Below are 72,089 nucleotides of genomic sequence, written 5' to 3' on the forward strand. Positions count from 1 at the left end.
GAATTCAGCTCGTAGTAGTTGTAGGACAGAAACCCCTACTTCTCTGTTCACTGTTGGTAGGAGGTGAGGGTCAATTTCTTTTCTTTTCTCTCTTTCTTTTTTCTTTTCTTTCTTTTTTTTTTTTGGGTTCCGTTTCTAGAATTTGCCCACTTTCCTTGACTCCTTAGCTCATGCGCTTTCTATCTTCTAAGCCAGAAATGGCACATCAAATATTTCTTTTTCTTCCAAAGTCTCTGAATTTCTTTTCTTCTGCTTCTCTCTTTGGCTGTTGAATCTTTTTAGCCCTCCTTTTTCCCTCCCTTCAAAAGTGATGAGATTATATTGAACTCAACTGAATAATCTAAGATACATTTTATTTTAGTGTCAGCCAATTATATTTATAGAGTTCCTTCAGGTAATTTTGATGATGAGCCAAGTCTGGGAACCAACTCACCACACAGTTGGTAAAAGCAGTAGTTAATAAGGAATGTATAGAAATAGTGAAAAGCTGTAGTCATAGATAATGGCCATACACAGTTAAATTGATTTCACCAAGTAAGTTTAAATTGACAATAAATACATTTACATCCCTCTTCACATACTAAACATAAAATAAAGGAAAAATTAAACCTGAGAGAATTAAAGAAATATGACTTTCTTGTCTTTCTTTTCTTTTCATTGTGACTTTCCTGAGGTTTCAGTCAGCTGGATGTGAGTTTCTATATATCTGACCCCTAACTTCACACAAATAACCTTAACTATAATTCTAGTCATTAGATTTGCTGAAAAATCACTGCACACAATCTTTATCCTGAAGCCTTCTCAGTGGCTTCTTTGATGTGCTTGATTGGAGTTTGTATTTTAGCTGTTGATTTATACTTCCTTACACCCTTGTTCTGTTTGTTTTTATATTTCTACAATATTCTCAATTTCTATCCTTCCTTCTTTTAGATCTTTAAACCAGCTCTACACTAACCAAAAGATGAGGAGAATTTAGATAGCAGATTAAAAGGCCACCTGAATATATTAGTGAGGATTCCCCAATAGAGTATAGATATAGAAAAGACTTCCTAAAGGGAATAAGGCTATGATTATAAGGCTGTATGATTATTATTGAGACTGACAAGTCCCAAGATCTACAGTTGGAAAACTGGGTAGAACCAATGGTGTAACTTCTTATTTAAGTCTATAGGTCTGAGACCCAAGGGAGCTAATAGTATAGTTCCAGTCCAAATGCTGGTATACTGGAGACCAGGGAATAGTTTGAGTTTGAAAGTGGGAAAAAATTGAAGTCCCCACTCAAAGTGGTCAGATAGAAGAAAATTACCCCTTACTTATAGAAGAGTCAGACATTTTGTTTTATTCAGGCCTTCAACTGATTGGATGGGGCCCACCTGCATTAGGGAGAGCAATCTGCTTTACCCTGTCTACCCATTCAAATGTTGGTGCTCACAGACACATTCAAAATACTGTTTGACCAATGTTTGGGCAGTCTGTGGCCCAGTCCAGTTGACACATAAAATTAACCATCACACTGTGGTAGACTGAATAGAAGTCTCTAAAGATACTTACAAACTAATCTTTGGTGCTTGTGAATATTACCTTATACAGCAAAGTTTTTTTTTTCCCAAAGATTTTATTTATTTATTTGACAGACAGAGATCACAAGCAGGCAGAGGGGCAGGCAGAGATAGAGGAGGAAGCCGGCTCCCCACTGGGCAGAGAGCCCAATGAGGGGCTTGATCCCAGGACCCTGGGATCATGACCTGGGCCAAAGGCAGAGGCTTTAACACACTGAGCCACCCAGGTGCCCCTAAGCAAAGGAAATCTTGAAGATAAGATTAATTTAAGGATCTGAGGATGAACAGATTTTCCTGGATTATCTGGATGGGCCCTAATGTAATCACTAATGTTCTTATTAGAAGGAGACAAAGTAAATTTTACTAGAGAAGAAGGTAATATAACAACTGAAGCAAGATACTGAGTTGCTAATTTTCAAAATAGTGGAAGGGGCTATGAGCCAAGAAATACAATGATGGAGCTCTAGAAGCTGGAAAACAAAGGGAAATGGGATTCTCCCCTCAGAATCAATGGAAGGAGTGTAGTCCTGCCAAAACCTTGATTTCACCCCAATGAAACTGATTTTGGACTTCTGTCTTCCAGAACTATAAGAGAATAATTGTATGTTTTTTAAACTGTCAAATTTGTAGTAATTTATTATAGCAGGGTTGGGAAACTACTATACTATCTTATAGAGAAGCATCAGAATATCATATCATAAATGTTCTTTATTTTATGGAAATATCTTGTTTCATAGTCACTGCTCCACCCTCATCTCCTGCCAAACAATTCTTTTCTATCACAGGTCCATCTGGGTACTAGAGAAAGAAAGGGAAGGGGCTCTTTCTCCTGATGCTTGCATAGTTCAGTGATGCAGTCTTTATTAGGGAAATAACATGTAACTTTATCTTATCTATCCCACTTAAATAATTTATGTCATAATATTTTCATTGTTTTTGTTTTTCCCTTAAATGTATGCTAAATAAAAAAGTATACCAAATATTTTATATATATATATGTATATATATAAAATCAGTTGAGGTCACAACAGGAAATAATTCCAGATGGTCCATGTGACTATACCAAGAGAAGTACTTACAGAAATGTGAGTAGGGTTAAGGGAATTTACAAGGAATATCTTGGCATCCAGAGATTAGCAAAAAGTGGGTAGTTAGTGTCAAGCTTGTGGAAGAAGGGAAGCTACTGATACCATCACCCTGTGAGAGGTAGAGATGAGGAAGTCTGCTGCTTGACAGGAGTTGTATATTGTGGAGAGACTTGGCTGCTACCAGAAAACATGGTCTAGGAAAGGCAGAGAGAAGAGAAGACAGGTTGCAATATGTCTATTATTACAACGTATCTCTTTTCCTCCCTCTGAGATCCTGCTGAGGACTTCCATTGGCCGGACCCAGCCAAAATCTAAAGGGCAAATTAGCCAAGGTGCTGGGGTCACTAACCTTCTGTCTCTTGGATCTCAGAAAGCAAAGAAGGATTTAAATATGTGTCCGGTACAGTGAATGGAAGAGGACAAAATAACCATCAAACCATAGAAATACAGAATGGTAGAAATAAAAGAGCAAGTAAAATTGGGCCCAGTTCCTTTTTCTTATGGGTGCAGACCCAGATGGTCAGTGAGGTCTTGCCTAAGGCCCTAGTTGGAATTTATGCTGCACGGATGCAATGCAATTCTATTCCTAATGCACACAACATGCAGACATACATCTATACATGGAGTTGTCTTAGCATCAACCTGATTTCTTACCACAAGTAGTTAAAAACCTACCTTCATTTTTCTCTTGGTCAATTATTCTTCGGAGACTACCAGGGACTTTGAGGTTTCTGAGGTATTTGGAATCAATGGGATGGTATTTTATTGAATTATGCTACAGTCTCTCAAGCTGGAATCTAAATTCTTCTCTAAGACTGAAGAGAGAAGTGCAGTCAGGCAGAGTTTTGTAGACATGTTCATTAGAGACCAAAACACTCCGCTCACTAAGTATTATACCAAGACACAGAGATATAAGGTATGGTGTTCTAGAAACTCAGATTAACCTAACCCTCAATAATTTGGGATGATTCTTAAAGCTTTGCTTTATACTGATGCCCAAAGCATTAAGGTTTCTGAAAGTTTAGAAAACCATAGGCTTCATTTATCTGGAAGATATTCAGATGTCCTGGCAGAAAAAAAAAATAGAAAGATGGATCCAGTGGATGTGAGGATTCTAGCTAACTGATCCCTTCTCATCAAATGCAGATGCTTTTTGATCCACATCAGATTTCAGGTCTAATCACCTTAACAGCTCATTGCCTTGCCCTTCTTGAAATGAGGGAAAGTAGGTATTTCACAAGATACTAAGAAGACTTCTGCTGTCTGTTCATTGCTGTTATGGTCTGAAGAATATGCAGACATAATCATACTCTTCATACTCAGACATACATACATAAATCGGGGCCACCCCTTGGGGCAGTCTTCAGCTCAACGTGGCATAATGACATTATGATACCAGTGCTTTAGAATCTGTGCTCGTAAGGATAGTCTCAAGAATGGAAGGCTGTAAATTTATCAGCAGCTTCAAAATAGAGTAAATTTTTTTTAAAGATTTTATTTATTTGACAGAGAGAGATCACAAGTGGGCAGAGAGGCAAGCAGAGAGAGAGAGAGAGAGAGAGAGAGAGGAGGAAGCAGGCTCCCTGCAGAGAAGAGAGCCCGATGCGGGACTCGATCCCAGGACCCTGAGATCATGACCTGAGCTGAAGGCAGAGGCTTAACCACTGAGCCACCCAGGCGCCCCAAGAGTAAATTTTTGCATTGTTTTAGAAGCTACAGATAGCTTGAGAAGCCAGAGTGGAAGAGAGGGCATTAGGAGGGGGAGGGAAGATGTAGGACTGAGAAAGAACAGGCAGATCTGTGACTTCAAAGGTGAGAATCAATGGATAGATGACCAGGAGGGAAAGACCCAATAAGCCTAGTAGAGTTTTTAGAAGTAAAATGGCAGGAAATAAGGCCAAATGAAAATTTATGATTTTTGGCAGTGACATGACAAAAGCCCTGTTAATGGATATTAGTCTGCCAACTTTTTGCTGAAATGACTCTAGAAGAGAGCACCAGAAGGTAAGGAGACAGCTGAGAACGTGTTACAGTAAACCATCCCTCCAGGTTTATATACGCACAAAAAGGAACCATTAACATTTAATGTTTCTATGTATGTTTCTACCATCCATTTTACATCATACATAAACTCATTTTGTTTAAAAGGCTGCAGAAGGCTCCATGAGTGGTAAGCTCCCCATATTAAACATACCGACTCTTCTCCAATGCTTGGTCAAAGGCAGTCTAGGTAAACAGGAGGGTCTTCATAAATAACCTTCAGCCTCCTCATCTCGTTCCCTCTTCTCTTTCAGGTTCCCTCACTATGATTTCTACTGTTACCTACTAGAACACTCTTCAGGAAGACATTGCTCCTTTTCCACCTTTAAAACTCTAGTTTGAGGGGCACCTGAGTGGCTCAGTCAGCTGGATACTGACCCTTGATTTCAGCTCAGGTCATGATCTCAGGGTTCTGGGATCAAGCCCTGTGTCAGGCTCCATGCTCAGCATGGAGTCTGCTTGAAAATCTCTCTCTCTCTCCCCCTGCTCAAGCTCTCACACTCTCTCTGAAATAAATAAATAAATCTTTAAAAAAAATAACATCTAGATTGAGAAAGAACATGCACCTTTTGCTATGTTTCTATGATTACAATTAAAATGAGCTCCAGTAGAAAGTAGAAAGGTGGGGAAAAACATGAATATAAACTTGACTCAATACCAAAGAATAATAGAAAGAAGACAATTACCACAGGCAGCAGGCTTGTAAAACGCAGGTTTCTAATACTAAGGTAACTGATATCTTGGCTCAGGGGTTCATATAATGTCTTGGCATCTCTAGTTTCTTGCTTGTCAGCTTTTCTCTGACCATCTTTCTTCATATTGTGAGTACTACCTTACATTTCTCTAACAAATCAAAGGACCTCTCTGGGTTCAAAACTTATAGGTCACTGACACACTTCACTTTTTGTCTCTTGTTTTGGTCTCTTACTTGAAGGTCAGTGTTAGACTTTTTCATTTATCTGATCTGCGTTAATTGGTGCAAGAAATTCTCCGCCTATTTTTTAGCTCCAATAATTCATGGGAATCTCCTCTCATCACATACAAGAAAGAAACCATGATCCTGAAAGACCTAACAAATCTATACTTTCAGAAACTTAACAACATAACATACATGGACATAAAATGAATATTTAGAGAGTAACTCAAAGGTTTTATAACACTGACTCTAGTTATTATATTAAGAAATCCAGAATTTGACAGAATTGATGGAACCACTGATCAACTGGACCTGTCTGCACAACATTGTAAATTTCTTAATGTGGTTGTCAGTATGGGAAGTTTAAAGCAAAAAAGTGTTAATGTAAGCTTTGAGTTTGCTATCTAGAGAGGACAATAAAATAAATATTCCTGGAATAATGAAAACAAATCAGAACTGAATATGGCTCAGTGGATGACATGGTAGAAGTTTGAAGAAAGAGTAATTATCAGAAAGAGAGAGAATATTAAATGTTTTTGAAAGATAATTTTAAAGAAACATACCTATACCTATATAACATATAGGTATGTAATATATAGGTATTTTAAGAAATATACCTATACACATATATATACACATATATGTGTGTGTGTGTGTGTGTGTGTGTGTGTGTGTGTATGCCTATAATCCCTATACTTCATTTATCTCTGGATATTATATCATATCAACTTAAGAGACCTCAGATTTTGCACAGGATTGAAACATTTAGAACAGTGCTTTGAAATGAATTGGAAAGATCCATTCTTCCAGACTAACCCACTCAGCTGGTAGTGGGTACAGATAGTAAATCTATATTGAGCATCTTTTAGATACTGTACATACTCAAGTGTAAAGAAAATGAAGGGCCATAGCTTCTATTTTTAGTGTCGAACTAAGGGATGTATTCACAAGGTAAACTTAGAAAAACACACAGGTTAGTTAATGGCTAAATAAGACATTGGATATGAATGCACTTTATAAATGTAAAATACACAAATGTTAGAGTTATAAATCTTAAATGGGGTTCTGGAGACTATAAGTACCATGGCAGGTCTGGAAACAAAACAAAACAAAACAAAACAAAACAAAACAAAACCTCTTTCTTTGTAGGTCAATGTGTGAGAGAATTCCCTAGATCTTACCATTTCATTACCTGGGTAAAAGGAATAGTTTTATTTTCATTTGCTCGGCATATACCAGGAGCTCAATACACGTTTGATAATATTCTTTGCATTGAAGTTCACTGATAGTGGTGAGAAAGGTTTCTTGAAAGTTACTTTTAACACTTGATTTTAGCAGGCCTTTGGAGAGGAGTAGCATTGAGATATGTGGGAGTTGGGGGTTGGACACCATGGAAGAGAACACAGCATGGAGTGTGAATTGCATGGAATAGTTAGATGGGGAAGACAATTTGTCCCAGGAAGTAACAAAGACACTCACTAAACATTTATAGAAATATTTATTATATGAAATTGGGATGGGTATAGAGAAGTATAATATAAAATGTATAATATAAATATAATGTATAATATAAAAGAAGTATAATATAAAATGGCAAAGAGACTAAGACAGTCATCTACTGTCCCTGACCCAATTTGTTCAATGTTTGGTTTTCTGATGCTCCACACTCTCTCCTGTCTCCATTTTATTTTTGGCAAGCCACTATGGGGAAGGGTCACCACTGCCAGTGGGTTGGTACCAAGCTGAGATTCCTTCAGTCTTATTTCCAATGACTCTGTCATTCCCTTCAGCCAATTTTCCTTTTGATTTTAAAGTCACTGGTTTCCTTTCCCAGGACTTCCCACATCTTAGCTGAAGGGCTCTGGCAACTTGATTTGGATTCAGCCTTGAATTCCTCCCCTCTTTTCTCACTCTGAGTTTACTGCCAGAGATGTGCTGGGAGTGAGCCAAATCCTCTTGGGCTGGAGCACTGCCCTGCTGCCAAAGAAACCTGCTCAAAGTCATCTTCTCCTGCAGGCAACTGGCCCTCCCCTGGAAGGGTGTTATGTTCCATTCATGCTTCCTGTTTTATCCAGCTGTCACACATCCAGACACTTCCATTCAGACAGGTACATTTTTCGAAGGGAGTCTTGAGTGGAGAACAGAGAGCCTAGTAAGTGAGTCATTTGTTCTATGAGTCTCTCCCAGGCACATAGGTGTCTACTTTGCATAGCTTAGACCAAAGAACATATTCTTTTGAGGTAAGTAGGCAGGATTTTTTACCTATAAATATGAACCACTTCTCTTCCTAAATTGGGGCCCTCAAAAGTTACCCTAGGTCTGGATTTTTCTGTTATTATGACCTCGTTTTGCCCAAACCCTACCATTTTCTAGATGTCCAAAATTGAATAAACCATTTCACCTTAATATGATAATTTCTCAGTGCAGATAAAATTTGCACCCTCTCACTCACAGAGTTATTAGGAGTATGAAATGTGTTACCGGGCTAAATTTCTCTGCAAACTATGAAAAGCTGTATGTTGATTGCTTTTTTAACATAAATGCTATAGAGTTAGTAATATAATACACACATTGCATCACTTATTTGACATTAAAAACTTCAACTGCAGAATAATGTTAGTTTACAATCCCTGTTTATCCCTGTTTTCTTTTCCTCTAGCGCTAATATTTGATAATTGTATCAGTGGTTTTTTTTTCCTTCCATAGAGAGAGAGGGCATGTTCATAATTAATTGTGTGATTCAGAATTTGCCTTGATTATCCTCATTTCTCTACCTCAACACTAACTTTACTGACAACCCCAGAAAAGAATCACAAATTCTTGAATACCTACCCTGTGAAGCATTATGTTCATGCTATGAGCATCATAGTGAACAAGGAACATCTAGCCCCTTCCTTCAAACATCAGTGTGCTTGATTCTGGGAAATCCTGTTGTAATCTTCTAAATGTACTCTTTTACCTGGATTACCTCCAACATCTAACGAAGTTCTATATGCAACACAGATATAATTGAGCAATGAATCATTCGACTGATCTGACATCTTTGCAAGCATCAGACTCTCTATAGTAGGCCAGGCTTCTCAGACATATGAACCTGAGGAGAAAATGGGTAGAGGTGAGTACAGATTGTATGTAGATTGAGTAGTGGTTTAATTGTGTTATGGTAGGTTGGAATGTGGAGCTAATTAGTTTGTATGACAGTAGTATATAGAAACTATATTACAACTTCACATTTATTTTTATGAAATCAGTTAGCAGCCAAGGAAGCCCATTGAAATGAATAGAAACTAATTGAAAGTAATAGGGAATTACCTGAACATATATTGCCAGTAAATTAAATTAATTGAAGGTAATTGATAGTGACTGAAATTAATAAAAGTAATGGAAACAAATTATACTTAATTGAAATTTATTGAAATTGAATTAAACTCAATAACTCAAAGTCTATTAAATTTAATAGATTCTAATTGATATTAATTATAGACAATGCTTAATAATAACAGACCATTCTTAAAGGCTTCCAACTACCTTTGCACCATACTATTGTCTTCAACATGTAAAAATAAATTCTAAGGAGAAAAAAAAGCATTCACAGGAAAAAATACTGCTTTAGAATTTTAGATTTCTCTGTGGAGTAGCTGAATTAGAATGTTGATGCTGATAACAGACTCTTCCCTGAAGACTTGGGCAGATAAAAATGGTTTTACTTCTTTCAGGGAGGAGACTTTTATTAGAGTTTAATGAGAACATTTTACCTGTTAAAATATTAGCATTGATTTGATGAATACTTGTGCAGTGGTTGTTGTATTGAACATCTGCCATCTTTAAAACCTGTGTTGTCAGATTCATTTATGTTTTTCTTTTTCTTTTTTCTCTTTCTTGTCCTTTGTTACAAAGGATTCAAAACCCCTAGGGTTTTGTTATAGGTGTGTGTTGGGGGATCCAAGGACTTGTGTTTTTCAGCTACTTCTTGAGCTTTGGGCGTCTGGGGAAAAAGAGCCCATGCTGGAGTTCCTGTTGTGGAATTGTGTCAGTTGGTTCCTTCCACTTCAGTGATGGGGACAGTACTGCAAGCCTTTGGTGATGTTCCCATGCTTCACACTTTTACCAACCTTGCTGCTTCCTGAGTAGCATTGTTTGGGGGAAAAAGTAATTTTCTCTCAGATGAAATGCATCAAATTTATTTTGTTTGAAATATTTATTAAAGTGGTTAGAGGACTCTAGATAAAGCTCACAGTGTGGAGTGGAAATAAATGCCAAGTCATTTGGCTTACATCAGGAGAAACCCAGGATTCAGTATGTGAATCGACTATTCTCCTTCCAGCTATGTATCAGAAACATCTGTGTGACATATTGAAAATACTCCCAATAAATAATTAAGAAAAAAATTAAAAATGAAAAAAAAAAAAAGAAAAATGAAAATGCTCCTTCAGGGAAAAGGTCCTGGGGAATCAGTATTTTTTTTTTTTTTTTCAAATCCCCAGGTGTTTACAAGGCAGAGTCAGGGAGAACCACTAGGCTAAATGTGGAAGGTTTGCCTTAGGTTTCTGCCTTTTATTCCTCTTGCCCACATTTGCTTCTCCTCAACTCTGGGCCCTCTGGCCAATTCTTATTTGTTTTAAACAAATTCTTATTTGTTTTAACATTGCTTGTAGACACTTGATTCATTGTTTTGTTTGTTGCAAATTTTTTATTTAAATTCTAGTTTAGTTGACATATAATGTAATCTTGGTTTCAGGAGTAGTATTTAGTGATCCATCAATTACATATAACACTCAGTTCTCATCACAAGTGTCCTCCTTAATACACATCACCCATTTAGCCCATCCCCCACCGATATCCCTCCATCAACCCTGTTTGTTCTCTATAGTTAAGTCTCTTATGGTTTGCCTCCCTCTCTCTTTTATTTCCTTTCCTTATGTTCATTTGTTTTGTGTCTTAAATTCTAAATATGAGTGAAATTATATGGTATTTGTCTTTCACTTAGTATAACACTCTATAGTTCCATCCATATAATTGCAAATGGCAAAATTTCATTCTTTTTGATAGCTGAGTAATATCGCATCATATATACACCATATCTTCTTTATCCATCATCAGTCGAAGGGCATTTGGGCTCTTTCCACAGTTTGGTTATTTTTGATAATGCTGCTATAAACATGGGGGTACATGCACCCCTTCAAATCTGTATTTTTGTATCCTTTGGGTAAATACCTAGTAGTACAATTGCTGGGTCATAGGGTAGCTCTATTTTTAACTTTTTGAGGAATCTCCAAACTGTTCTCCAGAGTGGCTGCACCAGTTTGCATTCCCACCAACAGTGCAAGAAGGGTCCCCTATCTGCTGCGTCCTCACTACCATCTGTTGTTTCCCGTGTTGTTAATTTTAGCTATCTGACAGGTGTGAGGTGGTATCTCATTGTGGTTTTGATTTGTATTTTCCTGAGGATGAGTGATGTAGAGCATCTTTTCATGTATCTATTAGCCATCTGGATGTCTTCTTTGTAAAAATGTCTATTGTCTTCTTAACTAGATCATTTGGTTTTTTTGGGTGTTGAGTTTTATAAATTCTTTCTATATTTTGGATACTAACCCCTTATCAGATATGTCACTTGCAAATATCTTCTTCCTTCTGTAGGTTGTGTTTTAGTTTTGTTGATTGTTTCCTTACTGTGCAGAAGCTTTTAACCTTGATGAAGTCCCAATGGTTCATTTTTGCTTTTGTTTCCCTTGCCTCTGGAGACATGTCTACTAAGAAGTTGCTTGAAGAAGGTCAAAGAGGTTGTTGCCTATGTTCTCCTCTAGGATTTTGGTGGTTTCCTCTCTCACATTTAGGTCTTTCAACAATTTTAAATTTATTTTTGTGTATTGTGTAAGAGAGTGGTCTAGTTTCATTCTTTTTCACAATGCTGTCCAGTTTTCCCAACACCATTTGTGGAAGAGACTATTCTTTTTCCTATTGTGCCAATTAGTTGACCATATAGTTGTGGGTCTGACACTTGATTCATTTTAAAAGAAAAGAGGCTCATAAAAATCTAGAATAAAATTACTCAAAGGAAATTGAACACAGATCCAATTTTCATGAGAATTTTAATCATGGGTGAGTGAGATGGGATAAAAGCTTTAAGACCCTGGAAATCTTTGACAGATTCCTGGTCAGATACACAGTGACTTAACTGGCTGTAGGATTCCTTCTCATCCACACTTCATTGCAAACCATTCTATAGGGAAGAAATCCATGCATACAGGAAGTCACACTGGTTCCTCCATAAGGCATTTGTAATTCCATAAGGCTTTTTCTTCTGGTATGAAAATGTCAGCATATATGTCAGCATATATTTTAATAATATACATATATGTAATATATATATGATTTAACCAGTATCTCTGGGTTTTCTAAGAATCATAAATGTTCAAGATCTCTAACTCTTCAGTACCAATGTATACATCTTAAATAAAGAATTCATTAAGACATTGGGTACAAAGTAATAATGGGAATTGTGTCTGGGTGTCTCTTTATCTAGCCTTAGAGATGTTGTCTAATCTTTAGTTAGTACAATTACAATGAAAACTTTACACTCCATTGCCAGTATCTAATTTTCTGTATATACTTAGCAAAGAACAAACCCCCAAAAGAACAAACCAAAAAAACCCAAAAGAAACAAACCCCCAAATTAAAAGTAATTTAATCAATAAACTAAGTGAAATGCTAATAAATGTAATAAAAATATTCAAATATTTAAAAATCACACAAATGGACACCAAAAATCTTCCTTGAGATTTCTGTACTTTTTCCTCTCTCCTATCATCTCTCAGTGGGGTAAAGAAGAAGGATGATTGGATGTATTTCCTATCTGCTTAACAGAAATTCAGAAAATTCTTTTCTGGTTCTTGAGTCTTAAGGAGTATTATCCTGAAGGGGACTAGATTTTGGATTGTACTTTCAGAGCGCTCTAGCTTCTGGAAGTGTGGAATTGCTTAACTTCTAGTGCTCTTCCTTGTGGGAAAAAGACTGAGTTGCTAGAGGTTGCAGAGAAAAAAAAAATAAAGCCTGATATAGACATTGATATTTGGTTTACTGCTGCATTTAACTGTCACTGTTTATTAGGCTATTATTTACGAAGAAGGAACATTTCAGCTTATTCTAACAGATATTATGTTTTTAGCCATTTTTTAATCAAGCAATTTGTGTGATATTTGTGTTCCTTGATTATTGTCTTATTATTTGTGTACTTGTAACCTTAATTATAGTAAGTCTTTAGAGACTTTATTGTATTCCAAAATATTGCATGTTATCTCACTTAATTCCATTTACATAAGGAATATTTGTTCAAAAATTTAGTCTTGTTTTGGCCTTAATTTGAGGTGATCTAAGACTATCTTCTGCCCTTCTTTCCCATTATCCTGGCTAACAAAGAGCTGGAATGCTGGTTAAGTAGACAGATAGATGGGATGGATAGATAACCACATTTTCAAATAAATAAAGATATGCATTAATCCCTGAGAACTCCAAATAACAAACATTTCAATTAAATTTAAGAATGTTAGTATGGTTTTCTGTTTAACATAGCATGGGTAACTAGTTAACTGGATCATCTTCACTCTCACGACCATTAAAATTTTTAAATAAACTGCTTATCCATGAACTGGCTATAAAGCAATAAAATTTTAGGAACCCACAAAGAAATAAGTATTGCAAATGTGAAATAGTGAGGCACTTGCTTAACATGAATGCTGGTGCAAGTGAGCTTTGGTCTTTGCTCCGTGGAGCACTGCAGACAAAGGCTAAGCCCAGTGGGTAGGGACATAATAGAAAATCCCTGTATTAAGCCAAGACGACCAGTGGCCATACCCTTATTGTAACGGTGGACAGGAAAAAATCACAGAAGTAAGTAAGCATCTTCATATTTCTTATAAAACTTAGCAGTTTGCCTTACATATTATGAATACTTAATATATTTTTGGAATCATCAATTCTCTTATTCAGCCTTCAGAAGGTAGTTTTATTTCCCCCCTCTAAATACAGCCTGTTAAGTATCCTAATGTACCCGGAAATGTGTATATTCATGTAATCATGACAAAAGATCTCTTACTGGAATTTGAAGGGAAGAAAAGAATTTATCCTTCAGAATTCTCCTTTTAAAAATTAAGCTCGGGGGCACCTGGGTGGCTCAGTGGGTTAAGCCTCTGCCTTCGGCTTGGATCATGATCCCATGTCCTGGGATCAAGCCCTGCATCAGACTGCTCAGCAGGGAGCCTGCTTCCCCCTCTCTCTCTGCCTGCCTCTCTGCCTACTTATAATCACTCCGTGTCAAATAAATAAATAAAATCTTTAAAAAAAAATTAAGCTTGTTGGGATGCCCTGGTGTCAGCCAGTTAGGCTTCTGCCTTCAGTTCTGGTTATGATCCCAGAGTTCTGGGATCGAATACCGCATTGGGCTCTTTGCTCAGCAGGAAACCTGCTTCTCCCTCTGCCTGATGCTCCCCCTGCTTGTGTGCTTGTTCTCTCTCTCTCTCTGATAAATAAATAAATAAATAAAATCTTAAAAAAAAAAAGAAATTAAGCTTGCAACAAAAACGCCATGATATAGATTTAAGTTACCCATTTACTTATTTATTTATTCAGTAATCTAAGGAAGTCATATCTAGCTGGATTTATTTGTTCAACATTTTTCACAAAACCATTGCCCTGGGATACCCATCCTTCCCTGAGAGTCAGCCCTATTGCATCAATTAAGTATAATGATCTTGATTCTGTACCAGAGATATCCTGAAAGTTTTTGTCTAGATTGTCAGTCACCACTCAATCACCACAGCATATTTTGGACTCGTTTACCTTTCTTCAGCAAGTGACAATGTTGATACTCCACCTCCTTCTTAAGCCCTCTTCTCATTGAAGCAGGGCAATCCTGGTTCTAATTACCCCTTTCAAAATATCCTCCATCCCAGCCCTATCCTCATTTCTTCTTTGGCCTCTAAAATGGGGAATTCATAATTTTAAGGCCTTGATGGACCTTTATTCCAGTTTCATTTATGGTATTTAGCATGATATACATAGCAGTACATAGTCTTCATTCAATGCACAAATGAAAAAGTACCTTTTCTTGCCCCTAATATGAGGGTCCACAGTTAATTTTACACCACTTATTGACCTTTGCATCTGACTCTATTGTGCAAAAATCCATCATTAAAAAGTATTGTGCTAGTAATGCAACCTATGGCACATTCCTGAATTGTCTTGGTTGTAAAGTCTCAGAATTTGTAGCTGGTTTGTGATTCCCTTTATATAATAATCCTTAATGGAAAGGATTCTGGTAGTGCACAGTAAACTTTCAGTTTTTATATCATCCACTCATCAGAAAGTGAAGGCTTAGGACCATGACACAAACTATATTTACTTGTGTGATGATACTATTAACCTGTTTTAAATGAAATGTCATAGTGAAGCCAAAACTATATATTTTCCTATCCTCTATCTACCAATTTGTAAATTGTGATTCAGGAAATATGGTTATCTCCTTTATAAAGTCTGGTTCTCCATTCCCTCACTATAAAATTGAGTGTAGTGTGTTTTTTATATATGTTTATCATACACCTGAAACAATTTAGTTCCCATCTTAATTTAAACATCTGTTCTTTAACTTGAAGCATATAGGTTATATGTGGTTAAAATATGAGTTCCAGATCTACATGGGTCAGTTCAATGTCCCATCCTTGACTTCTGGGTTGTGTGACCTTGAACACGTTACTTTAACTCTCTCCACCTCAATTTCTTCACCTTTGAAATAAAGATAATAATAACTATGGCATAGACTTGTTGTGCAAATTAGATTAATTTATTCATGTAAAGAATTTGACATGCAGTGAGAACTAAGAATAAAAGAGAAATAAATAGGATGTTGATCTTCTTGAGGGCAAGGGCAATGTCTAATTTCCTACTGTGTTCTGAGCACCAAGTTCAAGACCCAAATACACCAGAAATGAGATCTCATCACAGCTGAAACTCTTCAATCACAGAGATTTAATGAGTCTCCCTTGTTCATGATTCCCTGTGCTCCAATTTCTTTCTTTTTTCACTGCTCAATGAACCCATGCTTTATACATAATAGATAAGTATGATTCTGAGTGATATTGCATGATGCCAAATCCACATGATATCTGAATCTAGATGACACTTAAATAAGTCAACTCAATAAAGCTACTGAATTTTTATGTGATTTTTAGACATTGAAATTTTACAAGTATTCCAAACAAAAATAGTGCACTAAAACATTTACCTTCTTGTTAGGTGTGTTGGTGTCACAGAACATGTCTCCAGAATGAAGTAATCAGTCAACAGCTAGACATTTCTGTCTAGCCAGATGTTTCAAATTATTTGATCAAAAGCCCATGTTTAACAGAATTTCCATTTTTTACCTGAATATTTTTTGTTACAGAAGGTTCTAGCTTTTGCTGATTAAAATACTTTTGTGATAAGGTTTAAAAGTTAATTCTAGCAATTTATCTTGGGTTTCTATCTTAAGTCTCTGAAGAATACTCTTCAGAAAATAACCTTAATGCAAATTTTTGGAAATATTTATTTTTAATTCTTGTGGATCAGAAAATTCTTAAATTGGTTTAGTTATTGAGAGTTCTCGCAGAGCATTCAGGATGTAGATGTGACCCCAGGCTGGTTGACATTTGCTTTACTCATTCTTTACTCTTCTTTCAGCCTGGAAATTCAATTTAACCACAACTGAAACATGGTTTCCTCAGATTTGGTGGGATAATTTGAAAACACCTCTTTGTTTTCCATTTTGGTGCCACCAAGCAAGAAATGTCAATAGCAGCCTGAACGATGAGTCCACACCTTACCAGCTAGCAAGAGAATAGAAAGCTTGATGCCCTGAGCCAGCTAGAAATTAGTAGCCCCGTCAAACCACTTTCCTAACGTTTAAAGCAAGCTAAAATTCTAATGCATTTCTGAGCTCAATCTGGCTTTACAAAATGACTTAGAGTGGCCTACTTGATTCCCGAAAAGACAGGTTAACTTCTACAAATAGTTCAGCTCATTTGAAACTGCTGTTGAAATATTCTAAACAGCCACATAACATACTCATATGAAATACACTTTTGCCCTTTCCTATAAATTTTGTAGAGCAGAATACAACATTATTCTCTGGGTTTCTCTCTTTCTCTCTCTCTCTTCTTGAGATAATCACATCCTTAGGGCATTATAAGGGAAGACATGTATCCAAGCTCCTATAATCCCCAGGAGTGTGATTGCCTTGTGGTAATTATATCCTCCTTCCAAGATGTCTTATACTATTATTATGGTGCCTTATTGCTCAAATACGACAGAGATATCTGATAATGTAATTACTTTACCTTATCATGCTTTAATAAATAATGTAGGAAAGATGGCTTCTGCAGTGAGCCTGTCTAGAGGCTAAGCATCCAAAGGGAAAGGATCTGCGATACAGCTAATATTAATTTGAAGGGCTGAAGGTAAGCAACAGAAACATTAGCATCAGATATTTTGCCATGAATGATTAAACAAAACACGTAAGGCAGGGTGTATCAAAGCAAAGCCCCCCCCTCCAGCCAGTTGGAGAACAGATTGCCCCTCCAAGTGTGAACATTTGACACTTATGTGTCTTTTGAGGCATGAAGACATGCCTGAGATTTGTTGTTTCTCTATTCCAGGACTTGCCCCTGCCCCTGCATCCAACATAATTGTTACAAAGGTGAATCAATATGTGTTTGAAACATCAGCTATTATACAAAGAATGAGCTTCCCTTGCTCATTGATCTAATAACATTTAATGATTATTTCTTTCGCTCTCTTGAAGATTCTCTGCCTTTCCCTCTTGCTTTTTATATCCAAGGACTGTATTGATTAATGCCTGGCAGACAATTCTGATTATAATTAAAAACCATCATTACATACATGCAGAGCTCTTTGTTTTAACAATAAAGTAACATGCTTATTACCTAATTAAGGAATATTCTTCAGAATGTAGCCACAGTGAAGACTTCTATTAAGTAAAGAATAATCTAAGCAGCCTTGAATTCTGTCTACACAGACAGAGAGAGAGAGAGAGAGAGAGAAATAGTACCTAGATCAGAGGCTTCATGGGGCACAGTATAAGAAATGAATATGGCAATGTGAAATGGGACAGGGACCTTGCACTGAACACTGTGTTAGGTGCTGTGCTCTCTGAATTGAGGACAGCATCTGCCACAAAGTCAGTATTCAAAGGCTGTGGAATAAATGGACTTATTAATGAGGGCAGCCAAGTCAGCTAGAAAACTTTGAGGAAACTAAACACTAAGTCATTTGGAAAAAGATTAAATGAATTCACACACACACAAAAACCCAGATATAGTAAATATCCAAAAATGTTAAATGGCATTATTAGATTCTTTCTTTCTTTTCTTTTTAGATTTTATTTATTTATTTATTTATTTGAAAGAGACAGAGACAGACAGACAGGGAGAGAGAGAAAAAGAGACTGAGTGGGGGGAGGGGTAGAGGGAGAGGCAGAGAATCACAAGCAGAGCTTCTGCTGAGTGCAAAGCCCAACTTGGGGCTCCATCTCACAACTCTGAGATCATGACCTGAGCCAAAACCAAGAGCTGGATGCCTAACTTACAGAGCCACCCATGTTCCCCTAGATTATTTCATTGCTCAGTCTGATATATTGCGATTGATTAAGCATTTTCCCAATTAAAAATATAGAAGAAATCCAAATCTATTGCAAAATGGAGTTGCAAGGGGGTGAGAAAAGAAGGGGAAAAAAGTAAGATGGAAGCAACTCCTGTATAATAAATAATATTTATAATCAGCTTTGACAGCCTATATCTTAAAGATGAAAGTATTGAGCTCTCCATTCTCTTATGCAGCCGAAGGCAGAATACAGTACTTGATTGCCTACTATGGAACAGGCATTGTGCTAGACCTTGATTTATACAAAAAAGAACATGACACAGTGCCCATTTTCAAAGGATGGATGGATGGATAGATAGATAAGATACATAAATATAAATATAGATGTTTATGTATGTAAAACTATATATATATATACACACATATATACATATATATAGTTGGTAATAACTTCTAAGTGAACAATGCATTAGTTTTCTATTTTTGCTTTTTTGCTTTAACAAATTAGCACAACTACTGTGGCTTTAAACAACATACTTATTTAGAACTTACAGTTCCAGCAGTCAGAAGTATAACACAGATCTCATTGGGTTCAAACTAAGGTGTAAGCAGGGCTGCATTCCTTTTTTGGAGGCTCTGAAGATTATCTATTGCTCTGCCTTTTTCAGCTTCTAGAAGCCCCTACATTCCTTGGCTCATTGCCTCTTTTCTCCATGTTCAAAAGAAGCAATTATAGGATATTCCTACATGGTATTACCCTGGCCTTTTCATCTCCTTTCTTTTTCCACTTTTAAGGGTTTTGTGATGGTATATGGGTATTTGGAAATCAAATCTATATCCAAAGTCAGTGTCTATTCCATTAAGAGAAAAGCACTGGGTCTCCATGATAGAAGCATTGTAATGTAACCAATCTGCCACCAGGTAAGTGGCAGATCACCCTAGGAATAGTGCGATATCAGGGACTAAGTATTGGTTTCTGTTGTTGTCGATTTGAATACTCAGCAATGTCTGAGTAGCAATGACTGTAAGTCAGGTCAGCCCTGGTGGGTGGAAGTAAATGCACTGAGACCATGCATAGCCTCCATCCCGACCACCACAGTCATTTTGTTCGTGAGTCAATTAGACAATGATACAAGTAGCTGGGGAAAGAAACTGAAGGGGATCACGGAATAGGTTATTCTATTCACTTCGTTATTAAAACCATCCCCTGCTGGGGCTACCCTTTCATGAGCATTCACATGGGACAGAAATTTCATCATATTATTTCCTATTCAAAGAGATGTATTCATACAACTTTTCCCAAGACTTCCTTGTCAATAATTTGTATATTATTTATATTTATATATTCCCATTCAGCCATATCATTGGCCACAGCATATATGTTGATATAGAATCATACATGTGGCCTTTTCTTCTTCCAGGAAAAATAAACCTCAGGTGCATTGTTGAAAGATCTGTCAACTGGGAGGATTTTCCTTCACCAGTTTCCTTTAGGGATGTCCAGAAAGTGGCTACAGTGGTGTAGCTGTCCATTTTTAGATAGTGTCTGAATAGTGTGCAGAACCATCTATAAACCAGCATCCAGTTTCCTATTTCTCCATCAGTTATTCATAGGCAACTGCCCCTCTGGTCATAAGTATAGGTTTGGAGAGAGACAGTAATGCAGCATAAGTAGGGGTCATGGGCATTTGGGTCATTTCCTCACGCAATTTACTTGTGTCTTCAGTGCTTGCTCAAGCTCAATTTATATATACCATTTCCATTTGATGATGGAGTGCCGCTGTGCATGCCCATGTTTATGGCTTAGCAGGTCAGACCACATGTAATTCATGATGGGCAGTTCAGTTCATATGGTAACTTGGTGGTCCATAGTTAAGTGTTCAGTCTGTAGTAAGCTCTAATAGTAAGCCAAAAGCTCTTTCTCAAAAAGAAAATAGTTATCCACCCAAAATAACAGAATTTTGCTCCACAATTCTAGGAGTCTGAGATGTAATTTATCGTAGGGCTCTGCAAAGACTCCAAACATCATAACCACCACCGGCACCTCAAGCACCATTGGATCTGCTAAGTCATACGGCCTAAGTGTCAGAGCCATTTTGGGGAGGCCTGGTTTTGTAGAGCCTTCTTTTATTCTTTTATTCAGAACTTGCAGTTTTTCAGATTACTCACAAAAGTTGCCTCACAAATCCAAAGAGTTCCACTAGGTGATGTCTCACTCTTTTTAGAAGTTGAAGCAGGTCTTTCTTATCATTAAAGCTCTTATTCCACAAGTCAGGGAGCCTATGTGGGGACTATGTCAGTTGCTGAGTATATATTCCAATTACACATTGGCACTGGGGGAATTGTTTTCCTTTCCCAAAACATAGTCACTTTCCTTTTGGGGAAGGTGAAAGTAAGATCAACAGTATATATTTTTGTCAATATAGCAGGGTCCTTCCTTGAGGGGACCTGGCCTCTTTTTCCTTCTAAGGGTTCTGTTTCTTTAAACTTGCTCAAGTTTGAGAATTGATTGAGGGGCAGTGACTCTCTGCTTTGGTAAATCAAGTTGAGTTCACAACCTAGAACCCCTTATCTTAGATAGATCAGGTAGGAATAAATTGGCCACTTATTTCTTTGCTTGGGACACCATGATCAGCCAGCCAAATGCTCTAAGCTTCTACAAGTCAGACTATTCTGATTACTTGCTTTGACTCTGGCATCCATTATAATAGTACATCTACCTTGTCTGGCAATTATGTGCTACCACTGGGTCCTTGCCACTATGGGATCCAATTATCCCCATTCTGTTTAGGGACCCCCATTAGCTGGTAGCTGTCTCACTATAATTTCTGACCTACATAGAAATGCATTCACAGAGATCTTCAAAGATGTGGGGCTCCCATGGGGCACCTGGCTGGCTCTGTTGGTGGGGTATGTGACTCTTGGTCTCAGGGATGTGAGTTCAAGTCCCACACTGGGTGTAGACATTACTTAAAAATAAAATCTTTAAAAAAAAGACAGATGTGAGGCTTCTTCCACAAATTCATTTCTCCTAACAGTGAAACGTATATCCCCTGAACCCTCCCCAGGGTTGATAAGTGGATCTTACATGATAAATTCACTCTAATATTCCAGTCTCCCCAAGGTTTTGGATACCTTCCTCTATAACGTATCAAAGAACTTGTAGCATTTCAACTTTTGATGTAGGCGACCTTCAGGTTCATGTGTTAGCCAATCAAACTAATAGAGCCCTTTTAAAACCAATTAAACTAAAACTTTGTACCCAGAATCTCTTCTTAGGCTCATACCAAAAAATTAAACATGATGCAACTTTATTTCCTTCCACCATTAACATCCTTACCATCCATTATCACACCCTTAAAATCCATCTCCATACATATTCTTTATATTTTTGTCTGTATACATTGGAACAATGATGAATTTTTTTTCATATATAGTGTGCTTTGATGTGAGTCACACAACCTTTGTGGCCTCTAGGACTTAAGTCTAGATCTAGAAACAAAGAGAGATGCCAAGGATGGGCCTCAAGGAAAATCAGCAATGTCTTAAAAGGCTTCTATCTCAGGGGAGGCCATGGTGGGTTTTCAAGGCAAAGGAAGGCTAACCTCCTCAGGCAGGGATAAAAGGAGTGTACCTAGGGGGCAAAGAGGACTCAGCAGAGTTTAGGGGTTCAAGATTTATAGCTTCCTTAGGATATCCCCGCCTGCCCCTATTCCAATGATCAGGACCTCATTCTTTCCCAACAATTTACTTGTATTAGATACTCTGATAAATTGGGGATTCAACTTGAGTTGGAATTCAACCCCTCACTGTATGAGACTCTGGGTTTGGTTTTTAGAAATTCCGGGCATGAAGCTCCAGGAGATAAAGATTCGGGTGAGGTGGTTTGTTGTTTTTTCAGATAGAGAATTTTTCAGGATATTTATGAAAATCTTGAACTGGGAATTTGAAACCCAGACTCATTCTCTTCTTTGGTCCACTTTTTGCACCACAGTTGGGAACTGGCCTCCAATCCTATTGTATTCCCTAGTATGACTAACATGTTTTCAAGTAGCGAGCCCATGGTTACCCAGAACCATGCCTTCTATAGGTATCTGATTAAGAGAGTTGTGATTTTACCTTTGCCTGAGAACTACTTTTTTATGGGATTTCCACTGAGTTATGCAACAGTTTTATTTACCAAAGCCAGATAAACTTTGTTGCCAGCAAAATGCAACTCTTGGATTATTTAAACCCAGATGCATCATTCCTGGCTCCCTGAGGCAAAATCAGAGTGACAATAGAATTTTCTTTCTATTTTTCTAGTTTTAATTTTGCTCTATGCTAGTTGCACTTGGGTTTATATTTAGTTTGTATACAGCTGACAAATTATTCCCCAGTGAGTTTTATGGTCTGACCATTTGGTGATCTCTGTAAAAAGGTTAGTGGTTTACAGAGACCTTGTCTCTGGGTGAGAGATACCAGAGAATCTAATAGTCTTTCCTGTTTATTTGTCTATCTTGAGACCAAATCAATTAAGAATTTCTATCTTTTGGGAAGGGAAGAGTTCTCTGATACACCACTGGTGAGTTCCGTAATTTGTGTTAACTCTCGAACTAAAGTTGAAAGTTTTCTCTGTGTCTATGTGTCTGCCTATGGGTCTGTAGTTCAGAAGGACCTTTGTGTGTGTAATATTTTTCTACTTCTGGATGTTACTATTAAGATTATGTAGCCTCTTTAAGGAGTTATATAGAACTAAATTTACTAGAATCCCCCCCAACTAAGGAAGTTGACATTCTAATACTTTTAATGTGCTAGGTTTTAAACATATTTTTTATAAAACAAACTAAAAAATGTTTTAAGAATCCAGATTTGCATAATTTAGGTAACTCTTTGGCCAATGAGACTAATTTAACAAAAATGATTATATTTTCTCTGATTTATCATTGTTAAATGTAATACAATCCTATATTTTTATTCCAATGAGTATTTTCTTCCTAAACTCACACAGGTTTACTAATCAAATAAGTAACATTACTCCTACTTAATGTTTAAGATTATGAAGAATTTAAATTTGTGTTTAACCACATTGATGGACTATTCTGACGAACTTTCAGTTCTACTGTAGCTGTTTTTAGTATGTCAGCTTAAAGATAATTTCCAAGATTTTTAGGTAACTTGAAACCTTACACTGATATTGAGTTAATTAACATAGGTATTTATTTAATATCTAGATCACCTCTCACAAAGATAGAATATTGAAACATTGATTACTAAGTAACACTTTTAAATCTGTAAGCTTTTGCTTATTATTCTCATATAGTGAGACTGGATTTCTGAATCTGTTAATGAACATATTCATTGTTGCTACTTTTTTAAAGGATTTTTTTTTCGTTCTTGAGAGAGAGAGAGCTAGAGAGAGAGCATGAGCAGAGGGAAGGGGTAGACAGAGAAAGGGAGAAGGAGACTCCCCACTGAGCAGGGAGTCCCAAGTGGGACTCCATTCCGGGACTCTGGGATCATGACCTGAGTTGAAGGCAGACACTTAACCAACTAAGCCACCTAGACATCCTCATTGTTGCTACTTGGAGAAGTTGTATGAAGCCTGGCTATTCCATGTGTATCCATGAGTTCTGCTGGGCTCTCAGGATGCTGATGTGTAACATTCATGGTTATCCATAGTTTTCTCTGTGACATAAAAGTTAGCTTTGGTTAAAAGTCTATACTTAGGAGCAAAAGTTTCAGAGAAAAATAATTGTGTGTGTATTTCTATTTTTCAAGGAAACAGCTGTTTTGTCCAAAGGAGTGGGTTGCTATTTAATCTCCAGAACCCTTCACACTTTCAACTTTATCAAGGACCTAAAGAGAGTTTTTGTAGGTTATAGTTATTGACATAGACCATAAAGAAAATTCAAAGAGAGAAGTTTTAAGTATTTATTTACTTGTTCATTTGAAGCAACCAGGATTAATGTATTGCATGTCAACAACTTAGTAATATTAAGAAATTTATTTTCAACTTGTGGCTATCCTGCAATTGATCCTAGGATACAAGGTCCATTTTTTCCAGAATATGAGAGAGCATAATGCTGTACAAATTTAAATAAATTTACTTTACAATGATTTGTAGTATCTGAGTTTGAAAAGCTATGACATATATTAAAATATTAGCAAAGTGTGCTCACTTTCTGATGGGCTTGTTTTTTTGTTTTTTGCTTGTTTACTATTGATTTCTTCCACCTAAAGGAATTTTTCCCCCTTTGTGTGTAACCTGTCTCGATGACAAAGTTTCAATGTCTTACCAAAATAACCTTCTATGGTTTTTGTTGACTCTACTATATGTCTGATTATGTAAGAAAACCATTTTCTCAGTGAAAAAAGGCTAAAATCATAAAAAAGCTTTACAATCATATTATCCTCCCAGATTTTAAAGTATATTATTTTGTCACTTTGAACTGAGCTATTGTTTCTTAGGCATCCATGGTCTGATTCCTATCTCAGGCATTAAAATCTTCTGACAATTTTTCCTTCTGCAAATAGACTCCTAAATGTAAAATGAAATGAAGTAAAATAAAACTTTCAGGATATCTTTTGCACCTAGAACCTATAAAATTTCACAAAGAACCTCTGCTAGTTAAAAAGTTGTGTCCTTTCACCTTGTAAAGATAGAGGTACCAGAAATAATTTGGTTTACTTGATATGTTGTTATTGATCCTTACATGGGATGCATCATATCAAGAAATGCTTAATAGGAATGTTAACAGGACAGACAGGAGCTTCACATGTGGGGAACATAAACACCATAAACCTGTCAAGTCACTAAGTTGAACACCTGAAACTAATGTAATATTGTATGTCAACTCTATCAAAATTTTAAATACTTCATGAAAAAAAGTTAAAGAAATACTTAGCATCCCCTAGGTTAAATTTGTAATAGTAAAATGTTATCAATACAAATATTTCAGAAGTTGTATGTTATATGGTAAGTGTCTAAATAACTGCCAATGCTTTCAGTCTCCCCAACACGTTTCTATTTATCAGAATCCTGTTGCTGCTTTGCATGAAATTAGACAAAAATGGCACAGCTTATCAGCCAAATTTCAGTTGTTTTTTTAAATGTTAACTTGACTGCATCTTCTTTACTTCTTTAATTTGAATTCAATATGTTCCAGGCTGGTGATTTTCAATTGGGAATTGGCATTGCTTACCTATGAGTTTCACTAAAATATTGGGGAATAATTAGAAATACATACATTGGTCTTTGACCCCAGTTCCTGACAAAGAGCTCCTAAAACTCTTATAATTTTACAAGTGATAGGAGTTTCTGACACAGAATTCCTAAATCCCTTATAGTTTCCTGGGTGATAGGAGCCTCTCTTGTTCTAATGAGGCAAATCTTAGGGAGCTCCTGAGTGTGGACTGGTCACTAGAAAAACCAAGCCCTGGTTAGAGGCTTGGGACTTCCAGGCACACCTGTGGGGCTCAGCTGGTTTAGCACTGACTCTTGAATTTTGCTCAGGTCATGATCTCAGGTTGTGAGATCAAGCTCAGCTCATTAGGCTCTGTACTTGGTATGAAGTCTGCTTAAGATTCTCTCCCCCTCTCTGTTCCTCTGCCCCTCCCCCACTGCATGTGTGCAAGCATGCGCACTCTCTTTCTTTCTCTTAAAAAAAAAGAAAAGAAAAGAAAAGCTTGGGACTTTCAGCCACATGCCAACGTTTTCCAGATGGAGGAGAAAGGCTGGAAATAGAATTTATAATCAATCTTGCCTACAAGATGAAGCCTCCATAAAAAATCCCCAAAACAGGTAGTTCAGGGAGCTTCCAGGTTATTCAACCCATGTTGGTGTTGCTAGGATCACACTTGGGTAGAGGGCAGAGGAACTCCATGTCCCTTCCCTATAACTCATACTATATATTTCTTCACCTGACTGCTGAACTATATTTTTTATTATATCCTCTCTAGTAAACCAGTAAGTAGGGAAATGTTTCGAATTGAAGGAGGGGTTTATGGGAACCCTGATTTCTATACTGTAGGTCAGAAGTATAGGTAACAACCTGGGACTTGCAATTGGAGTCTGAAGTAGGAGTAGACTTGTGGGACTGATCTCTTAACCTGTGGGGTCTGAAGTTTTCTCTAGGTGTAGAGAGGGTCAAATTGAATTGAATTGTACAATACCAGCTGGTTCAGAGAATTGCTTGATGTGTGCAAAACCCACACATCATCACATCTAGTGTTAGAAGTGAAGTGAAGTGTAGGAAAATACAGTTTTTTTCTAGACAATATAGCTCCTTAGAACTCACTCCAGACTTACTGAATTTAATTACTCAATAATTTTTACCTACTTTATATATAATCTTACTATATGTTTGGGATAGTGATGGCGTATTGTGTCAAATTATAAGTTATATCAGTATTTTTTTCTCTGCAGTGTATATATTTCATCCTTTTTTAAATAAATTAGATATAATGCTCACTGTTTTCTTTGAAATAAGGTTAATCATTATGTGTATAATTATTCTAAAACTTTGTTTTGGAATTGACTTTATTATTGTGTTTGCATTCTATGGAAGCATATTCCAAGGAACTCCCTTCTGATCTTTCACATTTGAAAATCGTCAGCAATAAATTAACCACAGCCATTTTAAGATTTTTGTCATCTGTAGATCTTTTTTGTTTTATACTGATGCTTTCCTGAAAGCTTTCACAATCTACTACAGACCAGATTGCTTTATCTTCAAAAAACAAAGCATCTCCCGAAATGGAAAGGGACTATAAAAGGTACGTTTGAATACAGTCTTCTGATGTCATTGCATTAACAACTTTGAGACAGTGTCAGTGAGCTGAGCTAGGATTTCCAGGACTCTAATGGAGAAGCAGTTGAATTCATGAGGCTGACCCATGAGGCAGGGGATCAAAAATTAATTACATAGAACTAAATGAACTCTGAGATAATTGTAGTTTTGTTTAGAATATTGATACTGTTTTAATAGTCTGTTTTGGGGATATAAAAGTAAGACCTTTCTCTTTCTTCTCTTCCGATGTATAACTCATTACAATTTTGTAGGCTCTGCTTTGTAAACTGAAATAAAATAAAACACTTATAAATTATATTATATTCTCCCTGTATAGCCAATCCAGAATTTGGAAATACTTACTGAGTATCTTTATTTTCAAGGCAATGTGGTCTTCTTGCATAGGTTCAATAAGTATCTGTCCTCCTTTTTACTAGGACCTGATTGAGAACATTGGTTATATGACCAAGGGATGCCATACTTGAGAAACATGCTCATTTAATCAGAGATGACTAAAAACTTTTCAGGAATTAAGACTTATTTACAAAGCCATCATAGGAAAACTGACCATTGCCTACTTAGTTTATAGGCTCCCCAGCCTACAGATGAGTAAGTAGTATCCCCTCCTCGCAGGCATAGGAAACTCACAATATGGAGGCCCTGGAGAAGAGAGAAATGTCCCCAAATTAGTAAATGATGCCAATGAAATCTGGTGGTTTTCTGAATGTAAATGATGTCAATGAAATCTGGTGGTTTTGTTCTGATTTTCTTGTCTCAAATGGCTTTAAAAGTTCAATCTGACTTTCCTTATGAAAACTTTCAGGAAAGCAAATTTAAGAGAGCTCATATGGCAAATTCACAGTCGTGCTGCTCCAATACAAATAAGCAGGCCAATCCTAATGAGATCAATCTTATTTTGTGATCAAGAATTTTTTTAATTGTTTTTGTTTAAAATGGGTAGATTGTAGGGAAAAAATGTGTTTTATTGAGAGTTTAGCTAAACCACTCCATGACATTACTGTATCAGCACCCATTTTGTTTGGCCAAGTGGCCTGTGGGGACCTTCAGCTGACACTAGCCCTTTCATACAAGTGTGTGCCACATGTGGAGCTACAGAGTCACAAGCAAATGCAAGTTCACGATATGACTTCCTTGTGATCAGCCCTTGTGATTAACAGTCTCCCCTGCCTTGCAGGGTCTTCCCGGGCCTCCTTCCCCTTGTGTGTCCCCCTCGGAGCTTACCAAAACCTCCTTATCTTTGGCTTGAAATGACAACTGAACCTTCGCCTGAGAACCCCAAAACACTCTACGACCAGACTGTAATAAAGGCAAGTTCCTGAGGTCCTGTTCTCTCTCTGCCAGCACCCTGCCTTCACCTCCCCATGTCGCCCCTTAAGGCATGTTGTGCATTTCCTCCAGGACTTGTGGAGGCAATTTCTCTTGTGGCTTTTTGTTGAACTTTGGCTTATCATCAGACACCTGGAGCTCTACTTAACAGATGTTAACAAAGCTGTAATATGTTCGAATGGAAAGCTATACATGATCTTTATCAGATTATCAGCTTATCAGGTTCTAGTCCAGTTCATTGTCTTTGAGCTATTTTGTAGCTTTTTTGTGAACTGTAATTAACTGAGAGGTGTATAAATGTTGTCTTGTCTGTTAGTGATTATATTTGATTTCCCCCACTCTACCCCTGTGGAAAAAGTTTTCTCTATTTACAATTCTTCTCAATATTACTCCATATAAAATTTGTGATCGTTAACTTGTCCTTTGAACTAATTATAACATCTCCCTGATTTTCTCATATCATTTGACTAAAGAGATGCTCAGTTTTATATTTGTATGAGGGTCGTGATTTTATCTTTTTCTGAAAATTACCAGAACTATATGTTATTTCTACATTTCCATATCTATAGAAAATTAAAACTGATAAAAATATATTAAAAATTGAATAATTTTAACATGACATTTTTAACTTTGGGCAGATTAATTCAGCAAAAATAAGTAATATGGAGATTACCTAAATAGCTTCATTCAATGAGTGGTTCAAACTATATCTCTTACAAATGGAGAATACACATTGTTTTCAAATGTCTATGGAAGATATTTAAAACTTATCTATCTACTAAAACATAAAGATAAAAAAATCTCCAAATGATCCTGAAGCAATTAAATATTTTTTGAAAATATTATTTCTGACATTACCCTTAAAGTCAAAGAGGAAATCAAACTGTTAGAAAAACAAATATGAAGAATATTTTAAATTTTAATGTTGAAAGCAAATTACTTCTATAATTAGTACATTGTAATTTATAAATGTTAATGTGTGTTTTGTGAATATATGTAAATATGTGATTGTAAACTTTTGACAGTAAACTTTAAAAACATATGTACTGTCTCTATAAATACATGAAGAATAGCTGAATGCATTCAATAAGTATTTAAATAGTTTCTTGTATTCACACAGCTTTTTTTAGACACACTGGAAGATACAAACATCTATAAGTTACACTGATTGCTGCTGTAATATATGTCAATTGTGGAGTAAACCCCCTATGGGTTGCACACAGAATTTTCAAGTCAAAGACTGAACTTAGTTTGAGAGTGAAGCTGGGTCAGCACATCCTGTTTCACAAAGAATGGAAGCATGCAGGAAGAAAGCTATGTCAGTGGAAGACACCCACATTTATCTATTAATATGAAAATCAGTCTAAGATGTAAGCCAAAACCAGAGGCATCAGTGGATGAGAGGCAAAGAAAATCAAGGAGCACATTTGAGATTTTGAAAAAAAGTAAAAGACAAAAATGTACACAATTCTGATTGGTATGTCATCACTTATTGATAAGACTCAATTATCTTTTGTCCCCCCATGCTTCTCTCCCCACAACCAAAAACTAGAATGGAATCTAAGCTTTGGATGGTGTCAGTGATAGAAAAGTTTGGTTCTGCTTAAGAGCTTGGCAGATGCCATAATCAATTCTCCAGCCCTAACTTACTCTGAGACAGATGTTGAACTTTACTTTGATATGGTGAACATACCAAACACTCACAGAGGCATCAAGATTATCTTCCTCAACTACTAGTAAAAGATATCAAGCTGATAGATGCATATATGAAGTTTTGGCAGATAATGAAGTCATCATTAGAAAACAGGCAGATTTAGGGACACTTGAGTGGCTTAGTCAGTTAAGCACCTGCCTTCAGCTCAGGCCATGATCCCAGGGGCCTGGGATTGAGTCCCACATTGGGCTTCTTGCTCAACAGGAGGTCTGCTTCTCCCTCTGCCTCCTGCTCCGCTGCTTGTGTGGTACCCTCCTCTCTCTCTCACACAAATATATAAGTAAAATCTTTAAAGAAAAAAGAAAATAGATTTAGAGAAATGACACAATCAAAGGTGGACAGTAATGGTTATGACAGTAGTTGTAAAGGTGAAGGAACAAAAGAACCTGTAGTCAAACTTCCTGTGTTTTCTCTTAACATAAAGAGGTACCTATCTGTTACTGGTCTCTTTGTAACCATGAAATCACACTTAAAAAATGCATCTGTCTGTTGGAGAAACAGTAAGAGATGATGACTGAGATGTACTGAACTATGGGGGTATAGTTTGCAAGACAAAATATTTGTGGTGAGCATGCTTAGGAAACTGTTAAAATAAAATTCTTCCAGGTAATTATTATTATTTTTTAAAACAATGTGTGAGTGGTGCCCAGTTAAGGGCAATAATAACCCATGAGTGGGTTGCCCCAAAGACATGGGTTTCTGGTGATTGAGCATTTCTTGGGATGTCTGTCTGATTCTCTCCTCTGAAATCAAATTCACTAACCCATGGCATAAGGAAGCATATTACTCAGTGGTTAAATACTGTCACTCAAGAAATCCTCTAAGATTGACCAGAACATGCATCTCTGCTGCTCTCCTTCCCTAACAATAAAACTACCAACCACCTCATATATCTAGGTAACTTCTGGAGGCAGGCTGTATCCAGAAGTGGAAGCTGGCTTCCAGCTGTGCCAGGATCCGAATAATTATAACATGCCACACAGGAATCTGGAATAAAGACTCTTGGTCAGACATCTGACTCCAATTGCTGGGGAGAGTTTAGGCCATGTAAAACTGTAGCCCCTGAGAAGATTCATGGTGTTTCGTGTCTTCACAGGGAAATGGCAAATCGTAATCCGGCAAATCACTTCTCAACAAAGGCCAAGATTACTGTATTTCCTCCCACCACTCATAGTATTTCCTCTCCAGCCATTGGCTCCAGAAAATGAATAAAAATCTCTTGGGGAGAAAAAAAACAAACAAACCAGGAACTGGAGAGAAAAACAATTACAACATCCAGACCACACAGCTTAAAAAATAATAATAAAACTGTTATAAGAAATGGACATTTTCTTAAACGTCAAACAATAAAAATAAAGCATTAATGGAGAATTGACTAGAAAATTAAACAATTAGACAAACACATGAAAAGTCTGCCAGAAGAATGGGGTGAGAGTTTACAGTAAAAATATTCAGTAGATGAATTTAAGTGTTGAGACATGTGATTGATTAAACTGATTTCCCCAGTTCTTCTTTTTCTGTATTTATGCCATTTACCACATGAATTTGTCCCTCTCAGAAAATATAGGGGATCTGTATTCTTACCACTAAAATCAAGGCTGAGATTCTGGGTAACCAGCAGAATGAAGTAAGAGTGATGATGTGCCAGGTCTGCATCGAGATCTCAAGAACCTGAGGTGTTTGCACTTGTGCTTTCACTCCTCTGCTTTCACTATGAGCACATGCTCTGCTGGAAAATGCAGCGTGTAGAGCAAGTCACCAGTCATTCTAGCCAATATCATCCTAGATCAGCCAACTCAGAGAGCACCCAGAGACATACAGAAGTGAGACCAGAGGAACTAGCCAACAGAGCCCAGCCTAAATGACTGAATTGCAGACCTAAGAGCTGAATAAATGTGTGTGTGTGTGTGTGTGTGTGTGTGTGTGTGTGGTGTGTGTGTGTGTGGTGTGTGTGTGTATCATATGCCACTGAAATTTTGTGATTGATTTTATTTATTATGCAGCATTGACTGTGGATGACTGATATGAAACATGAATGGATGAACCAGAAGATCAGGTGGAAGAAAATGTGGGGGAAAAATTGATGGAAAGCATGAGGAAAAGAAAAGATATGTGGAAGGCAGATATTCAGGAGCCCTAAAATGCCAATAATAAGAGTTTTCATTATTGAAGAAGAAAAACGTAAACAGGGAAAGAGAGATAATGTTTACCAAAATAATAGAAAATAGTTTTCTTAAACTGAAAATATTGTGCAGTTTGAAATATCACTTAATTTCAAAGCAGCAGTAATAAAGAAATAAATCCCTTTCCATATCTTATCAGTATTCTGAATCAAATAATAAAGAGAAATTTTGCAAAAACTCTATGCTTTTTAAAGAACAAAATATAGAGTACCTGTCTGGGTGGCTTAGTTGGTTGAGAGGCCGGCTTTTGGTTTTGGCCCTGGTCATGATCTCAGGGTCCTGGGATTGAGCCCCTCATCATGTTCTGTGTTCATCAGGGAATTTGCTTGAGGATTCTCTCTCTTCCTCTCTCTCTGCCCCTCCCCTACTTTCCCCAACTTGCGCATGTGTACATGTGCTCTCTCTCTCTTAAGTAAATAAATCTTTTTAAAAAAGGAACAAAATATTTACAAAGTTAAAACAAATCAGAATGATATTAGAATAGAAGTTAAAACAAGGTTGGCAAAAATGGCTTATGGGCAAAATTCTACAGCTGCCTGTTTTTGTAAAGTTTTACTGAATCATAGTATACCTACTACACCTATTATCTGTCATTACCTTTGTGCTACAACTACAGAGTTGAGTAGTAGAGACAGAGACTGGTCTGCAGAGCCTAAACTCTTTATTATCTAAGTCTTTACACAAAAAAATGTACTGATTGATAGGCATAGTGGAAAGATAATTTTTGCTCTATTGAATTAAGGGGCTTTGAACTTGTAGTCCTGTTCCTATACAAGATATCATTAACCTATTGGATCAAAAAAAAATTTAGTGTGAATATGCAAAATTTCAGAGAATATATTCATCAAGTTCCCATAAGAAGAAATGACCTGAGGAGGAACATTAAATACCAAATGAATCGAATCTGAAATCTCAATGCAGGGGAAGTATTAAATGAGCAGGAAATCATAGACAAAGAGCTTTGCAATAAATATAGTGAAAGCTTAACTGATTATGAGAGATTACTATATACAGTATAATTAGTAAGTATGGATTTGTGAAATAGAAAAAATAGAGTGCAAGGAAAAATAGCATAATAACATAGTTATATAAGAGTACTAAAATATTTCAGAACTCAGGAGTTATAAAATGTCAAGGAGTGGGGGAAATTAAAAGCATTCTAAACTTTCCTGTAAGGGATGAGGATCTTGATAGGGGAAAAAAATAAAAAGCACTTGTTATATGTAATAATTTATACATGAGTATGATTAACAATGCAGGGCAAGTGGGGAAAGCAACTACAGGAATGAATAGTCAATAAGTCAGTCATATTTCTAATTTAACAGGGGAAAAAGCAGAATGAATAGTAACTAAATGAAGTAAGTTAAAATGAGGAAAAATAAAATGAGAGCATAGCAGAGTGAAGTAAGTGGTAACATTAAACAGTGTGGTATCAGTTTCCATATTCACCTCAAGTAGGCAGAAATCTCAAACTGAATAAAATGTAAGCTTTTGGCTATAGAGTGCTTGTAAAAATACTTTAAACACTGTAATAAAAAAGTCTGAAAATAGAGATAGAAGAATATTCTAGGCAAATGTAAACAAAACAAAGCAGGAGTATTAGACTTAATACAAAAGAAAGTGGGATTTAAGGTTAAAAGTACTGAAGAGGATACTGAAGGACATTACACAAAGATAAAAGGAACAATTTATGAAGAAGATATAAAAGTCATAAAGTTGCATGCACCAGGAAGATAGCAGCTAAATATATAAAGCAAAATATTAGAAATGCACATTGACCTTGATAAAAATGCAATTATGGGAGAAGATTTTATTATACCACAATCAAGAATTGCACAGATATAATAGACAAGAACTAAGTGAGGGCACAGAGGCATAGAATAATACAGTCAATAAACTACATTTTATGGGTGGGTATGCACAAATATACAAAATGTACATCATTGGATCCTACAAGAAGAGAAAGACATTTCTCCTGATATTTAGGACATATTTACAGGAATCATTCACATCCTGTCCATAAGTAAAACATTTTCAAAAGATAATTTTTATAGTCTATAATATCTGATTATAATCTAACTTGATTCTTAATATAAACTACTTTCCAAATATTAATTTCTTATAAATTAAGGACTTTTGTCTTAATAATTCTTGGGGCCAAAGAAAAGATAAAACTGAAATTACAGTCTAGAAAATTATGGAAAGGCAAATAAATTCTCCTATGTTGGTTATGATTATTTGGTTAAAGGTATCAGAGGTCCCAGGATCAAACTGCTTTAATAATAATCTCCTAAAACAAAGAATCCTGAGATGGGACTCTTCGACAATTACTTCAGCTGTTCAAGTATATCATCAGGGCACTGTGGTTTTTCAGCTTGGTCTGCCATGCCATTTCTGGTTTAGAGGATTCATTCTCAGTTCTCTCTTTTGCAAGTTTGCAAGAGGTCTGCTTTATTTCCAAGTACTATATTCAAATGTGCCAGCAACCACTGGAAGAGGAGACCATTTCTTTCAGCATTTGTTTATAAGAACAAATAAACCCTTCCCCAAAGTCCCCTAAAAGACATCCATTCACATCTCATTGCCCAGAATCTGGTCACATGCCCAAGGGCAAATTATACACAAGTAAAGTAAATTTGATCTATAGTTTAATTACATTAATTAGGATTACTTAACTGTCTTAAATGGGCATAAGGGAGGAATGTGTGTTCATTTTTTTTTAAAGATTTTATTTATTTATTCGAGAAGAGAGTGTAAGAGAGAGCAGGAGCAGGGTGAAGGGGAGAGGTAGAAACAGACTCTCTGCTGAGTGGGGAGCCTGATGTGGGCTCAGTCTCAGGACTCCAGGATCATGACCTGAGCCAAAGGCAGGCACTTAACTGATTGAGCCACCCAGGTGCCCCAGAATGTGTTTCATAGACACCCCAAATGTCTGCTAAAACATCTTACCACGGCCAGAGGGAAATGTGTAAAACTATTTTCAAAATTTATAATTTTAAATGATGTCAATAAATTCATCCTAAGAGTTTTGAAAGAATATAATGCATAAGTCAAAAGATAGTATTAAGATAATAAAAATAACCAACAATGAAAGGTAATGAAACAAAACAACAACAAAAAATGAAAGGTTAATACTATAAGTTATTTTAGAACCAAAGTTATCCTAGAACCAAAGTTTCACAGTTTTTTAATCAATAATCCCCCACCATAAGTAGGATACCAGACCTTAACAAAAGTAATAAAAGTAATGTATAAAACAGAAATGTAGAGATAGCTCAATCTTACTTAGGAATATACATGTAAAATTCTAGCAAAAATGGACAAATTGAATCTAGACAGATATCAAAGAATAATGCTTCAAAAAGATTAGATTTATTCTGGGAATATAGAAGTGAGCCTGTATTTTAGGAGGCTATCGACATAATAAATGGACAAAATGTCTATGACCATATTAATAGTTGTTAACAAAATTCATCTAGTAATTAAAATAAAACCCAATTCCCTGATATGTTCACAGGACATATCTAAAACAAAGCTACAATAAAAACATAAAAATAAAGTAATTAAAAAAACGTATACAAGGCAATATTGTCATAAATAAATAGAAATTCCAAAAAAAATACTAGAATTCACATAAAAAGCATCAATCAAGGTGTGCCTGTGTGGCTCAGTTGGCTAAGCATCTGCCTTTAGCTCAGGTTATGATTCAAGGGTCCTGGAATCTAGTCCCACATTGGGCTCCCTGCTCAGCAGGGCTTCTGCTTCTCCTTCTGCTGCTCTCTCTCTCTCTCTCTCTACCAAATAAATAAATAAAATCTTAAAAAAAAATAAATCCAAAAAAAGGCACTTTATAAAAACTTAAGTTATGACTACCACTGCATCAAAGCAGCAACATACACAAAGCAAAAATTACATGAAATATAAGGAAAAAGAGAAGACATATAGGGAGAATTGTAATTGTAATGGTCTGAAATTATTTTATTCTATTTTTTAATTTAATTTAATTTAATTTTATTTTATTTTATTATTTCACAGCTATCACTCCAAACAGAGTCTATAAAAAAGAAGTAAAGGTAAACATTAATAATATAATAAGGGAAGTATTTTAATTATATAAATAATTGTTATATATTATATCATAAATGAATATCATGTGATATAGAAATTTATTGTATGCAAATAAAATTGCATGTCATATATTTATATGTATATTATTACATACAATAATCTCTGTATCTTGAAAATAGAGGCTATGGCTTTTTTTCCCAAATTTTATGAACATCATAAAGATTGATGGGGCACCTGGGTGGCTCAGTAGGTTAAGTAGCTGCCTTCATCTCAGATCATGATCCCAGAGTCCTGGGATTGAGCTTCATGCCCAGCTCCTTGTGCAGCAGGGAGCCAGCTTCTTCCTCTTCAACCTGCCCGATGCTCTTTCTCACTATCTCTTTCTCAAACAAAATCTTTAAAAAATTGGAATATATATATATGTATATATATATTCAAGTATCAAATATATATATATTAGATATATATATTTGATATATATAGAGAGAAAACTGTAGTATATTTTTTAATTAGAAATATTCAAAACTATGTTTTTATACAAAATGGAATTAAAATTAGAACCAGAAAGCCAACAGGACCTCCAACTAAAAATTAGTACCTTATGTATAAAAAAGTAATATAAATATTCAACTCTTGGGACAAGTGAAAGTAGAAACTGGCTTTGTAAAATTTCTAGAAAATAACTGTATTGAAAGAACTAAGCACAATAGCCTATGGAATGCAGCTTTAGAGGGACTCAGAAAAAAAAGCTTTGTAGCTAAAAAACCAGAAAATAGTATAATGATAAAGAGATAAATACATAAGACTACCATGCAAACTATTCAAGAAACAAGGTGGGAATATTTTAAGTACAACAATAAAAAGAAAATGATACAAATAAAAACGGAGATCAAGGGTCAGCTCCCTGCAAAGACCACCAGAATAATCTGTTGATTAAGCAAAAGCTAAGTTCATTAAATGATTATAGAAAGAGAGAATACAAACTTGACTGAATCTTAGTAATATCTCAGAATGGGGAGGTCAGGGGCAAAGATGCATAGGGTTTTGTATTCTGGGATTGAGTAATTTAAGATGGGTCTATTCAGGTGGGTAACTAGCTTCAGGAACTTCCTGAAGCTAGTAATGAAGTTATTTATTAACAAACAGCTTTATCTTCCTGGGCAAGAATTTTTTTGAACCAATAGTAAAGTCATATTGACATAGGTGGTCTCGGTCTTCAGTCCTGATAATTAAGCTATATGAAATCAAGTGGTTTCAGTTCTTAACCAAAAATACCCCAGAAGATAGAAAAATTCTTATCAGATTCATTTCTAAATCTGAAGAAGAAAATATGGGGAAATCTCCTATTGGTATCACATTTGAAGGATAAACTAATGGCACATAAAATGTTCCAGAACATAGGCAAAAAAGTACATCTATCAATTTATTTTTAGGAAAGTATAATGTTACTATTAAAACCCTTTAACTGCAAAATTCCCACACACCAACCTTATTTACATGTTTATGTGAAAACTTAAGTACAATGTTGAAAACAATTCAGCAAAGCATTTAAAAAATGATGACAAAGAAGGATTTATTCTAAGAACATAGAAATGATTCAATATTGGCTAATCTATTAATATAATATGTCTTTCTAATAATCTAAGAAGAAAAACTGTATCTCTGTAGATGCTGAAAAAGTATCTGACACCAACAATTCTTATAAATATCTTTAATTACAAAGCAAGAAATTAATCCTATCCTAATACATCCATCTCATCCTCAAAACCAGCACCATGCTAATGGAAAATACTCCATTTTATTAAAATGTTAAAAATATAACTGTCATGTAACCCAGACATTCCACTCCTAGAAAATTCTCCCCCTAAAAATGAATGCATTTGGTCTTGTACAAGACTTGTACAAGAATGTTCATAACAACTTCATTTGTAATAACCCAAAAGTGAACACAATCCAATAATCCACCAAGAAGTGATTAAAGAAATTATAGTAGATTCATGTAGTGGAATATAGTACAATAAAGAACAATAAGGAATGAACTATTGATGCATAAAAAAATGGGGATAAGCCTTAAAATAATTATGCTTACAGAAAGAAGCCACACCCCCCAAATGGGTGGGTGCTTTATGATTCTATTTACAAGAAACTCTAGAAAATGTAAATTCATCTAAAATGCCAGAAAGTAGATCATTATTGTTGCCTTTGTTTCTGTTTTTATAGTCGTTTTTAAAATCATGGGATACTATTAGATTTATTATAGGGTGAGTGTGTGCCCATTGGGGTAAGGCAGGTCATGTGGTGAGAGGCAGCCTAGGAATGGCTGCAGGTTCTACAGGGCCCTTCACGGCCTGAGTCTCTGGTTGTTTGGGAAGCTCTGCCTTCTGTTCCAGCCCAAGGTAGGCAAACCAGCCATTGACAGTTTTTGTAATTTACAGGGTTTGGTGATGGGCATGGAGTAAGTGTAATTCCCACATGTGTAAGCTGTGTCCATTACAGGGTACTCAGGAGGTGTGGCTAGAGGGACAAAAATCTCAAGGGATCCCCATCGGCCAGAATCAACATCTTGCTAGGAGTGTAGATAAAGTGGACACACTGCACCAGCCTTGGAGTGCTGGGAGGGATGGATTACAAAGGGCATGAAGAACACTTTGTGGAGAATGGATATGTGCATTACTTTGATTGCAGTGATGGTTTCACATATGTATGCATGTGTCAAAATGACCAATTTTACGTTTTAACTGTGTGCAAGCTATGTTAATTACACCTCAATAAATCTGTTTAAAAAATTTAGGTTTGAATGACCACAAATGGCTAGTGGCTACCATGTTTGAGTAGAGCTCTACACTGATGTGTTAGCAAAGTGTGTGTAACCAGGAAACGCAGGCAGCAGGTCAGAATAAAATCAACCAAACTCTATTTTGCTTCGGTGAGATCTCTTAAAAGCCTACTTTCTCTCCTGCGTATTTCTAGTTGTATAGCTCTAAAGGCTTTAAAGAAGGAGTAGAATGGCTTATTTTCTGCTCCTTGTTTGCAAGAAGCTTATCATCTAATCATGGAGGTATGAAACCATAAAATAACAACTTGAAAGAAGATAGAGTCAAAGGATCAACAGAGGAGGGTTGCTTCTTCCATTTCATAGCAAAGTGTTAATCAAGTTCAACATGTCCTAAATAGAGTCTGAAATGATCTGAAAAATTTTTTTAAATGTGATAGGACATAAGTGAATCTGGAACAAGAATGATAGAGCAATCAAATGTGGGCAGGATGGCATGAAGAATATCTAGAGACAAGAAAAGCTGGTCATTAGTTTTGTCTGATTACTGCCTCTTAACCTTCTCTTTTCTCTCTCCTCTTCTGTCTTCTGTCAAGTAACACTGACTCCTTTATGTACTGTTATAAAAAGAACACCATATTAAAAGTTAAAATACTTTTGTTCTAATCTCTTTTCCATCACTTATTTGCTGTGTCTTTGGGAAAGTAGCAATCTCTTTACACCTCAGGTTCTAAGGTGGAAAATATATGTACGTAGTAACACCTGCCCTACTTACTTTATAGGTCTGCTGTGAATATGAAGTGAGATCATGAATATAAAAGTGCTTTGAAAATTGTCAAGTGCTTTACAAGAGGAAGGGATTATTCTTTGCCTTTATAGAAGGGAAGGTTTTATTTCTAAAAGCACTTAGAACAATTTGAATATTTACATAATAGCTAAGAAAGTGCACTTGTGGCAGCGAGAAACGGGGAAAACTGAGATTTCCACTTCTCAATTCCTTTATCATCCACAGCAGCCCCCTCATTGTCCTGTACAAAGTGAGTACTAAGTAATTTTTGATTACATAGTTTTGATTCCACATTTGATTACTGAATGCCTTACTTATGAGACACTTCTCCTAAATTATCTTCTAGTGTTAAGAATCTCTTCATGTGACTCTGTTAACTTCTAAATTTTGTGGGAAACTTTTGAAGACTATAAGAACCAGAGTTCATACAAATTAAAAACACCAAGAGTCCCACCGAAATTCTAAAAATGACAGACCTTTAATAAATGAAACTTGCAGGCTTAATAAATGAGTTTCTAACTAGATGAGATTAATGGAAGATCATATATTTGCTTAGCTTTCTGGAAGCTCTAACATTTGAATTTAAATAAACATTCAAAATAAATAGACTAGTTGCATTTGTAAATTTATTAAAAAGCCCAATACCAATGGACTTTAAAGGACAAATTCCTACATTTCTTCCCACAATTGGTTGCAGACAACAACTTCAGTTACCGAGGGTGATTTTCCATTTCCTTAACAAACAACCTTTACAAATGTGTAATTTGCCTTTTGAAAAGAGACACATATTTAGAAAACTCTTACTGTAGGTAAGAAAAAAAATTTTAAAGGATAGAAACAAGGCATTCTACACCTGATAAATTGAATGATTGGGTTTCTCTTTTTCCCATCAAAACCGACAGGCTAGGTTATGTTTTCCAGCTCCATGTAGAGTTCAACAAGATACAGTAGTAACCTAGAGTTTATGCTGCAGGACCCGAGGCATGGCATGAGTGAGCAGAAGCTTGAATATGTATGTGCCTCTCAGTCCCAACACTGAATTGAAGATGGTGTTTGGAATGGAGTCTAGGGCATTTGACTTTCAGTTCTCAGCACTAACCATTTCATGACCCTTATTCATCACACTACTCAAAATGAGACATTTAATTAAGTGTGCTCAGATTTTAATACTCCACTTGATTGGCTATAAACCCAGGAACGCGTGCAGATCGTATTGTACTCCTCTCCGTTATCTTTTGCACCATACATTACTTTTCATGGGAAGCCGTAACTGTATGCTCCATTATGAGCACTTCTGCTGGAAATTCAGGCATTCTCATTCCACTTCCACAGCAGGATGCTTGCTAGAGTCAGACAAGCAGACTAGACTTCTGACATCCCTGTTAACATTGCTCGTGAAACTTTGTAATACTGGAACTCTCTGACAATGCTGAAAATAAATTTTGGAGCTGTATTTCCCTACCTGAGTCTATTATTTTATCTAAAACATTTTCATCTTCTTAACTTCACTTTGGAAATGCTCTGTTTATTTGGAGTTAGAGTATCTTTCATTCTTTGGGATGGGCCACTATTATCCCACTCTATCTCACCTCAAAGGACAGTCCTGATCATCTATGCTGTAACACGAAGGGAACATTTGTTAGCACACACAAAAGATAGCGGACATCACTGACATGGTGGGGGTCCTTTCCTTTCAACATATGTGCTGATTTAATTGGATATACACAAAGTGACTGTGTTTATGTTTGTAAATGTCACTTTTACCCACTATGTACACAAACTGTTAAGATTAATTTCCTACATAATAGGGACTATGGTAAACTCAAAGAGTAATGGCTTTGGAGACTGAGAGTTGTCTGAATCCCAGCTCTGGCACTTACTTGCTATCCTATGTGATCTCAACACTATAAAAAACAATTGTTTTCTCGAACTCAGTTTCATGGTCTATAAAAGGCAATAATAGTACTTATGATATCAAAGGGCTCTCATAAGTATGCATATAATGTTTATGTGTATTACATGTGCAAATATTATTCTTACATTATTCTGCCTTTATCACTTCACTTCACAATAATTATCCCTCTCTCTGACCTTCTATAGGGATTCCATTGAGTTCATTCTTGGGGTTATTTACATTCCATTGAACCATTAGCAACAATGCTTCTTCAATATCCAAGCATACTGAAAACTATTAGAGACATATGACATATGGTTCTCAACCTGATAATCACTCATGATTGATCTGTGGGCTGTCAGAAAGCTCAAGGTAAAGTGAAATGATATCTAGGTAATAGAAAAACACAATATTGGAAATTATATAATATTTTCCCCTTCCTCACTAGCCCTGGGGACTTATTAAATTAGTAGGCCAATAGTCTACTTTCCTCTTGTAGATACAGCTTACCTTATGAAGACAAAATTATAGAAGCCCCTAAAAAAACGTAGATCACTGCATCCTGGTTTCTAGGAGCACAATAGCTTAAAATGAATGAGGACAACATGCCACAGTGAGATAAGGCTGGGAAAAACTTAGTTTTGTGTTTTGCTTTCTCCCACTATGCCTGGGAGTTCCAAGGTCATCTGGAGTCACTATGAGGTATAAGCAGAGGGAGGCAGCACCTCTCAGTGCCAACTATGGATGGCAGGTGTAATGTTGGTAGAGAAGTAGCCTCCACGGGGACTACAAGCAGACAACATGAGCAAGAAGACCTACAGACCCCTGAGCATATCTAGCCCCTTACCCACATATTCTCAGGCAATGTACAACTACAAACAAGGAGGAACTTTTGAAAAATATTAGTCCCTAGGCTAGAGGGTAAAAGAAATTCTCTGAAGGGCAGTCACCTGTAGGGGAACAGATACAAATAATACTTAGTTGAGCTCAGCTTTTAACAACATAGAGCATTCACCCTGAGGCACAGTTCCCTCTGTTCCTATTGTCCCTAAATCAACTAATGGATTCAAGTTACACTCTGGAGTTTCATATATTTCCTCATTTATATTAGCCAAGACCCCAGTATTCCAGAAGGATATGAGCTAATAGAAAACCAATCACAAACAAAAAAGAATATATAGTTAGTATCATCACTATCATTCAAAAAAGTCACAAACTGGAACAACATATACCAAATGAAAAATTAATAACCCCCTTTTAAACCAACATAACAAGCATCCTGATGAGATCAAGGTAATATTTGGCAAAAAAGAAAAAAAAATTGAATGAAAATAAAGAATTCAATAGTTTAATTGAATAAAAGTGTGTATAAACCTGGATAATCAATCAATAAATGTAAATATCAAATCAAGGAATGCTGAGATATGAAGAAAGCATAAAAACTGCAACTATGGAAGAAAAAATAAAAGATTTTCATAATTAAACAAAGATTTTTTAAATGGTAGACTAAAAGTATTCAATATTACTGAACAAGAGATGAGGTTGGAGGGAGGAACATCAGCTTAGAAATATTTGATTGAAATTTAAGGATGTCAAAGATACTGAGAGAATTTGAAGTTTCCAGAATAAATGAGCATAGTATACAAGGAACAAGTGTCAGATTGATGACAAACTTCTAACCAGCAACACAAAAACCAAGAATATGATAGAGTAACCTGTTCAAAATGTTAAGAGAAAAACAGTAATTTCAATGTAGAAGTTTGTATCTGCCTAAACTCTTATTAAATATGAAGCTCTTCAAAACCTTATATAAGACATCAGGTGTGTAAAAGTTCATGTTTTCTAGGCTTAAGTTGCAATTCTCTGTAGAAACACTTGTGCAGAAGTATTCCAGCAAGAAGACAACTAAATCCCAGAGAATGTCCTAAACTGTATATAAAAAGTAAGTAAAGAATCAGAAAAACTAGCACCTGGCTTAAACATTAGTAAATAACTCCGCTGAGAGAATATGATTTTCCAAATAATAATATTAACCCTATCTTTCATGAGATTCTCCTGATAGGGATACATTTGATTAAAATCCATTTGATTTAAAAAAAAAAGTCACAGCTGGTTGAATTTCATTTTTTGTATGAAATTAAAACACAAAATTCAGCTGATTTTAAACAAGTAAAGAGAATTTCATACCCTGAATAAAGCGTACCCTTCACCATAGTCCGCTTTGTAGGTTCATGCTAAAACCTGTGGTATTTACCTTTAAAACTATGTCAGAGGCAAGAAACAGCAACAACAACAATAATAAAAAATAATCTGATTAATTCTTTCCAGTGTTACTTTTGGATTCAAATTTACATCACCTAAGGTTACCCTTCTTCTAACTCTGGATTAATATAATTTTAATTATTTCTCTAAATCAAATTTACCTCCAATGGACAGAACACTTCACCATTGAGGATATCAAAAAAGTTCACACAGTAACCTTGAGAAAATTGTGAAGGTGTTAGTATGCATGAAAGCCATGTTAGTTTTTTCTATCTCCAAATCAGATTCATTCATGGCTTTCAGGCTTCTCTGATTCCAGACTTCAGATTATTCTTCCTCCTATCCCTGTTTATTCTGGCTTTCCTTTCAATGTCTAGTCTTCTGTTCCTGCCACATGGCAAATCCCTAACAAACTGATTCACATCAAGTTATAGATGACAGCAGCTGACAATGCTATGCATCTTTTTTAGGACAACAATCATTAATATTAGGGAATTAAAATCTAATTGTGACAGGCATATACTTTGCTTATTCCTGTAGCCAGGAGGAGGGGTGGCAATAGTTAAACAGGCAGACAGAGAAGTTCTTACAGACTATGATCTCTTCACACACATTTGAATGAAAGGCTGGCTCAGGATTCATTTGTTTCTCCTTTCACAAACAAAATCATTATGGCTTGTGAGAAGCTGGTATTTTTGTCCATCTGTGATCAATCTCAATAGCTTGAGGGGATGAAAATCTAACACATGGCTACACAATCATTAGACTTGACACATAAGCAAGAGAGTCAGACATTCATTTACCAAAATGGATTGAGCAGAAAATCCCAGAGCATTCAATGCAAATGAACCGGGAAGTTTCCAAGAATCTAGGTCACTTTAAGCAATACAGAGTAATAGGTTTGTGAAATCGTCAATAGCACAGGTCCCCAAAATAGGAACTCACATAACCCATCAAATACTCAACTCACGAATATTACCAGAACAGCCTGTTAAGACAAAGCTGAATTTATTGTCTACCGAAGTAAGGGTAACTACTCCCTCAAAAAGGGAACCAGGGGCACCTGGGTGGCTCAGTCAGTTAAACGTCTGACTCTTGATTTTGGTTCAGGTCATGATCTCAGGGTCATGGGATCCAGCCCTGCATTGGACTCCACCACGCTGGGTGTGGAACCTGCTTGGGATTCTCTCTCTGTCTCTCTCCTCCTACCCCTCCCTACCATGCTCCTGCATTCTCTCTCTCCAAAACAAAACAAAGAGAAATATGAAAAGCCACTATATTTGTTGAAATTTTGATATCTGGTTAAGTGCAGAGAACTTATTAAGGTAGAATAAGGATCATGATACAATAGTTTAGGATTAGAGTACATTTGAGGCAAGGGGTTAAAAGAATCTTGGACTGTAAACCATCAGTTAATGCTTTCTGTTGAAAAGTTGACAGGTCTTTCCAAAGATTCAGGAATAAGTGATAAAGTTATTTGGAACTTTTATCTTTCTGGAATGAGTCTCCTGGAATAGTAAAGTTATGCTAATGAAAACAAGATGATAGTCAAGTCATGTTTATGTAGACAGTAAATTGTGTGGCACATGGTTTCTCTTCAGGAATCTTCCCAATTTTTAGTAATCCACTAAAGTCTCATATACTAGCACATTAATTTTCATATCTTCTGAATCTTGTAAAGTTCCTCGTGTGTGAAAACATCCAATAACTGATGAATAAATACAATAAATCAATTAATACTGAGGTATAGATTACTGATAAAAGAACCTTTTTAAAAAGAGGTTTTAGGGGTGCCTGGGTGGCTCAGTGGGTTAAAGCCTCTGCCTTCAGCTCAGGTCATGATCCCAGGGTCCTGGGATCGAGCCCCAGTTCGGGCTCTCTGCTCAGCGGGGAGCCTGCTTCCTCCTCTCTCTCTCTGCCTGCCTCTCTGCCTACTTGTGATCTCTGTCTGTCAAATAAATAAATAAAAATCTTTAAAAAAAAAAAAAAGAGGTTTTGCCATGAGAAACAGTAGAAAGATTTATGGATCATGAAAAACCAGGGGAAAAACCAGAAAGAATAAAAGGAATAACAATGAAATGAGGGAAGAAGAAAACACAACATTTACATTTTCTCTCTTTACCAATTGCCCAAGAAACCTTTGCCTAAAACCACTATTGCTCCCTGGAGGACCCTAGAAGTCAACTGTGGCAGTCGGTCTTTGGATGTATCTTAGGAAGCAGTGCTGCTATTTCTCTGAGTTGAAGATTTTGTCCTAAGAAGTGAGGATGGAGAACCTCTCTATGTTCTCCATGGACCTGTCAGGAGGGAGACTTCAAAGTCTAAGAATTTGGATTTTTCCTCTCTTCTCATTTCCTCTGAGAAGGCATAGATCCTCTTGAAAATATCTGGAGGTACTATACATCTGACTTTGAATTTTTTCAAATAATCAATGAATTTGGATTATCCAAACTGAAAAATATGAGTTGAAGCCTAGTGGAACTCAGACATATGATCTCCCGTAATCTAGATAGCAGGCTCAGAAGATAGATATTCTGTGTGTGTGTTTTAAGCAAGAAACATGAAAGAAGTTAGGAAATAAATTCATCTTCCACTTTAAATTCCCTATTTCAAAAATCTTTATGGGAATAAGAATAATGATTAGAGGGGGAAAGAATTTGTGAATGTGTAAAATAGATACCCTGTTCACTAGGCTTTGCACGTCAGCAAATGCCTTAGAGCTCAAATTGGGAAAAACCCTTGTAATGTGAGCCACGTCCAACAACAGTCTCTTAATTCCAGTTCAGCCTGAGATGCAGGCTGTTCAGCTACATATTTGTGCAATTCAAGTAGTTAAAAATTATCGGAAAGCATCCTCTTCCAGCACATAGTTTAAATGGTGGATTGTTCTGACAGAGTTCAATAGAAGTGCGTAATGTGGATTTCTTCCATGTTCAAGTTAGGACAGCCTATGACATTTTTAAAGTTGCAGGAGACACCAGTCCAAGTCTAACATAAATAAAGAGCCAGGTGGAATTTTCAGGTGAAGTGTCAGTCTATACATGAAACTCCATCCTTAGACCTGAGAAATCTTAGCCTTTGCCTCAACTCCATTCTTTAGAGAACCTGCCCTCACCTGTATCATAAAGTGAGGAGTCCATGGGTTCAAGCAGAATGTGCATCAATAGCCCATGCCCTTCACTTTTAGATAACTTTCCCAATTCTGGGATCCTGGAATTTTTAGCCCAAATAATCCTGCGCTTGCTATAGGGTTTGTGCCCTGCTCTACCCTGGCTCCCCACTCCTACTTGGAAGTAGTATGTATACTCCTAGGCTCAAAGAGTAACCAAGAGACCACCTTTTGCAAAGGGTGTAGCTTGACATGCAGGCTGGGGTATCCACAAATGTGGATATAAGCTTTCTGACATTTTAGGACCAGGTTAGGAGCAAGGCGGGGTGGGGTGTTCAAGAAAAATGGGAAGAAGGAAAACGGACAACTGCATCCAGGAAGCTGTGTCTCCACTTACCATTCTCCTGTGAAACTCCGAGGAATTAAAGAATTCTGAGTTGAAACTTGCTCTCCCTGGTCATTATGAAAGTATAGCTGTCAAGGTTGGAGAGTAGCACATGGTTATTTAAAACCAAATGGAAAGAAATCAGAGAGGGAGATAAACCATGAGAGACTCTTGACTTGGAAACAAACTGAGGGTTGCAGAAACAGAGGTGGGTGGGGGGATGGCATAACTGGGTGATGGGCATTAAGGAGGGCATGTAATGTGATGAGCACTGGGTGTTATAAGCAATTAATGAATCATTGAATATTATATCAAAAACTAATGATGTATTATATGTTGTCTAATTGAATTTAAATTTAAAAAAAGAACATGGTTATTTAGTATTTTATTAGTTTGATTAACAACTTTTAAATGTCTGGTTGTAAGGAGTGTGAACCTAAATTTCTACTCTATTCTCAGGCTCTGCACATGTTAGAGGTTGGCCTGAATGGTATGTGTGTGTGTCTGTGTATGTGTGTGTTGTGGGGGGGTGTCTGTGAGTGCACATGCAGGTGGTGGAATGCCATTGATATGGGCAGTTTAGATAGTAGATCTCTATGTGTGAGATAGATGTAATTCAAATGGGGGGGAAGTATTTCTAGTGAAAATCTTGCCTTCTTCCAGAAATTAAAAGGTTTTTCCTTGCTGTTAGAAAACAAATAGAGGAAACTGAATTAAACCACATGTGACAGAGTATTAGTCTAGAAGACTAATGCATGGTGGCAAGGATGGTAGTTAAGTGCTAAAATTAGGTCCCAGAGAGATAGTTAAGTCTTAGTCAAAAGAGGTTGATTCTTATCATACATAGTTCATGTTTGGTTTTTACTGTGGGAAGAGGGTAGATGCCTAAGAGAGCTTTCAGGATTTGTATAGCCTGAAGCATCTCTAACTGAATTATTTCTACTGAAAACATAATCCATCTATCACTGGATTTATATAAGCATGGTTTATTAACTTTTTATTTTATGTAGACTTTTATACAGTAGTCCCCCTGATTGGCACAGAATGTATTCCAAGACACCCAGTGGATGCCTGAAACTGAGGATAGCTCCCAACACTAAATATAGTATTTTTTTCCTATATGTATATACTTATGAAAAGGTTTAATTAAATCAGGCACAGTAAGAGATCAACAATAACTAATAATAAAATTAGACAATTATGACAATATACTATAATAAAAGTTATATGAATGTGGTCTCTTTCTGTCTCAAAATATCATTTTGTACTATATTTGACCTTCTCGTGGTAATGTGAGATGATGAAATGTCTAAAATTTGATAAGATGAAATGAGGTGAGTCACGTAGGCATTGTGATGTAGTGTTAGGTTACTATTAGCCTTCTGACTGTATGTCATAAGCAGAATCACCTGCTTCTGGACTGTGGTTGACCACAGGTAACTAAAATCTGCAAATATTGGGGTGCCTCGGTGGCTCAGTGGGTTAAAGCCTCTGCCTTCGGCCCAGGTCATGGTCCCATGGTCCTGGGATCAAGCCCCACGTCGGGCTGTCTGCTCCGCAGGGAGCCTGCTTCATCTTCTCTCTCTCTCTCTGCCTGCCTCTCTGCCTACTTGTGATCTCTGTCTGTCAAATAAATAAATAAAATTTAAAAAAAAAATCTGCAAATATCCAATTTTCTATATCAGAAATTTAAAAAAAATTATTATGTTATACTAGTCACCAGACAGGAAATTTTTTCAATTTTACCAAGAAAATGTGTTTCCCTAAACTGTGCTATGTCCTGATATATAAGAAAAAGTTCAAGCTTGCCTCTACTAATGAATGGTGGTCCAGCAGTTTTAGATGGAAGCTGAGGACAAAGAATGGACAGGTGCTTTGCAGTGTGGGCCAGGTCTTCTTAGACCATAAGAAGCAAAAGACCGTATATCTTAGAGCAAATGGTCTGAAAGGTCAACAGTAAACACAACAACTGCCTTGGTCCTGCTTCCCCTGACCCCAATTCTCATAGTAACCCAGTGTCATGCTAATTCTAACATGACATGCTTCATGTCAACAAAAGATTTTATATCTCCTGCATATTTGATAAAACCAGTAGGTAGCAATCTTGTGTATTCTGTACACAAAGCCACCTTATCCCAAACAGAAGACACAGGAGGAAAGCAAAACAAAGCAAAAACAACAGAAACAAAACAGAACTTTCTCCTCCAAAGAATGCATACATAGAAAGCAAAAAAAGCTATAGCAGTCCATGAGAAATGACAGGCACTTAAAAAAATGGTGTTTTATTAAAAATTTAAGAAGCTATAAATGATTCTGAGAAACAATGAGGCAATTTGAAAACACGTGTTAATATAATTACCTATGCAGAGGCAGTGGTCGGAATATAAATCTGTGGTTGCCTCAGATTGCTTAGCTGGCAGACTAAACCTTGTGGTGGAATTAATTTTCCCTTTCATATCTAAATCTTTGGTTTCTATATATATTGGAAATTCCTGTAAAAAGACAAAGGTCTCAGTAATTGTTAGAGCATAGGATACAAACTGTCTAAAAACTCTTCTAATAGTAAGCTGCCCTCCACCGATTCCTTTACTCAATGGTTTACCCCTAGCTTTTTAAAAATTTTATTCCTTTGCATCCTTAAAGAAATCAAATTCAGGAGAGACTTGACTGTATGTCACTAACCTTTCCCAACTGGCGGCTTTTCCAAGTGCTTTCAAATAGTCTCAGAGACATCCTCTGTTTAGTCGTATGTAACACAATTAACCAGAAGGGCAAAGGATGTTGGCCACTGCTTTTTGTCAGTTACAGGGAATATCACACATGTGATGGACTCTGCCGGGGGATAAATAAGAAATATGAAAGAGATATCTTATCCCTGTGAACCTTGGAGTCTGGCTGGACCACAGATGGGAACATAAGAAATGGAGAATTCTACTCTTAAAAATAAAATGAACACTGACACGTGAATAAAATGTTCATCTCTCTCCTCCCAGCTTCTATACATGCTTAGTTCTCTCTCTTTCCACTTCTTTCTATCTAAATTACCCTCAGATATTTCAGGGACATTAAGAAAATGTAAGTAAGACATTTTCTTAAAAAGCCAACTTTGAAAAATACAAATTTTTAATTGTACAATTGGTATGTTCTCAAAACATATATCTGGCTCCTGCTCTCTTCACTTGGAGGGAGACGTGTTTTTTCCAGTTTATTTATTTAGCTATTTATTCATATACTGAATATCTCTATCAATTCAGTGTCTAATCATTGCCCATCACTCTGACCCATGCCAGGCACCCGGAGAGCAGGCTGTAGATGGGGAAGATTAATGGGGCTCCCAGGATGTCAAGCAAGGGGCATTTGAAGGTCAGTGGAAACAGATGTAGTATCACAGCTGAGAAGTAATATTAATTAAGATTTGGGTCATTGAGAACATTTCGAGCCTGTATATTGACTAGAGCAGAGGGTCAAGGAGTTGAAAGAAAAGGTATCTACACTGACTCTAGAGGCCCAAATTAAAAATGTTAGCTGGCATTTTTCCACTTCTTCTCCAGGGTGCCATAGCTGTTAAAGTGGAATTGAAATGCATCCCTCCCAGTCTGGGGGCCATTCTGATCTGACAAAGCAGAACTACCCACTGTGCTAAATGTGCTGCCACTATTGCTCTGCCCTCATTCTTGGTTGCAACTCCTTTCCAATTAATATCTTGGGTGCATTATAAATTTGCTCTGGATGCCAGTCATTCAAAAAAAGGCTTAAACTGAACTCAGCAGTTACAGGGTTGTTGGTTTTTTTTGTTTTGTTTTGTTTTTTTGGTTTTTTTTTTTGATAACTTTATAGATTCCTTTTTTTAAGTTATCCAAGACTTACTATTATTTTATAGATTTCCCTGACTTCAAAGACCTCAAATCACAGAGAGCATAATTCACTTTTTTTTTTTCTTAACTTCACATGATGGATTTGCTGAAAAATTTCTGTTTGCTCCTTGAGATCTACATTCCTCCCTTTTCTACCTGTTCTGAACTTTGGGGAGGCTGACTTACATGCACTCTACAAATAGAACCCCTTGTCCTATAGCTTTCTCTTGGATTTGGCCAATGGGAGGCATCAGTAGGGGATTAAAGTTTATTCTCCTAGTTTGCTCACCGTTGTTCAATGCTCAATTGCTGGTCACTGGTTCAGACAGTGGAGAAGGAAACAGGGAAGGAGAGGGCACCCCATATAGTCTCCCTGTCCCCAAGTCCCAGTTTCTTCCAAAGGGAAGAAACCTTTGAACCCTCATCTTTTTTTTTTTTAATTTTGTTTTAATTTTTCAGTGTTCCAAGATTCATTGTTTATGCACCACACCCAATGCTCCATGCAATACGTGCCCTCCTTAATACCCTCATCTTTATGAGAGAAGTAACTAAACACAGGATATTTATTGCATTATCTCTTATTTTCCTATTACTGTTAGTGCCTTTGTGTGTTTTTTTGTTTGTTTGTTTCTTTTCTTTTTCTTTTTTTAAAGATTTTATTTATTTATTCGACAGAGAGAGAGAGAACACTAGTAAGTAGAGAGGCAGGCATAGGAAGAGAGAGAAGCAGGCTCTCTGCTGAGCAGGGAGCCTGATGCGGGGCTCAATCCCAGGACCCTGGAATCATGACCTGAGCCTAAGGCAGCCGCCCAACTAACTGGCCACCCAGGCACCGCCCCTCCCCCGTCCCCCTTAGTGCCTTTGTAAACTATTCATTTATTAAGGCTTCCTCAAATTAATCCACCTGGAATATATCCCTGTTCTTACTGTGATACATACACAATGGGGAAACTGACTTATTTGGATTATTTGCCAGAAATTTTCTAGAGGTGATGTAGAGGCAACTGCATTGTCATTGAAAAAGGTCAGGATAGAATTCCTGACTCTGATGCTTGCTCACTGTGTGACATTGGTCTAGTTACTTAATCATTCTGTGCCTGAGTTTCCTTCTCTATAAAATGAAGTTACTTTTCAGGTTTCCTGTGAATTTATAATCTTTGCAAAGTGCTAAGCATAGTGCCTGGGAAAGAGAAAATTTCTTACCTTGGTAGCTAGCAATCAATCCAGTCATTCAGGTGTTAATGAAGCCAATAATCCAGTTTCCACCCTTGTAGAAGCAAGCTTCTCTTAATCGCTTGGCCACTCAATGACTTCTTGCACTCTTGACCCTGGATAGACATGAATTCATTGAGTCAACTAATATTTATTGATTGCCTATTATCTAAACGACATCACGTTAAGAGCTGTGGAGAATTAAAATAAGATGTAAGTCTTCTTTCTTTTTTTTTTAAGTTTTATTTATTTATTTGACAGACAGAGATCACAAATAGGCAGAGAGCCAGGCAGAGAAAGAAGGGAAAGCAGGTTCCGACATGGGGCTCAATCCCAGGACCCTGGGACCATGACCTGAGCAGAAGGCAGAGGCTTTAACCCACTGAGCCACCCAGGCGCCCCGTAAGTCTTATTTCTTAAGAAGCTTATATTCTAAAAGGAAGAGGGAGACAAAGGAAATTATTATCAACTGGATTCCTAAGAGGTCCTAGCCACTATCAGGTCTTCAGATATTTTTTCTTAGGAAGCTAAATGATACAGTAAGGTAGCATACAGGAGATGTCAAAGAGGCAGATTGCCAACAAACTAGAATACAAAATATTTAGAGAAAGAAATGTATTTCTTTGAGTTTGGTAGTGATTGCCTTGTAAATGCAAGCCATAAGTGATCCTGGGCACTTTTGGAATGCCCACTCGAAGAAAAGAGGTGTGATTTGTTTGCCCATGAGAGGCAGTCCATCCATTCACTGACACTCTTTTCTCTATTCTGGCGTATAGCTATCTTTTTACACAACTTTGACCTTGCCATCCAAATCATGATTTCAAAACGCAAATCTATTTTAATTAATTTGTTGCTCAAGTGATACAAAGAGTGCACTGAGTGTTTAATTCTACCCCAGCTATCAAGGACTCTCTGATCCCCCTTTAAATACAGATTTAAAGCACTTACTCCATTATCATTGTTTTGGTTTGTCACAGGTCAATGATGTTCTAAAATGAAGAGTACAGGGTTATAAAGGTCCATGCTCTTGATAAGGGAGCATTTGATTGATTTATTTGGGATCTCAATTTTCCCTACAATAAAATGACAGAATGTCGGTTTGCTTACAAATAATTCCTATTTCCACCCAATTTCAATTCTAAGACACTAAAGATACACTAATATCCTTCAAGCCTATTCATCCAGGTGAGAAAAGTGGGAAATCCAAGTTCTTTAAAGAGAAAATTACTTCTAATATCTTGCTAAATAAATGACTATTGTTTCTGCCTACATATGGGCAGTTTGAGGCAGAGCATACATAATTGCTAGTCTTAGAATTTTTCAACCCTCAGAATCTTCTGTATTTCTTAGGAATTCATTTATATTTAAAAAAATACAAAAATAATGGGGCATTGGACTAGTCAGTTGATTTTGAAGAAATTTGGTCATTTGCTTTGGGATGGAAATAATTTTTTTTACATGGTTTCCCATTTGTCTTAGTGGTCTGAATGAGTATTATGGGCTCAGTTTACTGCCATCTGAAACTCTTGTGAGTGTACTTGAGTGTGTGAGTTTGAACATTATTGGTACATCAAAGCACTCATAAGCAATTTAGCTAGTCAGTGAACTGTAGGCTCTAGTGTTTTCCTAGGAATACAGACAATTTCCTGTATATTACACATCCACTAGTATTAAAGACAAGCTATGTGATGCCTACATCTACCAAAGGTAGTCCTTCTGGGAATACAAACAGACACAGTGGACACACACACACACACACACACACACACAGATATATGCCAACAGACACACAGACATGTGACAAATACACACATGGACACACACACATAAGCAGAAACACATGTATCTTTCCATGTCTCAGAATGTCCATAAAATGGCACGCTTTGAGTGATGTAAAATCACGCAGTAGGGTGATAAGAGACATCAGAGAGGAAAGGTCAGTTGGTGGTAAGATTTTACTGTATATCTAAATCTATCTGGGGTTTGGGCTGTCAAACAGTGCAGCGAAGGCAAGACTTATAAATTAGTTATCTGGCAAGCTGAAGTTGGAGTTTGCTGTTACTTTAGCCCTTTCCTCATTCCATTTCCCCACAAAAACAAAACAAGCAAACAAATGCCGACAATTGCTCACACTATTTCTGTCAACTACAATGCCCTGAGCCCTAACACAGTCTATTTTCAAGAGTTAGTCATATTTGAATAAATGTTTTGAAGGACTGTCTCCATTCATGACTGAAGGGCTGGGTTCCTACACTTGTGCAACCTCATGTGTTTGTGTGCTATTAAGGAGAACACTATTAGTTTGCAGAAATTAAATCTTGGAACTTTATAAGGGGAAGAATCTTAGATATCATATAAATTCTTTTAAAGGTGATACAGCTGAATTCTTTTAAAGGTGATACAGCTGAAGCCCTAAACAGGCAAAGTGACTTTCCCAGGATCACATAACATCATCACCATAGCTTCATTCCTATGGGACTTGAGGATTCCACTCCTACCCCCAGAATGGACACATTCAAAGGTATTAAGCATCATGCTAGTGACTTTTAGAATATATTATGTAATTTGCTTGATTATCACAACAATCTCATGAGGTAAAAATCCTATTTTACAACTTGGAAATTGCCTGGTTGGTCAGTGGAGGGGTCTGGACTGGAACATAGGCCTCTACACTATGTTTCCAGGGATATATCCATGCCAGATCTGCTTCCCTGTAGTCAATGATTAAAATGCAAACACATCTGGGAATTATAGTCTTAGAAGCTAATATCCTAGTTACTAATCCTGCTTTAGGGGAGATTAGTTGACAACTTGGTGAGAGCAGGAATTGGACTCTGAAGTTGTGCTTAAAGGCAGATTTTGATAGTGAAATGGCAGAGTATAAATGACCTGTTTCATAGCTTTGCCTTGAGCTATTCCAATTCTATTTACCCATCAGCTGCATGGCAGCCTGGTAGAGGGGCAGATGGGAAAACCATTGCCAGAAAAGAGATAGGTCTGTCATTACTGGAGAAAAGGAGTCCCCCCTCTGACCCACCCCCTTCCCTGAGAGCCCCATCGAGAAATGGGTTTGCCCTGGAACCCTCAGAGGAAGCCCATTTTCTGGGGAATAGGACAAGCCTCCTCCAGGCAGTCTCATCACTTTGTGGCCTCTATGATGATAATATATTTGTGCCTAATCCATAATTAACGGGGAAGAGCATAATATTAATTATTTTGCTCAGTTGTTAATCAGTGGGGTGTTTCCCTCCCGCACCCCTCCCGTTGCACACTAACCTGTCAAACTCTAGTAATCGTTGCATGAACAGGTTTGGGTAAAAGTCTCCAAGGAGGACAATTCTCTTGTTCCATTAGCGAGAACACATATAGATCATTTTCAGTGCTAATCTAGGGCTAAAATCAATTATGTCTCTTGTATTTAAAAATTAAATTGACTCACCATGGGAGTAGGATGAAGGAAAAATACATTCCTCCTATTATGTGTAATTACAATTGTAAAACATTTTCCTTCGGGATGTAATTGCTGTCTTCAGAGGCTGAAGCAAGAGCTTGAAGCGTTTAGTTGAGAAAGGCTGGGCTTTCTTTCAGGTTGTTTCTTTGGGCTTTTGTTTCCCACCCCTCCCCAGATCTCTTTCTTCTTCTTCATTTTAATGCTATTACAATACTGTGAGTTCCTCTAAGGCTTCTCCACTTTCAAAGAATCTCAAATGCAGTTTAGGGCATAAGGAGCAAAAACTAGCACAGAAAAAGAGAGAGCTAATTATGCCTGTAATCTATATGATGAAAACTTCAATCTTACGAGTATTTATGTAGTGTTCATTGTGTGGCCAGGCCTGAGTTAGGTGCTGTGGGAAACACACACAAATGACATGGTCGCTATTATCAAGGTTTTTGAAGTTGATGAATGACTCAAGTATAAGTTATATGAAGAATAAGCAGTTTTTCTTTCTTTTTTTAAAATTGACAATATGATTACTTGACCAATAATAGACGTTCCAGTGCTCAGGGAGGTAAGTAAATTAGGAGATCACAGAATTGATGATGGTTCTCTCCCTAAGACTCAGTTCTCAGACTTGTCTTATTCCCTCCCTCAGAAACACCATCATTTCTCATTAACTGCAACAATTGCATTCTAAGAATATTTTGGTTGGAAAGAACAGTAATCAACTCTAAATGGCTCACATATAGAATTGCTATATGAAATACAGTCTACCCAGTTAAAAATGAATTTCAGATTGTTAAGAAACAATAAAATACCCAAAATAAATCCTCGAATCATCAATCCAAGACTTAATTTAATTACAGTTTCAGCTGTCCCAGAAATGGAATCTTAAACCAGTCAATCAGGAATCACATAATCAACACTAGTCAGGTAACCTACCTGCCTAGTAGGCCTCTGCCATCTGCTGAAGGACAGTAACTTTGCAATAACCAACCCGTTTGCTTTTTTGGCCTGGTATAACTTCCTTGTTCCTATTTCCTTCTGCCTATAAAAGTCTTTCATTTTGACAAGTCCCCAGACCTCCTTTCTATCTGCTAGATTGGATGCTAAATTGAATAGATTTTTGCTCAAATAAACTCTTAAAATTTTTAATATTCCTCAGCTTACATTTTGACAAGATAAACAACTATTACAGGTCTTTCCTTTAAAAGTATAGTTATACTCCAAATATTGCATGGGACATACATATACTGAAACAAATGTACTCATTGTTTACCTGAACTTCACGAGTAACTAGGAGTTCTGAATTTTTATTGGCCAAATCTGACAAACCTATTTACATAAAGACCATTTATTATTATGATGTGGGATATGTAACCATTTATTGATGGGATATATGATGTCTCCTAAAATTCCAAGAGCAGAGTTATATCTTGACCCCAAAAATAGACTGAAATGGTGTTTCAACCCACAGAATTCTCTTTATCTGTCCCCCATCTTTGTTTCTCTTTATACATCTGTTTTATTCTTTGCTTTCACTCCAGGCAAGTTTTCTTTGTTTACCAATGCCCATCATGGAAAATAGGCATCACTGGCTATTTTGATCTTTTTCTTTAGGGATATCAACCAGGCTGTCCTGAAATTGCTTACTTCCAACTCCAAATTTCTGGGGAAAATACTGATCGGCCAAGTTTTTGTTAGTTACCCACAGTTCAAACAATTAGGTATAATGTGAAATTAATGTCATATTTTATAAATCTTATGAAATCATGGGTGTGAATGGTCTATTCTCATAAAAGTGAGGATGACAAAAGAGAAGATTGGTCACAAAAATATTGTTGTCCCTTACAACTTGTTAAATCTGTGAACCCCTAATATATGTAATTTTAAAATCTCTTTTAGAGTTCCTATTTGCTAAAATGATTTACCTTGAGGTCCTTTGTCATCTTAAAATCACCCTAGTTAAAATCTGTATCTTCACTTTTCTATTAAAAGTAGCATTTCTGAGGTGCCTGGTGGTTCAGTGGGTTAAAGCCTCTGCCTTTAGCTCAGGTCATGATCCCAGGGTCCTGGGATCAAGCCCCACATTAGGCTCTCTGCTCAGCGGGGAGCTTGCTTCTCCCTCTCTCTCTCTGCCTGCCTCTCTGCCTACTTGTGATCTCTGTCTGTCAAATAAATAAACAAAATCTTTAAAAAAAAAAGTAGCATTTCTGTTCACTTTGTGTGTGTGTGCGTGTGTGTGTGTGACATTATCTTACTCCCCTATTGCCTTGAAGTCATTGACTATTTCCCTTTACTTCTGCTTTTTCACCTCATGTCAGTCTCCATACTCGATTAACATTTCCAACATAGTATCTTTTCAATTTGATTCTTTTCTTCTTTTATGCATTACCTAATCCTATACTGCTACTTGTATCTTCAGCACTTGTTTATTAATCACTTACATCGTGTAACAAGTCTTCCAGGCTCTTCTTGTTTCAAAATATTCAACATACATAGTAGTTCTAGAGTCTTTTGTTGTTGTTTTTAAAGAACAGGTTGCATATGTTATCTTCTCCAATTCAAGAATAGGTTGCCACTATCTGTAGACTTTGGGATGGTGAGTGAAAGTAGTTTTGTTTTGAAGACTTAGTGCCTCAATGTAGAATGAGCCTCTGAGGGGTGCCTGGGTGGCTCAGTCATTAAGCCTTTGGCTGGGGTCATGATCCCAGGGTCCTAGGATCAAGCCCCACATTGGGCTCCTTACTCAGCAAGAAGCCTGGTTCTCCCCTCCCATTCCCTCTGTGGTGTTTCTTCTCTCTGTGTGTCTCTCTCTGTCAAATAAATAAATAAAATCTTAAAAAAAAAAAAAAAGAATGAGCCTCTGAATCCATTCTTTCCTACTTCATAGGGTTGTTGCCAAGTTAGATGTTTCCAAATATATTGTTTATGGGTTTCATCATCTTATTTGTGATTTTTAAGATGGTATCTGTTAATATCAATATCCAAAGTTTCAACTAAATGCTCCAAAGTGCTCCCCAATCATGTTCTCTATTCATAAATTTATAGAATCAGAATTATCATAGTAGAAAGGGGTCATGACAGAGTTTTGAACATTCTAAAACCAGAAGTCTGTCTGAATCACCCTCCAGAAATTATACTTTATTGATTCTTTCATTTTGTTTAAAGGTAATCAATAAAAACAGACATGATTCCTCAGATTACAAAAACTATGTTTCTCTACTATGTTCATTTTGATTTTGTTTATTAAACCAATTTCAATGAATATCTAAGACAAATTGTACATTAGTGAATGAAGGGAAGAGGCAAGCTTAGTTTGAAGATAATCACCTCAACTCTCATGAAAGGATACCACCACAATGTGTCCCAAGGATTAATTAACAAACAGGGGGAAAAAACTTCTTTGAGTTAAAAAACAAATATATTCTAACATATACTGATAGTGAAACCTCATTTTGCAATGTAATTAGATCAACTGTGTGTTCATGGTCCTTAACAAAGTAGTGACAGTACTATACATGTTTAACTGCTTTTCATTTCCTAGCAAAATACTGTAACTGTGGTAGAAATAGTAACAGTAGTATAGTATAAATAGCAATAATATTGATAATAATGGTTGTATATTTAGTATTGTTAAAAATAATAAAACAATGTGTAAATGCCAACTGATAATAAATATAAATGATATAACCATTTCATAGATCTTCACTGAAATTTGGTAGGATTGACCTCATTCCCAGAGGTAGGTTCTGGTTGACCTAAGCCAGTCTAGGTAATCTCATCACTTCTATGGTATGGACAGTGAAAGCCTGTGCCAATCAATGTATGACACTCTTCATACAGAGATGGTCAGCAAGCTTCAATGGTTGAGAAGCAGCATGACACCCAGAAACACATTTGATGGTTATGAAATTTGACTTTCTCTCCCCAAACTCCCTGGAAATTTTTGAAAAGGAGTTAGGTCAATATGCTACTGGCAGCCACTTTGTGATGTGAAGACACCAGGGTGAGGATGAAGTTGGTGTTCAGAGGCTGGCAGGAACAGTGAAAGAATAACAGACCAATACAGGCAAAACTTGGTAGAATTGAGCCTAAAACTTTTATTTTTTTTTAAGTTTATTTTATTTTATTTTATTTGACAGATGGAGATCACAAGTAGGCAGAAAAGCAGGCAGAGAGAGAGGAAAGGAAGCAGTATCCCTGCGGAGCAGAGAGCCTGATGCGGGGCTCGATCCCAAGACCCTGGGATCATGACCTGAGCCGAAGGCAGAGGCTTTACCCACTAAGCTACCCAGGCACCCCGAGCCTAAAACTTTTAAATCTTATACTTTCTATCAATATAAGCCAACAGCTACTCCTTTTGTTTAAGTTAGTTTGATATAGATTTATTATTACCTGCAATGACAAACATCTACAATAACATATATAAGTAGATCACTGCATTTTATAAGATACTTATATAGGCTTCATTCATCTTGATCCTATATAGAAATCTGTGTGCTAAGTATTTAGATATCATTATATTCATTTATTATATTATTATTTTGCTTATTTTATTGATGAGAATTTAGAGGCTCAAAGATATTGTAAAATTTTACTAAAATAGGACGAACATCTAGGGTTCTTCTGAGACCCAGGATTTTGGAATTCCAGTGCAATGTTACATTGAAGGAAATTACTAAATTGGCTAGTGCAGACAGCATTTTTTTAAAGTTTTTATTTTAATTCTATTTAGTCAACATATAGTGTAATATTAGATTTACAATATAGTCAGATTTACTATATATTTACTATATTAGATTTATAAAATGTCAGATTTACAATATAGTGATTCAGTACTTCCATATATCACTCAGTGCTCATCACAAGTGCACTTCTTAATCCCCATCACCTATTTCACCTACCCTCTCACCCACCTCCCCTCTGGTAATCATCAGTTTGTTCCTCTATAGTTAAGAGTCTATTTCTTGGTTTCTCTGTTTCTGTCTTTCTCTCTCTCTTTTCCCTCTGCTCATTTGTTTTGTTTCTTAAATTCTACATATGAGTGAAATCATAGAGTATTTGTCTTTCTCTGACTGTTTTATTTCACTTAGTACTTTACTCTCTAACTACATCCATGTCATTGTAAATGGCAAGATTTCATTCTGAAATAATATTCCATTTTATATATAGATATATATCTATTAGAGATATATCTAAATAATATTCCATTTTATACATAGATATATATCTATTTAGAGTTATAGATATATATCTCTATCCATTCATCTATCGGTGGACACTTGGGCTGCTTTCATAATTTGGCTATTGAAAATAATGCTGCAATAAACATAGGAGTGCATATATCCCTTCAAATTAGTGTTTTTATATTCTTTGGGTAAGTAATGAGTAGTGTGATTCCAAAGTTGTAGGATAGTTCTATTTTTAACTTTTTGAGGAGCCTCCATAGTGTTTTCCACAGTGGCAGCACCAGTTTGCATTCCCAACAGTATACAAGTGTTTCTTTTTCTCCAAATTTTCACCAACACCTATTGTTCCTTGTGTTGTTGATGTCTAGCCATTTTGACAGGTGTGATGTGATATCTCATTGTAGTTTTGATTTGCATTTCACAGGTTGTAAGTGATGTTGAACATCTTTTTATATGTCTGTTGGTCTTCTGGATGTCTTCTTGGAGAAATGTTTGTTCATGTCTTCTGACCATTTTTAATTTGATTGTTTTTTGGATGTTGAGTTGTATAAATTCTTTATATATTTTGGATACATTCACCAAATGTCATTTGCAAATATTTTCTCCTATTCCAAAGGTTGCCTTTTAGTTTTATTGATTGTCTCCTTGCTGTACAGAAGCTCTTTATTTTGATGTGGTCCCAAGAGTTCATTTTTGCTTTTGTTTCCCTTGCCTCTAGAGACATATCTAGAAAAAAGTTGCTATGGCCCAAGTCAAAGAGGTCACTGCCTGTGTTCTCTTCTAGGATTTTGATTTCTTGTCTCACATTTAGGTCTTTAGACCATTTTGAATTTATTTTATATTTGGTGTAAGAAAGTGGTCCAATTCCATTCTTTGCATATTAGTGTCCAGTTTCCCCTGCACCATTTGTTGAAGAGACTGCTTATCTCCATTGGATATTCTTTCCTGTTTGTCAAAAATTGACTATACTGTTGTGGGTTTTCTATTTTTTCCTATTTTTCTATTTCTATTTTCTATTTTTCTATTGGTCTATGTGCCTATTTTTGTGCCAGTACCATACTGTTTGATCACTACGGCTTTGTGATAGAACTTGAAGTCTGGAGTTATGATGCCTCAGCTTTGCCTTTCTTTTTCAATATTGCTTTGGCTATTCAGGGTCTTTTGTGGTTCCATAAAAATTTTAAGATTATTTGTTCTAGCTCTGTGAAAAATGTTCTTGGTATTTTGATTGAGATTGCATTAAATTTGTAGATTGCTTTGAATAGTATGGACATATAAACAGTACTTGTTCTTCCAATCCATGGGCATAGAATGTCTTTTGTGTCCTCTTCAATTTTTTTTTCAATCAGTTTTCTGTAGTTTTCAGAGTATAGGTCTTTCACCTCTTTGGTTAGAAGAAGAACAGCAACTCTAGAATTTATTCTAGGTATCACATTCTTTTTGGCATAACTGTAAATGGGATTGTTTTCTTAATTCCTCTTTCTGCTGCTTCATTATTGGTGTATAGAAATGCAACAGATTTCTATGCATTGGTTTTATATCCTGCAATTTTACTGAATTTGTTTATCAGTTCTAGCATTTTTGTTGTTGTTGTTGTTGAATTCCTTTGCGTTTTCTATATATAGTATCATGTCATCAGCAAATAGTGAAAGTTTTACTTCTTCTTTGCTGATTTGGATCCTTCTTATTTCTTTTTGTTGTCTAATTGCTGTGGCTAGGACTTCTAGTAGTATGTTGAATTAAAGAGGTGAGAATGGATAGCCTTACATTTTTCCTGATCTTGGGGGAAAGTCTTTAAGATTTTCCCTATTGAGGATTGCATTAGATGTGGGTTTTTCATATATGGAATTTATTTTTTTAAACATTTATTTACTTACTTTAGAGAAAGAGAGCAGGGGCAGAGGCAGAGGGAGAGAGTCTCAAACAGATTCCATGTTGAGTATGGAGCCCAACATGGGGCTTGATCTCATGACATGAGATCACAACCCTGAGATCACAATGAGAGCCCAAACCAAGAGTCCAACTCTTAACAGACTATGCCACCTAAGTGCTCCATCTAAGGCCTTTATTGTGTTGAGGTATATTCCATCTAAACCTACTTCTTAGGGGTTTTTTATTATGAACAGATATTGTACTTTGTCAAATGCTTTTTTCTGCATCTAATGAAATGATACTAGAATTCTTATATTTTCTCTTATTGATGTGAAGTATCACATTGTTTGGTTTGTTAATATTGAACCATACTGGCAACCCAGGAATAAATCTATTGGGGACATCATAAAAGTTATAGGAAGCAGAGGGCAACATTCTAAAGGTAAGTTTATTAAGCCAGGAAGTTGGTTAGGTCCTTCTGGGCAAGAATGAGAAGTGTGAGACTAAAATGTAGGAAAAAGAAGGGAAGTGATAGATCCCATCAACATTCTATGGGATTGTGAAGTCTCTAGAGTAAATCTGTTACGTAGCTTTGTCCCTAATCTGTGCGTTTTGTCACTATTTTCAGTAACACATGTATGTCTCACATTTTCCCCAAATGATCAAAAGGCCTTTCAGTTAGCCTTGTACTTCTCTGTCAAGAAGAAAGTCTTAGATAAACTCATTAATGCTGAAGCATTAGGGGCTTAATTAAAATGCAAATCCTAACCAGAAAGATTTGCATTTCAATGAAGAAGAATGAAGGGGATGATACTTACCTTAAAGGAATAAAGTAGTACTTGTGGTATTTCAAGTATCAGGGAGATTATTTTGGGGCAAGGATGTATTATCATCACTTTACAAACCACACTATTAGATAACTAATTACTTAACTCTTCGTAAAGTCCACCAAAAAAAGGAGGGCATTATCACCTAGGGACCATAGTTTTAGTACCACCAATGCACAAATATAGAGAAATGGTTAGAGCCATAGAAGTATATGTGGATAGAAAGAGAGTTTAAAGGTATCAGCCACATAACATGATTCCAGGTTATCAGCTAGTGGTAAGAAATTAAAGGGGTTTAGAAGATTGGAAGTGACCTACTATGTCAATTGTATTTTGACAATATCTAAGGTTCATGTAAGTAAGCAACATTTATAATACACACACAACTTTAATGAAATATTACAAACCTACTGAAAGATATAGCTAGTACATCAGTGTACCCATAATTCTTGTTTTCCTCAATTTTTTTGAAATTTTTTGAAATTGAAGACTCAATATGTTTTTTGCAAACCCATTTAACTCTCCTTCTAAAGATAACAACTGTAAGATTTTTTAATTTATTCTGTTTGTTTTCATAATATTGCTACATATTTATACATAAATAAAATATTTATTAGTATTTTTCGATTTTTAAACAGATTTTATTTATTCATTTGAAAGAGAGAGAACACACAAGTTGGGGTTTGGGGAGAGAGGGAGAGGGAGAAGCAGATTCCCCACTGGGCAAGGAGCCCCAGATGGGGCTCAATTCCAGGACCCAGAGTTCATGACCTGAGCCGAAGGCAGACATTGAACCATCTGAGCCACCCAGGGGCCCCTAGTATTCTTCATATTTTTAAATACAGAAATTATGTCCCATTAAACATATCACTCAGCTACTAGTTTTTTGGTTTGATATTTGCTTTTATTCTATAATATGAACATGTGTATGTTATAATTTTTATATCCATTCTCCTGTTTTTGGACATTTAAATTGTTCTAATATTTTACAATAATGGCAGATGCTGTAGTATATATTATTATGCTCATTGTCCTGTGTCATTATGCAGGAATCTCCCAAGAACACCCAGGTAGTTGTACCAATTAAACTTCCTTCTGTGAGTGTAAGAGTTTCTCTCTCCATATCCCTACCAACACTTCTTGCTTGTACAGTGTACATATATCTTTATACTTTTCCAATCTAATGAGTAAAACAATTTTAATTTGCATTCCTTGATTACCAGTGTAGTTGAACATCTCTGTTTACAGACGTTGTTTCTTGTAAATGGTCTATTAATAAATTGCTTCAATTTTCCCCTTATCTATTTGTCTTTTCATTTTTATTTTGTGGGACCTCTTTATATAACTCTTCAGTTGTACCATTAAAAAAATCTTCTCAAGGGGGCACCTGGGTGGCTTGGTGGGTTAAGCCTCTGCCTTTGGCCCAGGTCATGATCCCGGAGTCCTGGGATCGAGCCCCACGTCTGGCTCTCTGTTCAGCGGGGAGCCTGCTTCCCTTCCTCTCTCTCTGCCCACCTCTCTGCCTACTTGTGATTTCTGTCTGTCAAATAAATGAATAAAATATTAAAAAAAAACTTCTCAAGATCATGACTTATCTTTTTATTTTATTTAGATTATTTTATAGCACAAAATTTTGAATTTTAATATAATCAAATATATTAATCTTTTACTTCATAGTGTGCTTTTTCTATCCTAAGAAATTTTTTCCTACTTCAAAATCATTAAGATATTCTCATGCATTCAGTAAATATTTGTTAAGGTACAACATGTCTGGCATTGATCTTAGATATGTGTAGTGATAAAGCAAATGGGCACAGTACCTATCTTTAAGAAGCTTACATTCCAGTGAGGAAAGGGACAAGAACAAATAAACTATTATAACTTGATAATTCAGGTTTTAACTTAAAAAAATAATAGGGGTGGGAGGAGTCAAGATGGTGGAGAAGTAGCAGGCTGAGACTACTTCAGGTAGTGGGAGATCAGCTAGATAGCTTATCTAAAGATTGCAAACACCTACAAATCCAATGGGAGATCGAAGAGAAGAAGAACAGCAACTCTAGAAACAGAAAATCAACCACTTTCTGAAAGGTAGGACTGGCGGAGAAGTGAATCCAAAGCAACGGGAAGATAGATGGCAGGGGAGGGGCCGGCTCCTGGCAAGCGGCGGAGCAACGGAGCACAAAATCAGGACTTTTAAAAGTCAGTTCCGCTGAGGGACATCGCTCCAGAGGCTTAACTGGGGTGAAGCCCACGTGGGGTGAGTGTGGCCTCAGGTCCCGCAGGGTCACAGAAGGATCGGGGGTGTCTGAGTGTCGCAGAGCTTACAGGTATTAGAACAGGGAAGCCGGCTACAGAGACAGAGCCGAGGAGTGAGCTCTAAGCTCGGGGTTACCTTGAACCAGTCGCAGGCTCGGTCAGCTGGGAGCACGGTGGAGGCCAGGGTGATGGGAGTAATTGGGCGCTGTTCTCTGAGGGCGCACTGAGGAGTGGGGCCCCGGGCTCTCGGCTCCTCGGGGCCAGAGACCGGGAGGCCGCCATCTTCATTCCCGCCCTCCAGAACTCTACGGAAAGCGCTCAGTGAACAAAAGCTCCTGAAAGCAAACCCGAGCGGATTACTCAGCGCGGCCCCGGGTAAGGGCGGTGCAACTCCGCCTGGTGCAAAGACACTTGAGAATCACTACAACAGGCCCCTCCCCCAGAAGATCAACAAGAAACCCAGCCAGGACCAAGTTCACCTACCAAGGAGTGCAGTTTCAATACCAAGGAGAGCATCGAATTCCAGAGAAGGAGAAAGCAAAGCACGGAACTCATAGCTTTCTCCCCATGATTCTTTAGCCTTGCAGTTAATTTAATTTTTTTTTCTTTTTCAATTTTTTTTCTTCTGCTGCTAAATTTTTTAACTTTTACCCTTTTCTTTTTTAACGTTTTTTTAACTAGTTTATCTAATATATATATATATATATATATATATATATATATATATATATATATATTTCTTTTTATATTTTTTCTATATTGGTTTTCTTTTTTTAATTGTTTTTTTTTTTTTCTTTCTGAACCTCTTTTTATCTCCTTTCTCCCCCCTCACGATTTGGGATCTCTTCTGATTTGGCTAAAGCATATTTTCCTGGGGTTGTTGCCACCCTTTTAGTATTTTACTTGCTCCTTCATATACTCTTATCTGGACAAAATGATAAGGCGGAAAAATTCACCACAAAAAGAAGAACAAGAGGCAGTACCGAAGGCTAGGGACCTAATCAATACAGACATTGGTAATATGTCAGATCTAGAGTTCAGAATGACGATTCTCAAGGTTCTAGCTGGGCTCGAAAAAGGCATGGAAGATATTAGAGAAACCCTCTCAGGAGATATAAAAGCCCCTTCTGGAGAAATAAAAGAACTAAAATCTAACCAAGTTGAAATAAAAAAACCTATTAATGAGGTGCAATAAAAAATGGAGGCTCTCACTGCTAGGATAAATGAGGCAGAAGAAAGAATTAGCGATATAGAAGACAAATGACAGAGAATAAAGAAGCTGAGCAAAAGAGGGACAAACAGCTACTGGACCACGAGGGGAGAATTTGAGAGATAAGTGACATCATAAGACGAAACAACATTAGAAAAATTGTGATTCCAGAAGAAGAAGAAAGAGAGAGGGGAGCAGAAGGTATATTGGAGAGAATTATTGGAGAGAATTTCTCCAATATGGCAAAAGGAACAAGCATCAAAATCCAGGAGGTTCAGAGAACCCCCCTCAAAATCAATAAGAATAGGTCCACACCCCGTCACCTAAAGTAAAATTTACAAGTCTTAGTGACAAAGAGAAGATCCTGAAAGCAGCCCGGGAAAAGAAGTCTGTAACATACAATGGTAAAAATGTTAGATTGGCAGCAGACTTATCCACAGAGACCTGGCAGGCCAGAAAGAGCTGGCATGATATATTCAGAGTACTAAATAAGAAAAACATTTAGCCAAGAATACTATATCCAGCTAGGCTATCAATGAAAATAGAAGGAGAGATTAAAAGCTTCCAGGACAAACGAAAACTGAAAGAATTTGCAAATACCAAACCAGCTCTACAGGAAATATTGAAAGGGGTCCTCTAAGCAAAGAGAGACCCTAAAAGTAGTAGATCAGAAAGAAACAGAGACAATATACCATAACAGTCACCTTACAGGCAATACTATGGCACTAAATTCATATCTCTCAATACTTACCCTGAATGTTAATGGGCTAAATGCCCCAATCAAAAGACACAGGGTATCAGAATGGATAAAAAAACAAAACCCATCTATATGTTGCCTACAAGAAACTCATCTTAAACCCGAAGATACCTCCAGGTTTAAAGTGAGGGGGTGGAAAAGAATTTACCATGCTAATGGACATCAGAAGAAAGCAGGAGTGGCAATCCTTATATCAGATCAATTAGATTTTAAGCCAAAGACTATAATAAGAGATGAGGAAGGACATTATATCATACTCAAAGGAACTGTCCAACAAGAAGATCTAACAATTTTAAATATCTATGCCCCTAACGTGGGAGCAGCCAACTATATAAACCAATTAATAACAAAATCAAAGAAACACATCGACAATAATACAATAATAGTAGGGGACTTTAACACTCCCCTCACTGAAATGGACAGATCATCCAAGCAAAAGATCAACAAGGAAATAAAGGCCTTAAATGACACACTGGACCAGATGGACATCATAGATATATTCAGAACATTTCATCCCAAAGCAACAGAATACACATTCTTCTCTAGTGCACATGGAAAATTCTCCAGAATAGATTACATCCTCGGTCCTAAATCAGGTCTCAACTCTATCTCTATCAAAAGATTGGGATCATTCCCTGCATATTTTCAGACCACAATGGTCTGAAGCTAGAACTCAATCACAAGAGGAAATTTGGAAAGAACCCAAATACATGGAGACTAAACAGCATCCTTCTAAAGAATGAATGGGTCAACCAGGAAATTAAAGAAGAATTGAAAAAATTCATGGAAACAAATGATAATGAAAACACAATGGTTCAGAATCTGTGGGACACAACAAAGGCAGTCCTGAGAGGAAAATATATAGCGGTACAAGCCTTTCTCAAGAAACAAGAAAGTTCTCAGGTACACAACCTAACCCTACACCTAAAGGAGCTGGAGAAAGAACAAGAAAGAAAGCCTAAACCCAGCAGAAGAAGAGAAATCATAAAGATCAGAGCAGAAATCAATGAAATAGAAACCAAAAAAACAATAGAACAAATCAACGAAACTAGGAGCTGGTTCTTTGAAAGAATTAATAAGATTGATAAACCCCTGGCCAGACTTATCAAAAAGAAAAGAGGAAGGACCCAAATAAATAAAATCATGAATGAAAGAGGAGAGATCACAACAAACACCAAAGAAATACAGACAATTATAAGAACATACTATGAGCAACTCTACGCCAACAAATTTGACAATCTGGAAGAAATGGATGCATTCCTAGAGACATATAAACTACTACAACTGAACCAGGAAGAAATAGAAAGCCTCAACAGACCCATAACCAGTAAGGAGATTGAAACAGTCATCAAAAATCTCCAAACAAACAAAAGCCCAGGGCCAGATGGCTTTCCAGGGGAATTCTACCAAACATTTAAAGAAGAACTAATTCCTATTCTCCTGAAACTGTTCCAAAAAATAGAAATGGAAGGGAAACTTCCGCACTCTTTTTATGAGGCCAGCATCACCTTGATCCCAAAACCAGACAAGGATCCCATCAAAAAAGAGAACTACAGACCAATATCCTTGATGAACACAGATGCAAAAATTCTCGCCAAAATACTAGCCAATAGGATTCAACAGTACATTAAAAGGATTATTCACCACGACCAAGTGGGATTTATTCCAGGGCTGCAAGGTTGGTTCAACATCCGCAAATCAATCAATGTGATACAACACATTAATAAAAGAAAGAACAAGAACCATATGATACTCTCCATAGATGCTGAAAAAGCATTTGACAAAGTACAGCATCCCTTCCTGATCAAAACTCTTCAAAGTGTAGGGATAGACGGCACATACCTCAATACTATCAAAGCCATCTATGAAAAACCCACCGCAAATATCATTCTCAATGGAGAAAAACTGAAAGCTTTTCCGCTAAGGTCAGGAACACGGCAGGGATGTCCGTTATCACCACTGCTATTCAACATAGTACTAGAAGTCCTAGCCTCAGCAATCAGACCACAAAAGGAAATTAAAGGCATCCAAATCAGCAAAGAAGAAGTCAAACCTTCTCTTTGCAGATGATAAGATACTATATGTGGAAAACCCAATTGACTCCACTCCAAAACTGCTAGAACTTGTACAGGAATTTAGTAAAGTGTCAGGATATAAAATCAATGCACAGAAATCAGTTGCATTTCTCTACACCAACAACAAGACAGAAGAAAGAGAAATTAAGGAGTCTATCCCATTTACAATTGCACCCAAAACTATAAGATACCTAGGAATAAACCTAACTAAAGAGACTAAGAATCTATACTCAGAAAACTATAAAGTACTCATGAAAGAAATTGAGGAAGACACAAAGAAATGGAAAAATGTTCCATGCTCCTGGATTGGAAGAATAAATATTGTGAAAATGTCTATGCTACCTAAAGCAATCTACACATTTAATGCAATTCCTATCAAAGTACCATCCATTTTTTTCAAAGAAATGGAACAAATAATCCTAAAATTTATATGGAACCAGAAAAGACCACAAATAGCCAAAGCAATATGAAAAAGAAAGCCAAAGTTGGTGGCATCACAATTCCGGACTTCAAGCTCTATTACAAAGCTGTCATCATCAAGACAGCATGGTACTGGCACAAAAACAGACACATAGATCAATGGAACAGAATAGAGAGCCCAGAAATAGACCCTCAACTCTATGGTCAACTTATCTTCGACAAAGCAGGAAAGAATGTCCAATAGAAAAAAGACAGCCTCTTCAATAAATGGTGTTGAGAAAATTGGACCGCCACATGCAGAAAAATGAAATTGGATCATTTCCTTACACCACACACGAAAATAGACTCAAAATGGATGAAGGATCTCAATGTGAGAAAGGAATCCATCCAAATCCTTGAGGAGAACACAGGCAGCAACCTCTTCGACCTCAGCCGCAGCAACATCTTCCTAGGAACTTCACCAAAGGCAAGGGAAGCAAGGGAAAAAATGAACTATTGGGATGTTATCAAGATCAAAAGCTTTTGCACAGCAAAGGAAACAGTTAATAAAACCAAAAGACAACTGACAGAATGGGAGAAGATATTTGCAAATGACATATCAGATAAAGGGCTAGTGTCCAAAATCTATAAAGAACTTAGCAAACTCAACACCCAAAGAACAAATAATCCAATCAAGAAATGGGCAGAAGACACGAACAGACATTTCTGCAAAGAAGACATCCAGATGGCCAACAGACACATGAAAAAGTGCTCCACATCACTCGGCATCAGGGAAATACAAATCAAAACCACAATGAGATATCATCTCACACCAGTCAGAATGGCTAAAATTAACAAGTCAGGAAGTGACAGATGCTGGCGAGGATGCGGAGAAAGGGGAACCCTCCTACACTGTTGGTGGGAATGCAAGCTGGTGCAACCACTCTGGAAAACAGCATGGAAGTTCCTCAAAATGTTGAAAATAGAACTACCCTATGACCCAGCATTTGCACTGCTGGGTATTTACCCTAAAGATACAAACGTAGTGATCCGAAGGGGCACATGCACCCGAATGTTTATAGCAGCAATGTCTACAATAGCCAAACTATGGAAAGAACCTAGATGTCCATCAACAGATGAATGGATAAAGAAGATGTGGTATATATACACAATGGAATACTATGCAGCCATCAAAAGAAATGAAATCTTGCCATTTGCGACGACGTGGATGGAACTAGAGGGTATCATGCTTAGCGAAATAAGTCAATCAGAGAAAGACAACTATCATATGATCTCTCTGATATGAGGGAGAGGAGATGCAACATGGGGGGTTAAGGGGGTAGGAGAAGAGTAAAAGAAACAAGATGGGATTGGGAGGGAGACAAACTATAAGTGACTCTTAATCTCACAAAACAAACTGAGGGTTAATGGGGAGAGGGGGGTTGGGAGAGG

This window comes from Lutra lutra, chromosome 12, assembly GCF_902655055.1.
Source record: "Lutra lutra chromosome 12, mLutLut1.2, whole genome shotgun sequence".
Lineage (NCBI taxonomy): Eukaryota > Metazoa > Chordata > Mammalia > Carnivora > Mustelidae > Lutra > Lutra lutra.